The following is a 72089-nucleotide window of genomic DNA, read 5'->3' as shown; positions in this document are numbered from 1 at the left end:
CCGCCATGACTGCTTCAGTCACCCCTACTACATCACCTACAAATACACAATACAGGGTCTATGTGGCTTTGGAGGCTTCAAAGCAACTCTTACCTAGCGATTTAGTTTACACATTTCACTGCAGTCTTGTTACTGATGCAAACTATCGGTGTTAAAACTACAAACAGCATGCGAGGGAAAGCCTCGGTGTCAAGGAAAATAAATCGCTAAGGGAAAAGTGTTAGCCAGGCGTCCTACGCCACTTTTAACCTAGACGCTGTTGGCTTCTCTGGGTTGCCATTCTTGCTCTCCAGGGTTGTCATCTTGTTCTCTCGAGTTGTCTTCTCTCGTTGCCATCTCGTCGTCCAAGGTTGCCATTTGTCATCCTAGGGAGCAGTCTCGTCATCCTAGGGTGCCGTCTCATCATCCTAGGGTGCCATCTTGTTGTCTGCATCGTTTCGTTGCCATCTAATGCCATCTTGCTGTCTAGGGTTGTCTTGTCTTCTGGGGGTTGCCATCTTGTTGTCTTTGGTTGCAGTTCATCTAACATTGCGAGGTTGATACTCTGCGATTGCCATCGGTTTCTGTTGAGAAAAACAGCAATCAGGCGAAAACTTTTCTGTCCGCCCCATCACACTCCTCTGCATCCCCTCCAAAGCCACTGAACGACTGGTACTACAACTAGTTACACCTCACACCCCCATAGCCCCATCACAACATGGTTTTAGGTCACTACACTCCACAAACACTCTTCTTATAGACCTTACACAGAGAGTTTTTGATGGCATGAATTCAGCTAGGACACCACACACAACACTCCTAGTCACACTAGACATTAGCAAAGCTTTTGATGCCATCCCCCGCCACAACCTCACAAACAAAATATTTGACACAAACATGCACAATAACACAAAAAGATGGGTGGCAAAATATTTAGCAGGCAGATGTGCACATTTATCATTTGCCAGTCAGTCTTCGAACATCAGAAACTTCACAAATGGCGTCCCCCAAGGATCTGTTTTGTTCCCTGCACTCTTTAACCTATACATGCACGACATACCCACACACCACACACCACAGATACACACAGCTGCCTATGCAGATGACATAAAACTTTCATGTACAAACCAAAACGCAAACACAGCCGCACACATCCTCAAACCTAACCTCAACACACTACACATATGATTCACCACAAACAGATTCAAAATAGCCCCAGCCAAATCTACAGTGACCCTTCTCACAAAATGGACATCAGAAGACAGTCACATTCCACACCTTACCATAAAGAACACTCCCCTAACGCCCTCCCCCCACACACAAAATTCTTGGTGTAACACACAGTACACCAATGTCATTTAAACAACACATCACAAACATTAAAGAAAAATTCACACCAAGACTCAGTGCCTTCAGGTCACTTGCCCATACAACATTTGGACACAACAAAGAAACCACTCCCACAATCTCCCACAATATACTAACAATATATACGCTCAGTGATGACTTATGCAAGCCCTGCTTGGGCTCCTAATCTCAATAAAACACACTACAGCAGTCTACAGACCATACAGAGCAAGGCCCTAAAAATAATCACAGACTGCACAGCTACTACACCCACACACCACCAACATCAAGAAAAAAAGTCCTCAAAGTCATGGATCATCTAGACATGACTGGCACCCAAATTCTCGCTGCAGCCTCCACAAACCCACACCATCCACTACACCACATGGCAGCACATCCACACACACCAAGGAACATCAAAACAACACCTAGCACACGATATCACACACAAATACTGTCATCTCTTCCCCCTCGCCCTCCTCAGACCAGCTTCCAGAAGCATAGCCATACTCAAATCACTCGCCGCTCCATTCAGTCACAACACACAGCTGAATGCACAGCCTCCTGATATCCACCCTTCTGAATCCTATCTCTCCCGTGAGGACAGGGTCCACCTGGCCACCTGAGAAGAGGCTGGATGACTCCGTCGCTGCTGCCTGTCCAGGATGTAACACAGCACCCCATACTATTAAGCACATTATGGAAGATTGTATTGCACACAATCACCTACGCCAACAACACAGCACACACTCCTTGAGAGCTCTGTGATAATGCCCGGTCTCGGCCATGGCCTTCCTTAGGGACTCGGGGTTGTTCGACCAAACAGCCTAGGTTAACGACTACTACTACACTTTTCTGTTTTATGCACTACGTTACAAGCACTTGACATACCACACACTATACCCTACTATTTCACAGGAGTTAATGCTAGCATGGGAATGCATCCAGAAAACTTGCCCCCGCTATGTTGTGGTGGACTTGAGGGAAGGCACGGTGCGGACTCTGTTGGTGTGGGTTGTGTTGGTGTGGGTGCTGTTGGTGTGGGTGCTGTTGGTGTGGGTGCTGTTGGTGTGGGTGCTGTTGGTGTGGGTGCTGTTGGTGTGGGTGCTGTTGGTGTGGGTGCTGTTGGTGTGGGTTGTGTCGGTGTGGGTTGTGTTGGTGCAGGTTGTGTTGGTCCGGGCTCTTTTGCTGTGGGTTGTGTTGGTGCAGGTTGTGTTGGTGCAGGTTGTGTTGGTGCAGGTTGTGTTGGTGCAGGTTGTGTTGGTGCAGGTTGTGTTGGTGCGGGTGCTGTTGGTGTGGGTTGTGTTGGTGCAGTTGTGTTGATGCGGGTTGTGTTGGTGCAGTTGTGTTGATGCAGGTTGTGTTGGTGCAGTTGTGTTGATGCGGGTTGTGTTGGTGAGGGTTGTGTTGGTGAGGGTTGTGTTGGTGAGGGTTGTGTTGGTGCGGGTTGTGTTGGTGAGGGTTGTGTTGGTGCGGGTTGTGTTGGTGCGGGTTGTGTAGGTTCGGGTGCTGTTGGTGTGGGTTGTGTTGGTGTGGGTTGTGTTGGTGTAGGTTGTGTTGGTGTGGGTTGTGTTCAGGCGGGTGCTGTTGGTGCAGGTTGTGTTTGTGCAGTTGTGTTGATGCAGGTGCTGTTGGTGTGGGTTGTGTTGGTGCGGGTTGTGTTGGTGCGGGTTGTGTTGGTGCGGGTTGTGTTGGTGCGGGTGCTGTTGGTGCGGGTGCTGTTGGTGCGGGTGCTGTTGGTGCGGGTGCTGTTGGTGCGGGTGCTGTTGGTGCTGGTTGTGTTGGTGTGGGTTGTGTTGGTGTGGGTTGTGTTGGTGCAGGTGCTGTTGGTGCAGGTGCTGTTGGTGCGGGTGCTGTTGGTGCGGGTGCTGTTGGTGCGGGTGCTGTTGGTGCGGGTGCTGTTGGTGCGGGTGCTGTTGGTGCGGGTGCTGTTGGTGCAGGTGTTGTTGGTGCAGGTGCTGCTGGTGTGGGCTGTGTTGGTGTGGGTGCTGTTGGTGTGGGTGCTGTTGGTGTGGGCTCTGTTGGTGCGGGTTGTGTTGGTGCGGGTTGTGTTGGTGCGGGCTGTGTTGGTGCGGGTTGTGTTGGTGCGGGTTGTGTTGGTGCGGGTTGTGTTGGTGCAGTTTGTGCTTTTGTGCGGGTTGTGCTTTTGTGCGGGTTGTTTTGGTGCGGGTTGTGTTCGTGCGGGTTCAGTTGGTACGGGTTCTGTTGGTAGGGGTTCTGTTGGTACGGGTTCTGTTGGTGTGGTATCTGCTTGTGCGTGTTCTGTTGGTGTGGGTTCTTTTGGTGCGGGTTCTGTCAGTACAGTACTGGGGTCAGGATGGGATGGGACTCAGATCTGTGCCAGAGGATACAAGGTATTGTGGTTGCCAGGCTGTAGCTTCTGCTCAGTAGAAGGGGGCCCGAACCTGGGAGTAGTGCCCAAGGATGCTGTCCTATCACTGGGTGTATAATGGCGGAGAAGTTACAGTAACAAGGCGCACTTGGAGGGTGTCGCTGTAGTTCTCTTGGCAGGATGCCCTGAGGCTACTGCCACAGCCATTGGCCATGGATAGTGGCAGCAGTGAGGCTGAAGGAGGTGGTGGTGGTGTCAGCAATGTTGGAGGAGGAGGCGGTGGCAGCAGTGAGGTTGGAGGGGGAGGCAGTGGCAGCAGTGAGGCTGGAGGGGAAGGCTGGGGCAGCAGTGAAGTCAAGGGAAGGGGGGGAGGGCTGTGTAGTGGGAGTAATTTGGTAAAACGAGAGAGAGAGAGAGAGAGAGAGAGAGAGAGAGAGAGAGAGAGAGAGACAGACAGAGAGACAGACAGACAGACAGAGACAGACAGACAGACAGAGACAGACAGACAGAATTATCTTCTATTATTCTTACTACCACAGACGCTTTTACTAAGCTTAAGGAAATCCTCTGGTCAGTTCCTGTTACAATGAACCTCTCCTATTCCAAAAGTCTATCCTAATGGCAATAAAATCGCCTGCAGATACGAAGAATATAATAATGGAGGTCATGTGGGTGAAGAGACTAGCAGGTGGAGAAGTGTGTGTGGCACTGAACATTTTTTGAACGAAAAAGCACAAGGATCAATATATATGTGTGTGTGTGTGTGTGTGTGTGTGTGTGTGTAATTTTTTTTTTTTTTCACCGGGTCGGTCAGGATCACTGGATGGTCGTGATCGTCAGCTTTTACCCTCCCGGAAGGGAGCCGAGAGCTCATATAGTCCGATCTAAGGGCAAGACTGTGACCTTCACACACGCACACACCTGTCCCCTTGCTCAAGGGGGACAGTAACCGCCCACTTCGTCAGTGAAACTTTTCGCAACCTGAGCGATGCTCGAACTCCCGTCTACCAGATGGCAAGCGAGAACGCTACCACTGAGCCAGAGAGCGGTGTGTGTGTGTGTGTGTGTGTGTGTGTGTGTGTGTGTGTGTGTGTGTGTGTGTGTGTGTGTGTGTGTGTGTGTGTGTGTGTGTGTGTGTGTTTGTGTGTGTGTGTGTGTGTGTGCGCGCGAGCGCGCATTTACGTGTACAGTATGCGTGTATTCATGTGTATGTGGAGATGTCCATAAAATATTTGACTGTGTGTAAGTATGTGTTTTCAGCCTATGTGCAGTTGTTAGGCTATGTGTATGTAAGTACGCACTGAAGTACATACAAATATTTATATATGTATGTGTATGTGTGTGTTCATATATATATACATATATATAAAGATATGCAAGTCTTCACTGTGTATGCATTTAAGTGTGAATCATGTATGTTTTTATGTGTGTACGTACCTATGTACTTATGCATGAATGTACGAATTTCCATACATATTAATTAGTGCACATATATTGTATATGTGTGAATGCGTGTACGTATGTACAGTACTTAAGCATGAATGAATGCATGTATATGTAGGTATATATGAATCTAGGCATGTGTATATGTATAAAAGAATGTATATGGGCATGCATATGTGTACCTATATATACAAAGGTACTTTTGTATATGTGCAGTTATGCACGTATGTGTGTGTGTTTGCGTGTACATGTATAATTGTGCATGCATGTATGTTTATGTATGCATTAAAGTATCCATGCAAGCATGTCAGTGTGTATGTTTGCATGTTGATACTGTACTTGAAAGACCAGCAGTTGACCACCAAGGACCATACAAAGGACATGGTGCAGTTTTCGTCGAGGAATATGATGGGTGCGAATGATGAAGTGAAAGATAGATCGTCCAGGTGCTTAAGGATGCAAACGTGAAAAAGTGGACATATGTCGACTGACTGAGACTAAATGGAGATGTGAGGGTGAGAGAGACTGGGAGCATTGATTGGGCATATGTGCGGAAGTAGGTGAAAATAAGAGGGCAAAGGAGGGTGTACTCGTATGTATTGCTGTGTGCAAGAGATGGAAGGAGAATATAAGAGTGTATAGATCAGTTGGTTCAAGGATTGTGTAAGTAACTCCGAATGCAAATATTCAAAAGTGGGTGACTGAGTGCGTATATGCACCTGCAGAGGACCGTGCAAACAGAGTGAAAGAAGAGCTCTGGGCAAACTTGGAAGCATGCATGGAAAAGTTTGAGACGAATGAGAGTGTCTTTGACTGGTGATATGAATGGAAAAGTAGGGAATGTGATGGTGGATGGAGCAGTTGGTGAGGGGTGTGTGTCTGCAGAAGTGGATGAGAATTATAGCGCTCTCATGGACATTTGTGTGGGGATAGGGTTGGTGATAGCCAATACCCTCTTTAAGCAAAAAATGATCCACAGGTAAATGTGGAGAGTGATGAGAAGGGTGGGTGGTAAACTGAATGAACGGAAGGCAAAGGCAATTACTGATTATGTGTGTGGATGAGAGAATGAAAGGTTTGTATTGGACGCAAGAGCATAGAGAAGTTGGGGGTGTGGACATTCTGGCCACCACTTAATGGTGGTGAAAGTCAAGGTACAAATGCGATTGATGAATGGAAAAAGAGAAGGGCAGAAGGAAGCAGTCAATACAAGGAGGGTGGAAAGGTTGCAAGACGATGAAAAAAATGCAGAATATAAGAAAGAAGTGGAGGAGTGACTGGGGAAATATGATTTGGAGCAGTTTGGGGTAGAGGAAGGTGTGTACAAGATTTTCACGGAAGAAATCGGTGAACGATGTGAGGTGGTGTGTGGGGTGAAGAAAAGACGAAAGGGGGTGCAAGGAACAGCATGGTGAAATGAAGAGGTGAGACGAGCTGCGGCGCAAAAGAAGAAAGCATATAGTAAGTGGATGGGAAGCAGGGACGCGGAGGAAGTTGAGTGACGGAATAGAATGTTATATATATGTAGTGAGGAAGAGAGGGGTGAAAAGAGTAGTAAGACAGAGTAAGAAGAAAGTGAATGAGGAATTTGTTAAGAATTTAAGTGTAAAATGGAGGGAATGTAAGACAATGTTCTAGAAGGAGGTAAAGGGAGTCAGACACGGTGATAAAGAAGGTAGCGGGAAAGTGAAAGATAAAAAGGGTTGATTGATATTGGAGAAGGGAGAAAAAGTGAGCAGATGGAGAGAACACTTTAAGGAATTGTTAAAGACAGAGAATGAAAGTAATGTGCGTGTAAGTGGCTGAGGAATGGCTGAGAGTAGGAGGGAAATGAGAAGGGAGAAAAAGAGCAGTAGGATGGAAGCAGTGGAAGCAACGAAGAAAGTTAAAATGGGGAAAATCCCAGGAATTGATGGAGTATGCGGTGAAATGGTGAAGCATAGGGGAGCAATATCAAAAGAATGGTTATGAAAGATGTGCATTTTGGCCTGAGAGAAAGGTAAAGTCCCGGAGGATTGGAAGTCACGTATAATTATTCCCCGATACAAAGGAAAAGAGGAAAAAGAAGTGTGTGGTAATCATAGGGGTATTTGTCTTCACAGTGTAATAGGAAAAGTATAAGGAAGGATACTTACTGACAGGGTTCGGAAAATAACAGAAGAATTAGTTGTACAAGAACAGGGAGGTTTTAGGAAGGGAAGGGGTTGTGTAGATCAGATAATCATCCGAATCTTTAGTGGAAAAGTTTCTAGAGAAGGGAAAGAAGTTGTATGAGGCCTTCATGGATTTGGAGAAAGCATATGACAGGGTGGATAGGCAAGGAATGTGGAAAATATTAAGAATATATGCAGTAAATGGGAAGCTGTTGAATGTCGTGATGAGTATGTATGAAGGCGCTAAGGTTGCAGTGCATGTGGATGGTGAACTGATTGAATTTTTCTGTCTTATTGTTGGACTGAAACAGGGATGTGTCAAGTCTCCATGGCTGTTCAATCTGTATATGTATGGGTTTATAAATGAGATACAAGGTAAGGTTGTGGATGTTGGAGCAGCCTTAATGAGAGAGGGCAGCATTTGGAACCTTCCTGTTCTGTTGTTTGCAGATGATACTGTATGTATTGTTAAGTGAAAACCAAGGAGCAACTGCAAGGCTTCGTGAGTAAGTTTGGGAGTGTGTGTATGAAATGGAATCTAAAGGTGAATGTAGGGAGGAGTAAAGTTGTGGTTTTCCAGAGAAATTACGTCACTGAATGCACGATGAGGGTAGATGATAGGGAAGTGGAAAATGTGAGTCCATTTAAGTACTTGCATAGTGTGATGTATAAGGATGGAAATTTTGAGGATGAAGTGGTTGAAAGGATACAGCATGGAAGAAAGGTTGCTGGTTCTTTGAAAGCACTGATAAAAAATACGGAAGCAAACATGCAAATAAAGAAGTTGCTGCATTATAATAATGTGATACCAAATCTGACGTATGGATGCGAAGCTTGGACCTTGTGGGAAGGACACAAGTCAAGAGTGAGAGCAGTGGGAATGAGCATGTGGAGTTACATGGTGAGACAGACTGACAAATGAGGAAATGAAGGTGCGTTGTGGTGTGAATGTGGATGTGAAGGTGTTAGGAGAAAAATACACTGAGGTGGTTTGGTCATGCGGAAAGGATGGAGAGCAAGAGACTAAACGTGGAGAGTGTATGTGAGCGAGTGGAAGGGGGGAGAGGGAGGGGGAGACTGAGGATGAGATGAAGGGTTGGAGTGGGTAGGTATATGAGGGACGGTGGTGTGAGCTGATGGGAGGGCAGCGAAATGGCGGGGGACAGGGTGACATGGAGGCAATTTGTTTGTGGCCACCCCTTCTGGGATTAAGGCGTCTGGCGATAGATTGGTAGATACTGAATTTATGCCTGTGCTGTTATGTATGTGTATATGTGTGCATGTGTACATAAGCATGTGTGGTAGTGTGTGCGTCCGTGCGCAAAGGCATGTTTGCGTACTTGATTGTGTCAGTGTGTGTGTGTGTGTGTGTGTGTGTGTGCATGTATATTTATGTGCTCATGTGCTTGTGAGTGAATGTGCTTGAAAATATTTCGGACAGAATTTCAAAGAAAATCTATGAACATGTACTTTACAAAAAGGTATGTTATATGCTTAAACGGCAAAAAGTGTCAGTGACTTATATTTAAAAAAAAAATGAAATCCTTTCAAAATTAACCAAAACAAAGTCTACCCGCAGCATAAAATACACGCATGTAGAGTCTATTAAAATAACCTTACTTCTGAGTGGTGGTGGGGGCGGGGGGTTGTAATGGTAGAGGTGGTGGTAGTTGTGGTTATAGTGGTTCTTCCCAACTTCTCTTGCCTTCTGTGCTCCTGTCTTGTCATCTTCATCTTGTCTTCTCTATTCTTGTCATCCTCAGCTTTTCGGGTCCAAATCAACCTGAAAAAATAAAATCAAAATAATACACGTTCTTCAGGCAATAATGGGAACAGAATATTCTCCATTATTCCCACCCAACAAATTTTAGGAAATGTAACCGTTCTGCTTTTTTAACAGATTATCATTACATCACTATTTCATTGATGTAGGAAAGGCACATAATTAATAATACTGAAATACCAATAATAATGATAGTGATGAGGGTGGTGTTGGTGGTGGAGGTTGTGTGGTGGTGACGGAGGTGGTGTGGTGGTGACGGATGGGGTGTGGTGGTGATGGAGGGGGTGTGGTGGTGATGGAGGGGGTGTGGTGGTGATGGACGGGGTGTGGTGGTGATGAGATGGTGTGGTGGTGATGAGATGGTGTGGTGGTGATTGAGGTGGTGCGGTGGTGATGGAGGTGGTGTGGTGGTGATGGAGGTGGTGTGGTGGTGTGGTGATGGCGGTGGTGTGGTGATGGAGGTGGTGTAGCAATGGAGGTGGTGTGGTGGTGGTGGTGTGGTGGAGGTGGTGTGGTGGTGGAGGTGGTGTGGTGGTGGTGGTGGTGTGGTGGTGGTGGTATGGTGGTGGTGGTATGGTGGTGGTGGTGTGGTGGTGTTGGTGGTGGCGTGGTGCTGACAGGTGGTGTGGTGGTAGTGGTGTGGTTGTGGTGATGGTGGCTTGGTGCTGACAGGTGGTGTGGTGGTGGTGGTGCTGGTGCTGGTGGTGGTGGTGGTGGTGGTGGTGGCGTGGTGCTGACAGGTGGTGTGGTGGTGGTGGTGTGGTGGTGGTGGTGTGGTGGTGGTGGTGGTGGTGTGGTGGTGGTGTGGTGGTGGTGGTGTGGTGGTGGTGGTGGTGTGGTGGTGGTGGTGTGGTGGTGGTGGTGGTGGTGGTGGTGGTGGTGGTGGTGGTGGTGGTGGTGGTGGTGGTGAAGAAGGGGTGGTGGTGGTGAAGATTGGGTGGTGGTGATAATGGGTGGGTGGTGGTGGTGACGGCGATGATGGTAGGAGGGTGGTGGTGATGATGGGAGGGTGAGGGTGATGATGGGCAGGTGGTGGTGATGATGGGAGGGTGAGGGTGATGACGGGCAGGTGGTGGTGATGATGGGAGGGTGTGGTGGTGATGATGGGAGGGTGGTGGTGATGATGGGAGGGTGTGGTGGTGATGATGGGAGGGTGTGGTGGTGATGATGGGAGGGTGAGGGTGATGATGTGCAGGTGGTGGTGATGATGGGTGGGTGGTGGTGGTGACGGCGATGATGGTAGGAGGGTGGTGGTGATGATGGGAGGGTGAGGGTGATGATGGGCAGGTGGTGGTGATGATGGGAGGGTGTGGTGGTGATGATGGGAGGGTGAGGGTCATGATGTGCAGGTGGTGGTGATGATGGGAGAGGGTGGTGGTGATGATGGGAGGGTGGTGGTGATGATGGGAGGGTGGTGGTGATGATGGGCGGGTGATGATGGTGGTGATGGGCGGGTGGTGGTGGTGCTAGTGGTGATGGTTGTGGTGGTACTGCAGCTGCTGTCTTCTCCTGTCCCATTTCCTGTCTGTCTGCTGTCCTGTTGTCTCGTCCTGTCCTCACTTCTTATCCCGGTCAAACCTTATCTGAAAAAGAATATTTAATTAGTAACGGAATAATGATAGTAACAGTTATTATTATGGCAATAATAATAACAGCAACAGTATAGTAACAATACCAACAATAGTAATAATAATAATAATAATAATAATAATAGCAATACCAACAATAGTCATAATAATAGCAATACCAATAAGAGTAATAATAATAATAGCAATACCATCAATAGTACGGTAATAAGGGTAATAAGAATAATAATACCAACAATAGTATGGTAATAATAATAGCAATAACAACAAGGGTACGGTAGCAATAGTAATAAGAATAATAATAACAGTAATAAGCATAATACTATCAACAATAACTAGAATAACAATAATACCACTAATACTGGCAGGAAAATAGGGTAGCCTAAATGTATTGTACGTTTTACTTTAAGCAGCAGAAGGATATTACCGATTCAGTTCCTATCGCTGCAGTTTGTTTTCTGTATTTTTCTATTTATATGGTGGTACAGAATTGTTTTTTGTTGACTTTTCTCCCCCCTGTTGTCATCATCATGTTCCTTATGCCTCACCGACGTTTATAATGGCGTTCTTGCTAAAAACTTACTAGAATCACGGTTAAGTTAGATTGGTAGGTTTGGTTAGGTCTGATTAAGTTAAAATATAAGGTTAGGATGCGGTATTAAAATGCGACCTGGACATACGTTGGAGTAAGTGTCCGCCATTACAGACGAGGAACAGTTGCTAATAGCGGAAGGAACATGACTAAAAACAAGAGGGAAACAAATTTAACGTAAAAGTGCACTCACCATACCTAAAATAACCAAAAAAAGGTAAAAGACTATCAGGAAAAATAAGACATATGATCTGGTAAGGTGTTTCTGCTGCTTAAAATGTATGTGTGCAGGAGAATCATAATCACTGCAATACCAATGATAAAACAGCAGTAATAATAGCAGTAGCAATACTAATGAAACGTCAAAAACTAGAGCCCCAAGCTGTTGACGCAAAGACCAATCCATGCCCATGGACTTGTCATACAACCTTCATGACGGGGCGCTTTGTGGGCTGAAATGATACATGATACTCGAAATAAAGTTGACCCCATAAGACTGTGACCTCTGACTCCTTGACCTTGCTGACCTAATCAATTCAGCGTCCCTTCATACTGTATCACTGGCAAAAGTTTGGTCGAAATCCGTCAAGGGGTTCGGGAGATACCGCGCCTGTAACCATATGGCCTTGACCTTTGACCCAGTGATCTTGCTCACCTAGTCAGTTCAAGGCCCCGTCATACTGTATCACTGACAAAAGTTTGGTTGAAACTGTCTAGGGATTCAGGAGATTTCATGCCCACAAGAGTATTAGAGAGACAAAGACACGCACGCACGGACGGACGGACGGAACAATCAATGAATGGGCGGAGGAATAACAGTAATATCAACAGTAATCCACAGTAATTATAGTAATAAGCAGCAACAGCAACACTACCACATTCTACAAGGAGCACCCAGAACAACACCCGTGCTAGCCACCTGGTCTAAGGGCCCAATATTTAACTCTTCTTGGCCTTCGACAGATTACGACAGACACCGTGAATGTTTTCAAAATAAGTCACTAAGTAAGAATTCCTACGAAGCCCTCCAATGCCACCTAGAACAACCACTACGAAAAACTGTCTAACAACCATACCCAACTACAAGCTTCCAGCAGTTTATACTTTGGAAAACACACTAACCCAGTAACGCCTTGCTCATCCAGGCTTAAGTCCATCCATGTTTACTCACTTGCATATAACGTGATTTTCTTAATATATACATAATATATACTTTAATGAAGAAAAATGTTCCAGAAAAGCAATCAGCACTCCTTCCTCCATTGCACGGCTCCAGTTCAAACTAACTCACATTCCACCTGGTCTCCTGGCTAGGCGTAATAACTTTGTCTAAATTAAGAAACTATGAGTTTTTGTACGTATTATTTACCCTTAATGACGAGAAATGTCCCGGAGAAGCCGTCTACAACCTTTCCTCTCGACAGCACAGCCAACAATGCAACATGTGACGTCATCAAAAATTCGCCTTGCTTCTCGGATGCCTCTCTAGTCGAAATGTCTAACCCTAACGCCTAACCGGCAACTCAACCAGACGATGAAAGAAAACAGGGGATCAAGACAGAATGTCATGTTAAGCTAGAACGTAAACTTCAGAGAACGTCAGTCATAGAAAGAACGTAAGCAAACGAAAAGAGGATAAGCTGAAGAGAACGTAAGCTTAAAAGAGAACATAAGCCTATCGAACATTACTTAAGAGACTGACAGACAAATGAGGATGTAAAAGAGCGTTCCAGTGTTGATGTGGACGTGATGTGGAAAACAGACATACAAATGAGTAAGTAGAGGAGCCTGTGGTATTGATGTGGATGTAGAGTGAAGTGGAAAGAGAGAGAGACAGACAAATGAGGAAATAAAGAAGTATAATGGTGGACTTATAAAAAAAAAAAGTTTACTTGCTGCGTACCCTTCAACCCTTCCTGTGAATTCGGTTAAAAAACAAAAAAAAATACTGTTTGCAGTAATTTCTCTTATACTTTTACACACACACACACACACACACACACACACACACACACACTAAGTAGCATCATCTATCATACTCCGTTTCTCGGTGTCTAAACTAAATCAGAAGTTGGACAAGGGGATCTGTACTTCCATGCACGAATTAAACTATATTACATAGTACCAAATCGAACCGTAACTCATTAACGTCAACCTCTTGTTAGGAAGCATTAATTAGATACGCAAAGACATCCACTGAACTACAGAGGTAATAATGTGTTAACTGAACGATTGACATGATGCTGCTTTATCGCAATGGAAATACATGAGGAAAACAGCAGGGTGAGCGAATGGGGGTGCCTCTGTATGATTGGTATTGGTTACGGGTCGGGTCGGGGAGGGGGGAAAGAGGGATTGTAGCATGATTATTATGGAGAAAGTTCTTCTCCATTCTCTACTGCAAATACCGGGGATCCACAGAATGCTTCAGGCACGAATCACAAGTTCGCAGTGCCACTATACCGTTTGATAATACGAGTCAAAGTATTATTATTCTCTCATCATATATTACGAAAAAAAAAAATAAATAGCATCCTTCCTTCTATGCCAAAACCCATCTCAATCCCTACACAACACACCACCCGTCAACTTCGGTCATGCCGCTACACGCCTCTCCACTTCTCTCACGAATATTTCCCGACGTCCTGCAGTCCATGAACGATTCTGTGAGTCCCACAAACACCCACCCACACTATTCTGTCACCAGTAAAATAAGTACGGTCTTAAAACTGATAATACGGGGGATGACGATGATGGCTGAAGCGTGAAACTTGTACGAGCTAGGCCTAACATATATACGGCCGTTCCATTCACATTGTTCCTAGCTTTAACTTCTCGTGGGGGAAAAAAATGGCCTTACCTTAGCTACAGAGACAAATAATTACCCCTCACTCTGCTGCCGCGAATCGACTTCAGCGGCGCTGCTGCGATGGAAACAGTGGGACATCAAATATTTTGGTGACAAATAAAGCTGATAACGAGCCTAACATGTGACATAATTTGCTGCCTTAATCTTTGAAATGTGTATGTTTTTATATACATTATGGGCTACTTAATCAAAATATCAGTCACTTCATTGAGCCTTCTAGTGTATAACCTCCGTGAAAAAGGTGTGTGTGTGTGTGTGTGTGTGTGTGTAGAGGGCAATCGATCAATAGTAAATATATTATCCCAACACCCTTGATGAAAAGTGAAAGGATATGTCGACCTCCCCTTCCCAGTCAATGACGCTCCTGCTGGGGAAGAAATATTACAGTATCTCCTTTTGCAGCATCGTCATCTCCATGGCTGTCTCCCGAACTTACCTAGAAAGTGGTGCTGGTGAGGTGCACCCCCACGTGATGGCATCGATGTAACTGGCCGGATTCACTACCCGCCTATAATAAAACTCCTCACCTCCCTCCTGATCCTCAGATAGGAAAATGTTGGACTGTGGAAAATATATATATATATATATATATATATATATATATATATATATATATATATATATATATATCGCCAAATATGCGACAATACAGCCATTTTATCGAAACTCGAAAAACAGCGTATTTAATTTCACTAAACAAGATATTTTCAGTTGTGTATAATTTATTCAGGCTTATTATGATTAAAAATTTTTGCTTTGATCTTCATAAATTTATACGATTCGGTGAAAATAATATTTAGGTTAGTACTCCCTTCACCAGATGCATTATGGGAGCATAAACAATCAGCTGATATGTCTCCAGCCATCGATTAGAAACATACGTTGGGATATTTTACTAACCAGGTATTTATTAAATTTTGTGTGTTTGCAAGCATAGTGGTCAATGAACTTCACTTTATGTTCTTGTGGGGAAATTTTTGAGCTTATAGGGCGTGATCGTCAAACTTGGATTGAGACGTCGGGAGTTTTAAGGTGCTGTTTCAGTATTCATTGATATTTCACCGTTTCATACTTTAATTTAGACACTCATAATTCGTTTGTAGAAGATTAACGAAAGACCTTATCCAGTGATTTAATTCAAGACACTGCTTGGAGTCGTGCCTGCCATACCAGTCACACCAAACCCAAGTGTAACTAGGAAGTTCGTATTAGGAAGGAATAAAACTCCAGTTCTTGCACAGTATTAAGCTTGTTGTCTGATCATGTATTACAGAATGCAACCTCACAAAACAAGTTTCATTTCATATAAATTTTATTCTGTCTGTACACAAAGCATAACTTGAAATAGGGTGTAGAATTAGCTAACAGCCTCAAGTTTTCAGATGTATTTTGGTGTTTTATTTTTTAGTTCTCGTTTATGTTTCCATGGAAAAGTCATCAGTATGAAGATTTTTGTCTGATATTTCCTCAGAATAATAAAAAGATAATTTTTTACTGTGTAATGATATGCACTGGACATAACCTTAGCAGCATTCAGACCTAACTTAGGCTTTCATAGAGTTTAACTCTGGTATCCTCAGGCTCTGACCTGTGTGGTGATTTTATAGAGTCAAGCACAAAGTAATTTTGACATGATACATAATTTTCTTCTTTTATGTGATTCATCCTATTTTAACATTCATTTCCAGTGGAAATTGCTTGTATGTTAACGTCCTGTACTGGCATGACAGTTCTTATAATGACATTCGTAACTTCCCACAAAGTGGTGAAGGCTTTCAAGATGGCTGTGGAAAGTGAGAGCTAAGTAAGTTGTTGGGAAATTTAAAGTAGAATCCCATGAAAGTTTAAAAGCCAAGCCAGGGTTTTAATTTGAAGAAGAAAGTGCCATATGTGGGGAAATGGGAAATGTGAGTCAAGTTTAGAATTTGTAAATAAAGGACTACCAGGTAGCATATGTGGAAAAATTGAACTCAGAGCTAACTTTTTTCATTACCTGAACCAAAAAATACAAAATTAACCTGTCTGGGATGCTGCACATTTATAGTCCAACTGTGGATGCCATACATTTATAGTCCAGCTGGGGTAACCTCATGGTCCATAATTTTTTTTCTGTTAAATGTCATTAGTGTGAGGATGTGATTATCAATATATTCTTGCTGCTTTACCACCAGACAGTTATGGAAGCCTGTATTCAGCTCGAGACTACTTTTAATGCTCAGATCTCTAAAATTTTAGACCCACTTTTTAGTATTGCATCATTTTATAGTACAGTAGCTACAGTGTATTTCTTTTACAGCTGTTTTGTATTACGTGTTTGTTTTTCGTGCCATTTCATTATAGTGCCATAGGACTTTTGGGTAACTTTAGAAGTAACCAACGTTACCGATTTTCATTATATTATGTCCCTGAACTATTCTAACCAAGACTTACCTTTTAAGGCTAGTTTGAGTTGGGGGAGCTAATTTTGTAGGGGTCATCATATAGTGGCTTAGGTTAGGCTATCTCTCCTTATTCCTTCTTGCAATGCTTTTCACTTTACCACATTCACTGATGGAACTGGGACACGATAATGGTCTTTGGCTTCTTAGTCACATTCTATACCTGAAAGATTTGAGGAAAATTAGTCATGAAGAACATCATAATCCAAGTTACGTTTCATCATAAACAAGACCAAGTCTACTAATACATAAAAAAATATACAGGAAAAAAACACAGCAATTTTTAAACTTGGAGGAGTGGGATGGGGTGAGTACTTGACTGTAAATCCATATTATATACGCTGGTGTTAGAGTTCTGAAGTATTGACTAATTCCCTATCAATGGTACTGTTATCTGGGTGACAATGCTACATCAGCTACATTTTAAGCTACAGAATTTTAGCTGGCAATCTTTCCAATATTTACTATGGAAAAAAAAAAAGGAGGGGAGGGGGGGGGGAGCAGCATAAGAAGTCTTACTGTACATCCGTTGCAGCCTCTTGATAAAACCTTATGGATTAAACATATGGAAAATGAAATACAGTAGTCTTCCATATCAGCCAGGGATACTTTATAAAGATGCCTGTTGATGGTGGAAACCTTTATATTACTGGCATCCTGTGGTAAGCAGTGGCAACCATCACCCAATCATGCAGTCCTGCCTATTTCACAACAATGGGTAGTAACCATATAACCAAATAACATGGTGACGGTGCCCCTGTACATTGGATGGAGAGAGATAAAAGCAATGTCCATAAAAGAACAAAACCTCCACACTCTTCACTGCACCTTGCTGTGGCAAGGCACTTCTAGGGAACACTGGTTCATGGTGGTCCTGCAGAAGCAACTGCATGCCTGTGGCTGATGGGTCTGCTCAGCCATACAGACCTTTACTTTACTACTACAACTATAGTCTGTTTCAGGAAAGACGAGGGTAGAAATCTTACTCAAAATTACAAAAGGGGGATTTTCCCCCCAAAATGAAGGTCAAAACTAATTAAAACACGGTATTTTGCATTGGAAACCATAAAAATAATACTAAAAGAAAACGTTGGTTACTTCTAAAAATTTACCGACTCTTGTTGTCAGGTGCTAGAAGTTTATTTTTCATTTCAGTTAAATTTTCAAAAACAGGATTTGCGTACTATATTTGTTTTGAGATGTGTGAGCCTCAAGTCTACGATTTCTGTCAATGCCACGATGGACAAGCAGCAGTGAGAATATACATGGTGGCCCGTTAATAGTGCTGTGGTATAATAGAAACTCTCCTGGCAATATTTTATGTGTTGCAGGGACAGCTCAGTCTGCTAATGTGGATGTGGATATGGCAGTGGGAGTAGAAAATGGATAGCTACACGATGTTGGATAATGCTGACTGATCCGTCCCAGCAGCACATAAGAAATAGGTACCCAACAGAGTGGAGGAAGAGTGTTATACAGTATATGGATCACCGCGTATTTTAAATGATCTTAGGCATATGAGATTAAAAATAAAAATAATGAAAAATTAACTCCTAAACAGTAGGGATGTTAAAGCAGATCTTAATGTGCTCCATTCACTGATCTCATGGGGGGACAGTGGGTTTTCTTTAGTATATAGTATAGTACGGTATCTGTTTTCTATAATACAGTAAGTTACTGAATATTTCGTCGTCGTTTCAGGAAATATACCAAGTAGAATGAGTGACTCAGCAAGCACCTCAGACTCTCTAACCACTGCCAGCAGTCCAGCACAAGCAGGGATGGAGTCAGAGAACTGTGGCCACACCTTACAACCACCACCACAACCCACAGTAACTCCAAATGAACCCTTATCATCCTCAGACTCCATGAATTCAGATTCCTCATCTGTTGAACTAAATTCTTCTCCAGGCATCTCTGCAACTGTGCCTTCTGCCTCTGTATTGACCACCTCCACTGAGGAGTCTGCCCACACTGCCTCAGGATCTGAACAGTCACTCTCCAGTACTCCTGGAAGCGATTCATCTCCTGACGACTCATCAGATCAGACGTCCCCCACCACCTCTCTGCCAGAGCATGCCCCTTCGCCACCAGCAGATGGCTCCACCACTACTCAGTCCCCTCCTCATTCTGCTCCCTCTGGCACACCACCGACTCCACCACAGCAGGAGGCTAATGCTTCTGCAGGAAATAATAACAATAATAACAACAACAGTAATCAGAACCGCAACAATACACAGAACCGCCCCAACAATAATAATAACAATAACAATGGAGGACTGGCCAATGTAAGAGAGAGACTCTTCCAGGCACTTTTCTTTAGGCTGGCAGTGGGATATGCCCGTGCCTTCCCCCCACCTATGAGAAGACTCATTGAATTCACCGTTTTACTAAAAGTAAGAAAATATTGTAACATTTACTCGAAGGTGTTGAATGTTCTCAGTAGTTAATTACTGTAGTAGCAACCACATTATCATAAATTGGTCTTATGTAGTTGATTCAGATAAGTTCAAAAGAGCTACCTCTTGCCCATATTACAGGCACATAGTGTTTGCATCACCTTTTATGAAGTAGGTAATGTTCATGGTCACATTTATAGCTTTTTTTTGTTTCTGTCTGTATGATTTTTTGGACTCTTATCCTGAAAGCCCTGCATTCTGTAATGCAGGGTAATCATATTTAATTACCGTGAGTGCTTCTTATAAATGTATAAAAAAAAAAAAAACAGGACTTGCTTTTTCCTCTACAGTGGGGGCGCTCACCATCCAGTCATTCGATGTAGTGCTGCTCTTGGGTTCCTGCCCTTTCCTCTCGTCCTTCCTTCTTTCCTTCCATCCTTTTCTGCCTTTCTTTCCTTTATTCTTTCCTCTTTCTTCTGTCTATGGGTGACTACACTGAGTGACCAGCCAATTAGTTTCCTGTACACCAGGGAACCATTTACTACGCTGGGTGGTAACCATATAACCAAATTGTGGCGCCTGGTGGTTTAGTGGACAATTAAGGTGCTCCATTTGGATTGAGCGAGTGCAGGTTTATATCCAAGAGGTGGTTGGGGTTTATTGCTCATGTAATGCCACTTAGGGATGAGTGAGGCTGGTCACTCTCATCGTAAATATCACGACCAACTTGCCTGGCCCCAGGTTCCTACGCTCCTTGTGAGGCAGCACTGGATTAGATGGTAATGATGATGATATAAGTTTTAAAGCATTTGCCATAAATTTGTTTTAGTACTGATATTGTAGGTACCGTAAGGTGTATGGAAGAACAACAATGGACAGTGTGAGTGATGGAGAGTGTTGTGTCCAGAGTAGTAGGGGGATGATATTCATTTATTCTCATTAGCTTAGGGGCATCTTTTTTACTCTGTTCTTGATATTTATTTGTTATGGTAACTTACAAGCTCAGGGCCATCCTTTTTATTCTGCCCTTGCATAGCCTAGGATAGGCTTTTCCAGCTGCACAGGTTCAGTACAACTTTGATAAACTCCTCCAATGCAAGAGGCCTTTCCCAAGTTGAATTCAATCACCAGGTAGCAGTATGAAGAAATTAACAAGGGTTTCACATGGATTTGAGGCATTAACTACGGTATTCACTTATCATGACTTCTTTCTTTACAGGCTCTGACAACTCTGTTCCTCCTTGTTTACATCCATCTGGCCTTCACTCGTGCCCCTATTACCTGCTTGGATCATGTGCGTGACCACTGGCCCAGGGATGGCATTCTCAGAGTCGAGGTCATTCGTAACCCTAGTAAGTCTACCCAGAAGTATGCTCTGGTATGAACATTAATTGAGAGGGTACAGTGGGATGAAATTACAGTATTTATTGCAGTAATGAGGGGAGACACCTGCTCAAATTAATCACCATACATTCTTTAACCTCTGAAGTAATTTTGCTGTAGAAGGGTAATACAGTAATAGTATGGTGACATTTCTCTTGTTTTTCCCTTTCTCTCTATTCCACACATGAGTATATACCAGCTTATATTTACTTAGGAAAAAGAAATTCACACATTTATATAAGCCAGTCTGTATTTACACAGAAAAAAAATTTGCACAGTTGTATATACCAGCTTATTTTTGCTCAGGAAAAAAAAAAAAAAAAAGTACAGGAATCTTCTGTACCGTCAAACCATTCTGCAGTTTGAATGCTTCATGTTTGGTATTGCACATAACTTACTTTCATAAACCTGTCATTTCCCTTAGCTTCTCTGTTCTGTTTCCTCTCTTGCAAGAAGCTGTTCATAATAATTTGGATCAAGGTCCTGCTTCTGTATTGCACTTACGTGTTATACAGCCTTGGCTTACAGTCACACATTACAGTGACCCAGATCCCGACCCTAATCTAATGTGCAGTCAAAAAATACTATTAGTATAATTCTCCATGCATATTTCATTTTGAGTTATATTGATTTATTCAATAAATGTGTTGTAATCTATAGTAGTTGTTTATATGAAGTAACAGGTATGTGGTAAAAAGAATTTTTGAAACTTAAAGTTTGTTTTGTTTGTTTGAGCTAATTCTCTTATTTCTATGATGCTGTGTTGGAATATTTATCCTAAATGAATATACTGAAAAGGCATGTTGTTGCTTGCAAAGTGTTTTTAATTTTGGTCATCTGAATATACAGGTGTATTATTATCATGTCTGTGCATGAGGTTATGAGGCCATGCAGCACCACAACACAGTACACTGTTCATCCTACAGGTGAAGACTACACTGTGGAACAGAGTTACGAGAAGGAAGAGCGACTGCAGCAGAGACAGATGGAATTCCTTGGTGCACTGGGCCCTGATATTGACATGTGAGTTGACGTTACATCTTTCTCTTTAGTTTAATATATTGTACCAGTATTGAATTAGAGGACTGATCAGTGTACTCTGTTGTTGAAAGATGACGGTCTTTGCATATGGATATCCTGATTTTAACATTTGCAGTGCTGTAAGACATCACCCATAAAATATTATGCTTTTTTGATGCCCAGTCTCCTCTGTCAAATACATCATCCTATCCAATATTGTACCATCAGGAGACTTTTCATCATGTACGTAGCCTTAGCAGTTCTGTTGCTCTCTGAAATATTTATTAAACTTTTGTTTTAGTTCATATTACATATTGTTGTATAGTAATGAATGAACAGTAAACTTTTGATGGGGAATATTCCCGAAATCCTGGATTATTGGGGCTGTACCAGTGGAGTGGACTGAGGCTTTCAGAGAGCTTTTGTACAAAAGTCTAGCTGACTGCAGTGAGTACAGCGGCACCAGGATTCTGACCTCTATCCCCTGTGTTCTTCATGGAAAGTGTTTGAAATCTGATTTTTTTTTTTTTTTTTCCCCATCATCCAATCCTACGTTGCCCCATGAGGAGCGTAGGAGCCTGGGGCTAGGCAAGTTGGTCCTGATATTTAAGATGAGAGTGACCAGCCTCACTCATCCCTGAATGGTATTATGTGGGCAGTAACCCCAACCTCCCCTTGGATGTAAACACTCAAAGGCTCAGTCCAATTGGAGCACCTTAATTACCCACTAAACCACCAGGCGCCGTAATTTAGTTATATGGTTACCACCCAGCATAGTATATGGTTTCCTGGTGTACAGGAAACCATCCGGCTTTGCCACTCAGTGTATAGTTATTCATAGGCAGAAGGAACAGGAAAGAATGAAGGAAAGGAAGACAAAAGAGGGAGTGTAAAGTCACCCATTGGCAGAAGGATGAGGAAAGAGTGAAGTAAAGAACGACAGATGAGGAAAGAAGGAAAGGAGGGAGGAGAGGAAAGGGTAGACACCCGAGAGGAGCACTACATCGAGTGAGTGGATTTTTTTTTTTTTTTTTTTTTTTTTTTTTAAATATCCTGGTTAATGTAGCTTTTGTGGTACAGTAGCTAACATGCACCACAACATTAGAATGGTTCCAGCTGACAGTAGCAAGGGAAGCTCCACACAGGTAAATCAGCTGACTCATCTGATTGGCGTAGATCTCTGAAGGTTAAAGAAGGCAGAATTCAAGTGTTCTAAGGAAAGCTGAAGAAGGTGTTGGGTTTGACGTCTGGTGAATTGATTACAGAGATAATGGTCAAGTTGGGCTGTCACTCAGAAAAGATGAAAAAATTGATTCTAAAATGGGACTAGGAACAGTTTGGATATTTGAATTTTGTTTTAGTCTTAGCAATCTGTTAAGACCCAAACCTGTCATAGGAATACTCTTATTAAGACTCGCATGAATTTTGAATGAGATAGTCATAGCATGTAATCAGTTTGGACAAGGAATGTTAGTGTTCAGGTGATGATTTATGAAGGCGTTTGGTATGTAGGAGAACTGCTAGGTCTCGGAGAATGAACAAATGAGTGTGTACTTGGAGTCGGACACACGGACTTGGTACTATGTTATTAGTAAAAAATGAATTTATCATCTTGGTCATTGGCACGAATTTAGCAGTTTAGTACCTTTCCTTAGTCAGGCTTTGGGACCTAATTCATCCTCTAACATATTTTGCATCACATATCACTGATATGTGTACTGTATTGCATCATTTACATGAACCTTGACATCCAAATATACTATGATATTTTACTGTATTCTAGAAGCATTTTTCAAATAATGTTCATTTTATGGCATTTTGCACATACTGCCTTAGTTTTGCACACAAAGACGTGCAAGTACTGTGTGTACTGTATATTCATTGGTTATATTAGGCTTACATGATTCAATTAAGCAGTGTGTTGTTTTCCAGGTTGTTTGGTGGAGGTGAGCCGGTGGTGACAGACGGGGACAGCTCAGTGAATGGTGAAGGAGGCAGCACCACTGCATCCACACCTCACCAGGTATGACAGAACATTTTGCTGCACCATCTTTTCACTCGATGTAGTGCTGTTCTCGGGTGGCTGCCCTTTCCTCTCTTTCTTCCTTCATTCCTTGCTTCCTTCCTCTTATGTCCTTCTTTTCTTCTTTCTTTCCTCTTCCTTCCATCTTTTGGTGACTCTACAGTGAGTGACAAGCTAAATGGTTTCCTGTACACAAGGAAACGATTAATGAAGCTGGGTTGTAACCATATAACCAAACGATGGCACCGGGTGGTTTAGTGGGTAATTATGGCACTCCGACCGGATTGAGTTGGTGTAGGTTTATATTCAATGGGTGGTTGGGGTTTATTGCTCATGTAATGCCACTCGGGGATGAGTGAGGCTGGTCACTCTCATCTTAAATGTCAGGACTAACTGGCCTAGCCCCGGGCTCCAACACTCCTCATGGAGCAACTCTGGAGTAGATGATGTATGTATGTATGTAGTGAGAGGTGCATGAGAGTATTTGGATGTAAATCATTGGTTCCAGAGAGGTTTACAATGTTCCCATGGTTGATCTGTATATGGATTGGGTAATGAGAAAAGTCTGAAATGTAGTTGTAAGGGGATATGGAGCTCATGATTAGTGTCAAAGGGTGAACTATTTCAGCTTTGATAAATGAAGATTCTTTGCTGCTGGATGATGGTGAACAGGATCTTTACGGACACAGCCAGAGTTTTGTAAATGTCTGTGAGTGGCATGGGTTGAAAGATAATATAGATAAGTACAGCTGGCATCAGCCCTTTTTTTTTTTTTTTTTCAAATCTCCATAGAGCTGAAAATCAGTGTGATGAATCATCAAGAACCAGCATAAATGATACTGATCTGTAGCTTTATAAAAGTAATTGTTGTCAGTTGCTGTGAATTTATCTCATTGATTTTCTAGGTCTGTGGAGAGAAAAGCCAGGAAAGGTGACGGGACTTTTGATGTCAACTGTGTTTAGCTAAATTTCTATGTGCATTATAGGTGAACGAGAGGAAGCAGGGTGAACTGTAGAGTTCAAATAGGACATGAGGTGCCTGAGGAGATTGATAGTTGAAATCTACCAGAGTACGATGTTGTAAACATATTTGAAAAGGACTGTAAGTTTAAAGTAAGATCACTTTAGGGGAAAAGAGTAATTGGAAAACTTTCCTATACTGTATTTTGAATGGTTATACTGGTAAGCAGGAGGTTTAAGTGTATTTCTGTTAACAGTATAATACAAGAGTAACTCCTGGGCAGTTAATGAGCACTAAGTTTAAATGTTACATGTTTTATGGACTTTACAGTCTTGGTGAAGGTGATCCATACTAAATACAGTATTAGATCTTTGCACATTCTGGTATTAATGTCAAGGCTTTTTTTTTTTTTCATCCTTTCTTTTCTTTTTTTTTCATCCTTTCTTTTCTTTTTTTTTCCTGTTTATGGATGCTGTGGTGGAGCCATAGCTTTGGTCAGCATAATTTATTCTTATCCAGATGAAATGTTTACTGTGTATTGTTTTCAGTGATGTGTGAATGATTGTTTGATCCATTTTACTGGGTTTACTGTTGAATGTTCACCCACTTTCATACTTTCTCTCTCTTTTTTCTCTGGATCCACTTCACTCATAGCTACTTGGTTAAGAAGAAAGATCATGATGATGATGATGATGATGATGATGATGATGATGATGCAGTTAAACTAGATACTGCTTGCCTTTGTATAATGTAATTATTGGAATTTAACATTCTTTTTCAGGTTGACAGTAGCGAGGTGAATGGAAGTCCAGAGACAGAGGAGCAGTCATCAGTCAGTATGGAGAACATTGAGGAAGAACAAGTTCTTAGTAAGTATTACTTAAGTATTATGCCACTTATTTTTGTCCATAACCCCTTGAGTCCAGGGTCTTTGGTTATCCTCATCATTATTAGAAGGTTTTATTCAGCTTAGGAGATGTCTCACAGTGAAGGGAGTGGGGATGTTCAAGTGCCAGACTCGTGTTGTCAGTCAACATTTATGTGATTTTTGTTTCAACTGGGATGATTATATGATAAGAAAACCTGGTTTTAGTATTGTACAGATACATTGTTTGGCACTGTACATGTGTAGGGTATAACAGGTTAATTTCACTGTGGGGTAATTTCGCAGCAACACCAATAAGGTCCATTTCAAAGACCCATAGCTCAATCAGTAGACAGGTGGCTTGTAGTCATAACGGACCCGGGTTCAAATCCTGCTGGGGCAGGGAACAGTTTAAGGATTTGAATTTCATAAAAATCAGACTTTACTGATCTACCAGAAGACCCGCCGACATGTTGTAAAAACACCCGCTCATACCAATACACCAGTCCTGTATGAGACAGCCCTAGCATGTATTCAGTATAGATGGTGGGTGTTAGCACCAAAGTGGTGACATGTAGAGGTGTGCAGTACGCAGGAGGGCTACTGGGCCATGAAAGCGGGCTGTGAAGCCTATGGCCAGAGTTGGACAAAAAAAAAAAAAAAAAAAAAAAAAACTATTGCATGGATTTGGCTTTTGTTGTGCTTAGATTTTAGAGAAAATTTTGCTGCGACAAAGACCCATAGCTCCCAAACTATTCCATAGATTTGGCTTTTGTTGTGCATAGGTTTTAGAGGAATGCAACCTGTCAAGGTCATGTGAAGTTTTGATCCATTGTGCAGAAAAATGGCATTGGAGAAATGAAAGTGTTTACCAAAAGTTTTCAGCATTTATTGCATCAATAAAAACTGGAAAAAAACATTCTATTTGCCCATAATTATTTACATGTTTCAGGTTAAAAGTGGTTCAGAACTGTTTGCATTGTTCTCTCACACACACACACACACACACACACACACACACACACACACACACACACACAACAAAACAGTACCGTGCCATGCACTTGTGCTGTGGGAGTCCCTCCGACCAACTTACCAACCATGAAACAATTGGTGAAACAGTGGTGGATGCCATCGATGTAAAGTTCGCCAAATATATGGCACGGGCCATACTGTATGATAGCCTGGACTACCTAAGCCTTGTTATAGTTACTGTAATTGTGTCTGATGTGTAGTGTGTTATTATAATAACGATATTACAGCAATAATAACAATAATTAGGTTGTGACGAAATTAACCCGACGTGCAGGATAATTTCATCGCAAGACTTTTTTTTTCTAAAACCTGTGGGGTGGTGGGCTTTTTTTTTTTTTTTTTTTTTCTTTTTTTTTTTACAAAAACGATTAAAGTACAATATCTTTAGCAGGAGGGCTGAATGTATAGACAAAGCAATAAAAATGTCAGTATTCCGTATGTGGGGATTTGTATTTAGCAAAACCACTGTTTGCGGCGGTTACCCCGTTTTACCCTAGTATTACAAGCTTTAAATTCTTTAAAGGCCATTAAATTAGAATACTGTATATTTTCCTTCAGCTTTTTAGTACAGTAAGACCTGACTATAACGAACTAATTGGGGCCCAAGCCATTCTGAAAAATGCGAACTTCTGTTAAAAGTGACATCCGGACTTCCCCCTGCTAACCTCGACTTTTTCCGATATATCAGACAATAGTCTGGATCGCACGAATGGTTTTTAAACTGCTTTGCCAACGGCCATACCACGTTGAGTACGCCGCTTCCCGTCCGATCAGCGAAGTTAAGCAACGTTGGGTCTGGTTAGTACTTGAATGGGTGACCACCTGGGAACACCAGATGCTGTTGGCATTACGTTTTCCCTACGTGGCAAGTGGGGTTGGTGGAGGATTAGTGCCCCTCCCTGTAAAACAATTAACTCTAAGCCCTTGGCCACCCTGTTTGGGATACATGGCGTCTGGCAGTGAATGAATGAAACTACCACTGCTGTACTGTACTGTGTTATAACTTCACTATATTAATCAAATGGTATAATATGTATTATAATAATACTGTACTGTACACCGATAAACATGTCTATTATTTACCTTATTGTGGTGAACATAGCTGAAGGACTGCTTCTTGCTTTATCGGACTTCTTCCGATATGTAGGAATTTAGTCCGGTAGCTCCTCGATTCCGATGAATGCAAATTCTGGTCTATTGAAGTCCGTTATATCGAGGTTTTACTGTAATTTTATTCACGAATAAAAATTGTCAGTGAGGTGTATATGAGAGAGAGAGTTATGGTATATATAGTTAACTTAGTTTTTATATAATGCAGTACTATTTTTGTATTTTATTAATTTTGTGCAGTACTTATGAAAGTTTTCTTTGACACTTAATTTATTTATCAGGACCTGTTGAACATGGCGATACAGAGTTCAGCATGCATAATGTTTCTGGTGGTAAGTATCTCCATATTTGTTGGTTTAATTTGCACCATTTTTAGGTCTTTCAGTTCAGTTAATCTTTGTTCATTGCCAATTACTGCCAAATGATTTTATTCAGCTGAGGGGGTGGGGGGCAAGGTGGCTCAGTGGTAGAACATCGGACTTGGGACTGGGGGATCATGAGTTCGAGCCACACCCGGTAGCTGCCATGCCGGGAGGGGTATCGTCAACCTGTCACCTAGCAGGGCTATATGATCTAATAAGGTCTAGCTCGAGGGAACATTTCCCTTTCCCTTTCAGCTTAGGAGAAAAAGAGTCATTGAAATTATCATATTTAGTTTTTCTTAAGGCATTTTTTGATCACCATAATTCATTCATTAATTACCTGGCCCATTCTTAGCGTACAACTGTGTACTCAAGGAAAATTTAACAAAGCAAAAACAAATACATGAGAGTATGTGTGTAGGCCTGCAGCCCAGAGTCTTATCTCAAAAACAGCTGATACATACACTTATGATGTGGTGCCAGCCTCTTTAATAGGTTGTATCTTGATATTGATTTTTTTTTTTTTTTTTTTTTTTTTGTAAAGGCTCACTGACTATTTTCATCATTGTGTTCATATAGCTTTTAATATTTTAAGTGCACCCATTAAAGATGCATGGCACCTAACAGCATTTCATTTTCTTTTAAGCACAGTGTTTACAATAGTGTTAGAGATGACATATACACTGTATGTTAATGTCACCAAATTATTTTGTAATATTTCAGTACCTTCAGAGCACTTAAATCTATCAGAGAAAGAGCCAAGAGATGAAGTTATGGAAATTAAAAGTGAGGAAGGTGAAGTGCCTGAGCCTTCTGTATCAGATGGCATCACTGCTAACCACACCAAGGATGACACCACCACACCTCCACCCCAGCATGATTTACCCCTCCCCAAGAAAGAACCACTAGAAATGTTAGCAAAAGCAGGTAAGACCTTGATCTTGAAGCATTGGTAAAGTTAACTGTAATTACTTCAAAGTATGCAGCTCTTCTGATTTTGTAACTCAAATGATTGTTACAAAAAGTTGTAGCTTGCAATATCCTTTTGTACTAGAATGTGGCACAGGGATTTAGAAACCCCATTGCCCGACCAGCATCCCTTACTGTTACACATTTTATAGTTACTGACTTCATTCATACAGTGCAGTAACTATCCCAGTACTGTGAGACCCCTCATTTGGGGAAAAGGAAATTTCTTACTGTGAAAACAGGTTTTTGCAGGCCCACTTCGAGAAGCAGACATCAGTTTGGGAGAGTGAAGTTAAATCACTCCTGACCACCATTGGCTAATTTGTAGGTTTGGAGGAACAATTGCAGACTTGTAATGGCTGCGGAAAAGATAATCATGACTCTATTTAATCCCGCAGGGGGCAGTGAAGCCTCTCCTGAGTTAAAAAAAAAAAGGCATGCACATGAACAGCCCATCAAACCAGGCTCCTAGTCACAATTTGACTAAGTAAGAAGGAATGTTGCCTCCTTTGCATTATTTTACAGATACGTTTATGGCAAATGCTCAGATGAAGTTGCATCCATTGTGCCACCTCTCCATGTCTTTCCCTGTGCAACACAGGCATCTGGTAGCACTCATGACTTGAAAGTCACTCTGCCATATTGTAGAACCTCTGCCTATCAGAAATCTTTTATTCCCCGAATTGCATCTCTTTGGAACTCGCTTCCCCAGAGTATTTCCCCCTAAACTTCAACCCACAGCTGTTCAGGTTCAACTATTAGAGATTTTTAATGGGGGAAACCAGTAATCTGGTGTATGAATTATTATATTTTTTTATTCATTTGTTTTTTCTTCCTCTGTTCTGTTATGTAAAAAAAAAATTGCAGCCAGGTACCATTCTCTTGATAGTTTAGGCAAGAATCATGCTATGTCTTCATTTGTGCAAGGTGATGTGGGGAGGAAGAGGTCTTTTTTTTTTTTTTTTTTTTTTTTTTGCGGAGGGAGGAGGGGAATTGCCTGCCAGTGGTGGATGTTTCCATATCTTGCAGTATGAGAAAAGAGTGTTTTTATTTTTGTTATTAAAGAACAGATTTAAGTGAAATTTTGTACCTGTGCTTACTTTCATCAGTTCATGGCAGTTTATTAACAGTTACAAATGATACTGAGAGCAATCCCCTTCAGTGTTTAAACATACTTGATTATGGTGTTCCACACTACCAAATGTCCTTTACAATGAATCCTAAGTAATGGCTGCAATGTTGTCTTTCAGCTCATTGAGTACGGTATGTGAAGCTTATTATCGAATATTTTTCTTCTAAGTGCCACAATAAAATCTTTGGAGTGACCGGTATTTCAGGAGAATTAAGAATATGCATTCAGTTATCGAGTATGATATTTTCACTGGATAAATGCAGGAGCCAATTGATGTCCAGCTACTCGGTGCCATGCTGGCGGGAGTGCAGCATTTAATTTCCTGCAGACATCTTTAAATTCATATTTCAAATAGTATCACATATATGGTACTTGAATGACATAGACTAAAGTGTTTTTAAGTTCAGAGTTTCATTTCATAACCTTATTACCTTAACTTGTCCTATTGCTCCGGTACGGCCTGTGGACCCTCCAAAGAAATGTCGTCTGTGACACTTTGGAGCTGCGGATTGGGAGGCCCTCAGGCAGTACTTATTTGATTTTCCCTGGAATGATTATTGCTTCCATGGCCGGGAGCCATCTGATTGCGCCTTGTGCGTTACGGAGGTTATTCTCTCGGGATGGAAGCATACGTTCTTTTCTCATATCCTTTGACTAATGCAAGAAAGCCTTGGTTTAGTCATGCTTGTTCTAATGCTTTCCGCAACAAGGAGAGGGCCTATAAAAGGTACCAGAGCCAAACCACCCCTGAATCACATCTTTGTTATGTTTCTGCCCGGAATCGTGCTAAGTCTGTTCTTCGCTCTGCTAAAAATAATTTAATCCATACTAAATGCTCTCACCTGTCCAACTCGAATTCATCCCACTCCTTCTGGCACCTTGCCAAAAACCTTTCTAACAGCTTTACCTCATCATCCTTCTCTCCTCTTTTCTACTCTGATGGCTCTGTAGCTATTTCTTCTACTGATAAAGCAGATCTCTTCACTCAGACTTTCTCTTCCAATTCCATCTTAGATGATTCCGGTGCTCTTCTTCCATCACTTCCCTCCTCTGATTTCCTCTTGGCTGACTTTAAAATTTCTTCAGCTGATATATTTTCTGCCATCACTGGCTTCAGTACTAACAAGGCATATGGGCTTGATGGGGTCCCTCCTGTTGTCCTCAAGAACTGAGCTTCTGTGCTTACACCCTGTCTAGGTAAACTCTTTTGCCTTTGTCTTTCAACTTGTACCTTTCCTTCTTGCTGGAAGTTTGCTCTCATTCAACCAGTACCAAAGAAAGGTGACCATTCCCAACCCTCTAACTATCATCCAAGTGCTTTGATATCCTGTGGCTCAAAAGTTTTCGAGTCTATTCTTAACAGAAAAATTTTAAAGCATCTTTCTTATCACAACCTTCTTTCTGGTCGTCAGTATGGGTTCTGTCAGGGACGCTTCACTGGTGATCTCACCTAATTTTCAGACTCCTGGTCATCCTCCTTTTGGGACTTTGGCAAAAGCTTTGCCATTGCACTTGACATCTCAAAGACTTTTGATCAAGTCTTGCCTAAATCTTTAATTTCCAAACTGCCCTCTTACGGTTTCTATCCTGTCCGTGCCTTCATCTATAGCTTCCTTTCTGGTCGTTCTATAGCTGCTGTTGTAGACAGCCATCGTTCTTCTCCTAGATCTGTCAACAGTGGTGTTCCTCAGGGCTCTGTCCTATCACCAGCTCTCTTCCTTTTATTCATCAATGATCTTTTAAACTGTGCATCTAATCCTATCCACTCGTATGCTTATGATTCCACCCTTCACCTTTCCATTCGGTTCCCGCAACGTCCACCTCAGCAGTTACTTCAGCAAACAAGGGATGAGGCTATGGCATACCTAATGTCTGACTTGGCTTGTATCTCTGACTTGGTGAAAATAATCTTGTTGTTTGTAATGCATCAAAGACTCAGTTTTTACACCTATCAACCTGTCAAAATCTTCCACAGGAGTACCCACTAATTTTTAATAATATCCAGCTCAATCCTGTATAAAAGGTACTAAGTCTTGAACATGCTTGGGGTTTCATTCACACAGGACTTGGAAAGATCACATTGCATCTCTTGTAAAATCTGCATCCAAGAGATTAGGTGTGCTAAGCCGACTCCATGCCTTCTTTACCCCTGCACAGTAGATGACTTTATAAATGGGTTTTATTTGCCCCTGTTTAGAGTACAACTCTCGTGTGTGGGGAGGCTCCCCACATACAGCTCTTCTAAATAGGGTGGAGTCAAAGGCTATTCGTCTCATCAACTCTCCTCCTCTTACTGGCTCCCTTCAATCTCTGTGTCTTCGCCGCACTGTTGTCTCTTTATCTCTTTTCTATTGCCACTTCAATGGTCGCTGCTTCTCTGAAATGTCTGCTTGCATCCCTCCACCTCTACAACGGGCACGTAGCTCCTGTCTGGGAACAAACTCTCATCCCTTTTCTGTTCAACTCTCTAATGCAAGAGTTAACCGTTACTCCCAGTCCTTCATTTATGCAACAGGTCATCTCTGGAACTGTCTCCCTCTTTCTGTATTTCCTACTTCCCATGATCTCCAGTCTCTCAAACGCAGTGTGTCCAGGCATCTCGAAATGAATAGATCTTGAATTTGGCTCTCCTTTGTATTTTTTTTTCTTCCTTGGAACATTTTGCGGGTTCAGCCTTTGGTTTCTTCTTCCTCACAAAAAAAAAAGAAAAGAAAAGAAAGGTAGTTCAATAATAATGAATCTGTTGGCATTATTTGGGGGCCTGAGCATTGATCGCCTAGTACAGTATTTAGGATCTGTAACATGAACAGATTTTTCAATCTCAGGAAGTTTGAGATAATTATTAGTAGGACTTGGCAAAAGTGAAAATTTGAATGGTGAAATAGTAAAAGTGAATGATGAGATAATTAAGAGCTAGATATGTGTAATGTTTGGTTCTAGTTTCAAACAAAGACTGGTGAGGTACCTGTAAAGAATTAGGTTAAACTGGGACAGAAAGCATAAGAAATTGAGGAAGTGAGATTGACAGCAAGTTTACCTCAGCTAGAAATGACATGATTGTCTTTTGATGATATAGTAAGAAATATTTTGTATACTTCTTGCAAAAAGTATAGCCATTAGCAGTGTGTGGATGTATCACTAAAAGAAGGCTTGTTCAACAGGTCTTCATATGGCATTCCATTTTCCTTTTGAGTCCACCGTAAATAGAAATAAAATAAATTTCCATAATTATTTTTAAAGCTGATTTACCAGTTCCCTCAATTTAAAGTACTAATTTTATGGAAAAGGTGGCCTGTTGGGCTCATCTTAGACTTATAACAAGTATAGCCTGTACTGTGTGTCTTTTGACCTTTCTTTGTCCCTCTCTACCTTCACAGTATGGCCTGAGGAAGAGTACATGGTGGAATACAGCCTGGAGTATGGATTCCTTCGTCTTTCCCCTGCCACCCGCCAACGTCTTAACATCCCTGTCAAGATTGTTACATTGGACCCAGCTAAAGACCCGTGCTTTGGAGATGCACTGTCTCGTTTTATCTTGGAAGAGTTCCTGGGCTATGATGATATTCTCATGGCATCCATTAAGAGTCTGGCTGAGAAGGAAGAAAACAAGGGATATCTCAGGTATCTTTTAGTCAGTCGAACTAGGTGAGATGATGGAAGGATACAGTGGTTTGAATTAAGTAGGGTTAATGTAGCTAATGACCTGCAACTGATATTCTCTACTTTCATCGTAGAGTTCATTCCATGGTCGATTGTCTTGCGTACTGTCTGCTTGTTTGCTGGTAAAGGATTATTGTCCTCTTGTCTTGGTGAATTTACAGTTGCCAGTTTTGAAGCCACAGTTGCATGAAATTAGATTGATAATCTTGTAATAAAAATGTAAATCTTCTGATTTTTGCTCCAGCACACTGCATATCATACCTGGTTCAGTACTATTGATAGGAAAAATACTGCATGATACTCCATAACTATTGCCTGTTTTGACTTCTGTACAGAAGAACCAGGGGTAGTGTATTTTACTGTAGCCTAGCAGTGTTTGAGGGGCTTATGAGAATCATCATTATCATCATCCAGACCTCTTTTCACACCCTTGGACAGGGTGAGTAGTAGCAACAGCTTTGGAGAAATAAAGGGTTAAGTTGTATTAACCCTTAGACTTACCAATGACGACCTGGGTCGTCATGCATTTGTCAACCTCTTGACGTCAGTATGACAACTTTGCCCATCATCCAATGTAAGCTCTAAAGAAATATTCAGGGAGTCGTCATTTTTGTTGGTTGACGGGCAAAAGTGGGTGGAGCTAAGCCTGCCACAGCTGGTGCGTGCGTGCTCACTTGGTTTGCTTGACTCAGTGTGGTGTGAGGTTCCTCACAGGTAGGATGTACACCTTTTGACTTCCCGCCAAACACTTATGCTCCTTTTTCTCACGTATATATGCGGCGTTATTATTTAAGAAAATACAACAAATGATGCATTATTGGAAAGGAAATTTATTCTGCTACGTATTGAAGCAAAAAATATTATTACTTCTTGAACAGTTTTTTTGGGGCTAATATTTTTTAAAGGAGTGTAACTCTTTAGCATGTCAGCTAACTTCTACTCACTGTTTTTGCATTTTAATTTGTATATATTGTCTTTTTGAACAATGTATGACAAAGCAAAAGTCTTCGTCTTCAAAACGAGACCAAAGTGGCCTTTCTGTGATGAATAGTAACTTTCCTATGAGCGTTAGAAGTAAAATATCTCTACGTCACTGTTTTGAAAGCTCACGAGCAAGAGTTACGCGCCACAGCCAGAATTTACACTCACCCCTTTATGGGATAGGGTTAATAGTAACTGTTAATGTGTAAAGTTGAAAATCATGCTCTTTATAACGAAATCCCCCAAATTAAAATTTCTTGCAATTGTCAAAGGGAACTAGAGCAGGGAACCTTATGTCTGGAATAAAGATTCCATTTTCCTGTGTTACACGACCTTGAGACATTTGTGGCAAGCCATTATTAGAGAATGAGCTCTTCACATCACCTCACAGTTCTCCAGTCATTGCTCTTATTTTGTTAATGGTAAAGAATTCTTGGTCTAAAGAAGGAAAATTTTTACAGAAAGCAGTGTGTGATGAGTTACAAATTTTTGGTTCTTTCTTGTGGAATGGACCAGAAATATAGGGAGACTTTCTGGGAGATCAGTTTGAATGTAGCTTTAAATTTTTAATGAGACTTTCATTTCATTACAAAAGGAATGAAACTTCCTTGTCTAGCCAATGTTACAAAACTTCCCCCCCCCCCCACCTTTTAAATTTTAATGAAGTTATTTTGCATCCAAGGAGTGGTTGGGGTTTATTACTCACTTAATGCCGCTCAGGGATGAGTGAGGCTGGTCGCTTATCTTAAGTGTCAGGACCATCTTGCCTAGCCCTGGGCTCCTACGCTTCTCATGGTGAGCACTGGATTACACGATGAATGAATGAAAGAATTTTATTAAGAAACTGATTATTTAAAAACCCATGTTTAGCCAGACAAAGGCTTGTTTCATCCCATGTATATAATATAAAATGGTGTTTTGATAATTTCTTTGCAGTTTGTCTAATGTTGTAAATTTAACAAGAATCAAGATATTCTGTGGTTGTTGTGCATTGCAGTAAAACTACAGGCAAAAGAAAATAAAATAATTTACGGTATTGTACTGTAGAATGTTCACTATCCCTCTAGCCTCTCTTTACAAGACCTTACTTCTCAGTCACCTTGCACATGTATACTGTCATGGCTATACTTGCGTATGTTTCATGACTTGAACATCAGTAATGTGCATGAATACTGATATTCATTACAGTATTCAGTATTATATTGTAGATTTGTGATGTGTCCTGACCACTCATTTAATCTAGACAAAATCCAGATTAAAAAGATACAGCTAGTGCAGAGTGGTTAGCCAGTTAACGTTGAGTAAGTGTGTGGATAAAACGAGGCTGGATCAAGCTTGTTGTACTGTATAGTCATCGGGAGATACCAAGAATATAAACACAGTGCACTCTTGGATTAAAGAGGTTAACCTTAGTTCAGTTACATATTTATTATTTATTTCTAAGTCTGTATAGACGCTTATGCGTACTTTGGAGGGGACTTTTTGAATCCAAGAATCAAGTTTTATCATTCATTAACTATTTATTTCCAAGATCCTTCCAAGTTAAATAAATTAGTTTAGTTGTGGACTTTATTGTTGTTGTTAATTAGACCCAGTCTGACTGGCCAACCAGCTCTGTCAGCCACATGCAAGCAATTACTCCATTGTTTCCATGCAATTGCCAGTGTCTTGCTGTGGCACAGCGAGGCATGGGGAAAAGGGTGGAGGGTTGGTTCCTGGGTGGATACCGCATTTGTGTCTCTCTACCGAGTTAACAGGGGCATCATAGCCAGCTCCACTTATCCCTGTGATCTGGTTGTGTGGTATGATAAAAAAGGTCATTGTAATAAAAGGGTTAGCATTCATCATGCTATACCCACAGGAATGTCGTGATGGGGGAGCACTACCAGTCTGTAAGCATGTGGATAGGCCTGATTTTTTCTCCCTAAGGTGAATAAAGTCATCTATATAGAGTGGAAATAAAACCAAAACTACTTAATCGGATTGAAGGAATTATGCTAGCATTCATCACCTTATACCCACAGGAATGTAGTAACAGGTGAACACTACCGTTTTGTGAGCATGTGGATGGGTGGAAGCAACTACCTGGCTGCCGGGTTTGTGATGGTAGTGTTCACGCTGAGTGTGTCCATGCTGCTGCGCTACTCACACCACCAGATCTTCCTTTTCATCGTTGACCTCCTACAGATGCTTGAACTCAATGTAGCCATCACTTTTCCTGCTGCTCCAATGCTCACTGTTATACTTGCACTTGTTGGTAGGTCCTGTTTGCTGTAATTTTTTCACCTTAACCTCGCCCAGATTTTCATCCATTTGTAGCTTATTCCTCAGAGCTCAGTGACATAATGAGGTAATACTGCAGTGCTACTATACTACTTTTCCATAGCAGTTCTTGACTGGCTCCATATTCTACTGTTGTTCTCTTGTTACTGCTAAGCTTTAAAGATGGAGAAATAGCAAAAGTACGCCAAAGTAAAGTGAAGAAAGCACAGGTATAGATAATGCAGTCTCTCTTGACTGTAACTGTCTGGTTTAATTATATGGGAGATGTGGCTGCAAAGAAGAGTGTCAACAGGGTGACCTACATTAAGGACTTGAGAACTGTTTTCTCTTGACAGGTATGGAAGCAATCATGTCTGAATTCTTCAATGACACCTCAACGGCATTCTACATAATCGTACTTGTGTGGGTGTGTGACCAGTATGAAGCCATCTGCTGCCACACCCCAATCACTCGACGTCATTGGCTACGCTTCTTCTACCTCTACCATTTTGCTTTCTATGCATACCACTACCGTTTCAATGGACAGGTGAGACAGAAGTGGTTAGAATTTGGAAATAAATGAGAGAAGGAAAGAGTATAACCAAAATAATTAATGAAGCATTGGCTATGCTTTTGCCTCTGTCGTTTTACATTCTATTTATTCCATTCTATTTCCAGTAGACAAATGTAAAGGAAGAGGGAAGATTTAGGAAATTTATACCATTCTATTTCCAGTAGACAAATGTAAAGGAAGAGGGAAGATTTAGGAAATAGATTAGAAAAATGAATATAAATTTATAAATTGGTAAGAAGACACTGAATACACTTCAAACACCATCATTTGGCCTACTCTGCATATCATTACCAGTTCAATTAAGAGGTGATAAAGAAGTGGTTAGGCGTGGGAAGTAGGCAAAAGAAATGAACAGTTTACAGCCAGCCTGCCCATGTGTGTTTCAGTAATGCAGTTTGTACTGTACAGTATATGGAATGCTATTGGTCAGGTTGAGAATTTTTTTGGAATGTCCATAGAATGTGTATAATTTATGACACGATCTCAAACATACCCAGATATGGCATTTCCTGCCATTGCACTTGTCCCTCCTTCCCATAGCATGTGACACATGACTGCTTAGAGGTCCACTGTTTACCTCCTCCCTACTCCCACACACCAAGCCAGTCTGCCATCATAGTTTATATTAAGTGCAGTAGCTGACATAAATTTATTGATAGCCCTGCACTATACAGTGTGCTATATGGAAAGTCAGTATGGTAGACTATACCATAAGTGTGCATAGTCGTTGTACTGTATTACTTAAATGTTGTACCTCTACCTTGCAGTACTCCTGGCTGGCCCTGATGACTTCGTGGCTGTTTATCCTTGTAAGTGTTTCTTTTGTTGATGTTAGCATCTTATTCACATGATACTGAATGCTGATATCAGGTGAAGTTTGTGATACCAGATACATTATGGTATGGTAAAATAATTCCATAAACTGATACAATAAAGCTACTATATCTTGTTTACATAATACTGAATGCATAAATATAGCGAAGTCTTGTGATATTAGGTAAATTATAATAATTGTTTGATAAGTCCATAAGCTGATGCCATCGACTGTAGTGCTTTTTAATTACTTAATGAATTTTATCTCACAGCACTCCATGTTGTACTTCTTTCACCACTACGAGCTGCCAGCCATTCTGCAGCAGGCACAACTTCAACAACTTGGAAGGGTTCAGACCGTCAACATCGTTCTGCGCAACCTGTCTAATGCCACCACCAACAATCCTACAAACACAGCCAACAACATTAACAACACAAATAATGCAAATGCCACTAACACCAGGGAAGGAGAAGGAGGTGCTGGAGGTGGTAATGGCAGTGATGGTAATGGTGTCACAGGTGGTGTCAGGGCAGAAGCTCCACTACCACAGGCCAATTTTCCACCCATGGTCAATCTGGTGTTTGGTAATATTGTCCCTGGTCTTACCAACAACAGAAATAATAGAAACAACTCCCTCAGTTTTGTGTTCAGAAATGTTAGGAATATTGTTGATAGTCTCCAACAGAACACTGCATCCTCAGCTTCAACATCAACCTCAGCCACTACAACCACTGTTACCACCACCACCATTGGTACATCTTCACACACTGTCATCACCACTGCCACCACCACCACAGCAACTGTGACAACACTTTTAAGAACGAGGTCAGAGGAGCAGAATGAGGCATCAGCAGCTGCAGCCCCATCAGAAATAGGGGACATGGGGACAGCAGCCACAGAGTCAGTAGCATCAGCAGTTACTGGAATCACAACACCAGCAGTTTCTGGGGCCACAGGATCGGCAGTTACAGAGCCCACAACATCAGCAAATATGGGTACCTCAGCATCAGCCATTAAAGGTGCCACAGCCAAAGCAGCTACATCTGATGTCAGTCTTCCACCAACCTCAGGTAGTGATCTAAACTTGTAAATCAAATATCCAGTCATTATATCTTGATTGTGATCTTTTTTTAATTTAAAATAATCAATCATTATAATAATAGTATATCTACATGAAGTTTGTGGTAGGTGGGGGTGCTCACCATCCACTCACTCGATGTAGTGCTGCTCTTGGGTGTCTGCCCATTCCTCTCCTCCATCCTCTTCTGTCTTTCTTTCCTTCATTCTTTTCTCGTCCCTCTGCCTTCGGGTGACTTTACACTCCCTCTTCTGTCCTTCTTTCCTTCATTCTTTCCGCTTCCTTGTGCCTGTGAGTGACTCTACACTGAGTGACAAGCCAAATGGTTTCCTGTACACCAGGAAACAATTTACTATGCTGGATGGTAACCATATAACCAATTTTTGGCGCCTGGTGGTTTAGTGGGTAACTACGGCGCTCCAATCGGATTGAGCCGGTGAAGGTTTATATCCAAGGGGTGGTTGGGGTTTATTGCTCACGTAATGCCACTCAGGGATGAGTGAGGCTGGTCACTCTCATCTTAAACGTCAGGACCAACTTGCCTCGTCCCGGGCTCCTACTGTCCTCATGGCAACGTAGGATTGGATGATGGATGGATGGATCTACATGAAGTCACTAGACATAAGCCAACAGTGATATTCCATTTTGCACATCACAAAAACCAGCCATATTTAGCTACCAGTACTAGCTAATGTCACTGGTATGCTCTTTTCATTCCCATTTGTCAACCTTTCAAAATATTTTGTCCATCTGCTTCATACAACCTTTTCATTTGTTAGATTTGTTCCTCTCTCATCCCTCACATGTTCACACTGTTTTCATGTTTTTTCTAGATCATAAATGCCTTAAATTCTTTACACTTTTTCTCACAAGCTCACTCCACGATCTCGTCTACTACCAGTATGGTAGCTGATACACACATCTACCTCCTCAACACCCATTCTGGGTCACACAATGGACTAAAATAGACTAATAAAAAAAATTGTCATCCAAGGAAGCAGTATAACAGATTAAAATGATTAACATTGCAGCATTTTTAATCTCTTTGAAGCTGTACACTCATTTTGATTTGTCACCGGTGATAGGTGTGAGCAACTGCCATCCATTCACCCAGTGTAGTGCTACCTTTGGGTGGTTCTGTACTGAATGATGATCCATTTAATTTCCCCTACTCCGGAAAACCACGTACCACATTAGATAGTAAACATAAAACCAACAGTTGGATGCCTTTTGGTCTAGTGGGTTAAGGCACTCCAACTAAGTGTTGCCCATCATTGTTCCATCATAGGAATAGTTCGAGTTTATTGCTCTCAGAATCAGTGGTGTAGGCTATCCAGGACATTTTGTCTGGGACGACCAAGATTGGACACAGAGCTAGTGTGAAGTGGCCATGACATAGTGAACCTTAATGAATGACAGGTGATCAAAATACGTAAATATAGATGTTCAGTGCATCGCAGTTGCTTCGACCAGTGCACAGATGAATCATAAATGGATGTCAAAACTCATGTTAGAATCCATTGTAATGTTTGTCTTCAAGGCTTTGTTGTTGTTTTTACATATTAGAATACATTAAACTGAATGTGCCATGCTGATCACAACAACCAAAAACTGAATTATGCGAACTGTAAAGATACATGTATAACATAAGCCAAACAAGCCTTAACTCCAAACAAAGTGCGTACAATAGTGTTGTGAAAACTTTTGGGGGTGGGTGGGGCACAAGTGCCAAAAGCAAGAACAATCAAATTTGGAGGCCTACAGGGCTGCATATTAAGCGGCGACCAATGTATTTGTGAAGTGAACAAGTATCTATGGATTAGGCACTGCTGACGAACAGGAAGCAGAAAGTGATGTTAAATGACCAGCGTTTGTCCCACCTTATTGTGTTGATGAACTTGACTAACTACCTGTCACATCTGGGGTGACCACAGGGATGGCCAATGAGACATCAGGGGTGGCTGTGGCCACCCCAGGCCACCCTCTAAAATTGTCACTGCTCTGAATATTTCTTAGATGAGTCATTAGTCCCCTCATTGTAATCCTTTCAGCCTATTAACATTGTAGCAGACTTTATTCCTGCTATCCTCAGACAATTTCAGTTAGTTTAGGAGAGTACTATAACAGTAAAAGGGTATGAAGGCTATATCTAACTCCATAAGTTACAAAAGTCTGTCTCAAGCTGAATATAATTTTTCGGAGATATTGAGAATGAATTATGAAATACGTAATTGGATTCAGGGGATTAATAAGTGTCTGGACTGAATCTGGACTCAGTAGCTCAGCCCCAGGCCTTATTGCTCATGGGGGGGCAACACGGGTTTAGCTTAAGATGATTTAATCCTTTCATTTGTTCTCCTACTTCTGTGTTTTCTTTCTGTTTCTGGGTTATATGTTACCTGGTCTCTCAAATGGGAATTTAGGGGGGGATGATGATGATGATGATGACCAACTTAATTCCTTAATTGAAACAGAGGACTGAAAGGTTATTTGAGGTTGACTGTGACCTTTAAGAAGTGAGTGTTTCCCACAGTTGCACAGAGTAAGTAAATTATCAAAGCTGTGTGTGGACTGGAAGGATTTAACTTAGGGCATGCACTGTGTAATACCGTATATTGTACAGTATTTATGATCAGTGTTTACTTGATTACAGATGGATGTTCTTTTTTTTAAATTGGTAATCTGTGAATTGACTCTATCCTGTTGGTGTTGCAAGAGTGACCTCATCAAATGAAGCACATAGTGTGCAAGGCTTGTACATGTAGGGTATTGAAAATTATGAATGCTTGAATACAGAATTTTTTTGTGTGTGGCCCATTTTGATTTTAAGTTGTCCTTTTCCATGCATTCATTGTCTGTTTATCCCATTTATTATGATTTAGTTTAGTGAAATAGGATTGGCATGATAGTGAAGGTATTATAACTCCCATCTTCTCCTCAGATGTGACTGTAACTTCAAAAATCAAATCATCAAAGGAGTCACCTGGATTTTCCACCTCACTGGGCACAGTCACACCACCGTCTGTTTGTCAACAGTCATCTCAAGGAAATATCAGTCATGGGACATCTACTACTTCAACAGCAGACAAATCATGGGTGATGAATAACATTTTTAGTCAAAATAAGGAGTCAGTGGATCCAGACTTAGACTTTGATGGTGTAAGATATGGAGCAGAGGCTTGTGTAGATGAAACTGCTTTGCTCCCTCCCAGCAATGCAGCTGATACAGACAAGTTGAAGTTTGTCTCTGCAGAAGGTAATTTAGCACTTAGCACTAACAGTAATGCAGGAAGTAGTACCAAGTTGGTTCATCCAGTACCTGTTGAAGAGTCCACAACTGACAACACAGAAGCTTCCTACTGTAAAAAAAACAGTGATACTGATTGTTTTGTACAGTCAGAACAAGGAGTCAGACAACGTACCACCCATCATCACCATCTGCCGTTGTTAGATAGTGATAGTAGTGGATAGGAAAGTTGTACACTGTTCTTTTTATAGAGAAAAATGTGAATACTGTATACAAATATAATATATTATCAGAGCCATGTAATTCTGTATTTTTAATGTAAAAGTTATTGGTGTTGGCTCCTAGAAATATTTTTTTATATCATTTTCATTAATTTTAGGTTAGTCAGTATATTCTACTGTATTAGTGTGTAGCCACATTCACTTGATATACAGTATGGTATTTTCCATGTGTTGCATTTGTTGGCTCAAAGTAGTTTGACTTCATAACTTGTGTATATTTCACTTGCTTATACATGAAGGAAAGGATAATGAAAAATATTTTGTGTATAATTGCTGTTCATTATTATTTAACTGATATCATTATTATTATTTTATTTTTTAATTTTTGTAATGTGGAATCCTTCAGATCTATTGTGGAATTCACATTAGCTGTATTCTAGAAAGGCATATTTTAATGTTTCATACTGTAAATTTTATGAATATGTCATATTGACAAAAATGTGTGCTGTATATGATTTCTAATACTGTATGTCATTAAGTGTTGTACAGTAGATCCTCAATTTAGCAGACATCATTTACAAACTCTTGTTACAGTGAGAGGGCTCATTATTATTATTTTTAGGAGATCTTTATATGATCATAGTTATATAAAAAATCATCATCATCATCATCATCATCATCATCTGGGCCTTTCCCACTGTAGGGCAGGGTAAAAAAAGATTGTTTATTAAGTTGAGGTTCTGCTGACTGACTGATTCCTGATTTAACAAACATTATGGCTGGCATCATTATTAGTCTCACCACATTCACATGGCATGGAAAGGTATAGAACAAAGTTACTTGATATCTTTGGGAACAGTAAATCGGAGGAGAAAGTAACTGCTCCATTGCTGATTGTGCGAACTTAATAACAAGCCTGTACTATTTGATGATCATGAATCAGTGGTGTTGTTGTATGTGACAAGCTTGCATCCTATATTACAGTGTAGTCATCAGTGATCCATAAATGTCAGTCATGTTTTTTCATATCATGTACTCTGGAAAGTTGGGGTTTTTCTGACATCTTTGAGCTTTCATTTTCAACAAAGGGATCTTAACCCTTTTAGTCATGTGATATATTTTTATACAGTAGAACCCTTCTGACTCAGACCCCTTTAACTTTGACCTTGCATTACTTGGACAAAAAATCTGGGTGGGCAAACTCAGTGTAACTTGGATGAGTATGAGTTATGTGAAATGACTGACACGTGACTCGGACAATCACGCTTCCACTGAAGTGTTTTTCTGTTGATTTTATCCCCTCATACTGCATTTTTATAACATGTTACCTTTATTAATTGTAGGTACGTGTAAAAGAATGATTTTCTACAAAAATGTTGTCAAAAAAAAAAAAAAATGCAGCTGTAGGCCTAAACCTGTCCCCAGATGTAAACAGAAGTGTATGTTCATTTGTTCATTTTTGAAGACTCCAACATGCTTACATGTGTTGATCTTGGGCACCTAATGGCAGCTTTCCATGCTGCTCAATCTCTAGCAGCTTCCCTGTTCAATCCTTTGTCCCTGAGGTCACAGTGACCTCATCCCAGGTCTTTTTCAGTCTACCTCCCACAACCCTGTCCCTAACGTCAACACGTCTCACTTTCTGCACCCAGTTATCATCCCCCATCTTCTCCGCATGCCCAAACCATTTCAGTCTACCTCTCCTCATCACAACACCAATACACTCCAGTCACAACCTACCCCTCAGTTTTTGTAAACCTAGCCTCCCCAGGCCCCACACTCAGGGACGCACTGCACTTCTACCTAATCGCTGTCATTTCTGTATGTTTAAGCCTGCAGATATCCCCTTCCTTTACTCTCCAAGTAAATGAACAAAGACTAACGTGGACAGTTTTATAACTTGGAGATTCTGCCCTCCCCCCCATCCCCAGTAATCAGAGTTAGAGGGGTTCTACTGTATTTTATACTTGCCGTTTCCAGACAATTACATTCAGCTTTTACAAGGCCTTCTGTAGTGAAGGGGTAAATGAAAGCTGTATGTGTCCCTTTTAGATTGAAATGTTTCCCAGAGAGGTCAGTAAAATAACCTGGAGTCAGTCATTATGCATCAAATGAAAGACATATCATCTGATTAGTGTTAGGCTCCAGGTACAATTTCCTCTTTTGTGCTCTGTTTTTGGAAAATTCGTGACAGGTTGCAGTGCAGATGGTGGGTGATGGGGTAGCTACATTGTGTACCATCATACATAGTGTGGCAACCCACTTCCACCCTTCATAGTCACCATTTATGATAATGAATGAGTGAATGGGTAATACTGATAATTAGTGTCTAGTAATATCAAAGATGGGAGAGTTATGTTTGTTTTGTCAGGAATATATTTGTAACATAATTAAATATTATTTTCAATTTAACACCTGTGCCTTAATTAGTTTGGTAAATCAAGAATAACTGTACTAGGTTTTGAGGAATGCAGTCAAAAGTGCTATTTAGAATTATGAGAACAAGATATTGTAATAGGCAGTGTACAGTAAAATCTCATATTAGCTTTTGTAGTTCTTAATATTCATATATCATGTTTGGTCATTGGAGTTACTGATTTTATCATTTTCTTTGTGTTCATATGGGATTTGTAGATACCAATTATTATTATAGACTGCAAGACACATCAGCTAGTGGCTGTTTACTCAGTCACTCAGTTTAATTACCAATACAGTACTGTATAGAGTTGGGGCAGTGGTATTAGCATAGTTACTGAGGTTTCTGTTTTAGTGTCAAGGGTTTAGTGCTTTTATGCCACCAAGAATTATTGAAGGGGAAAGTTTGCACCATATCCTCAGTTGACATACCCATAACAGTAGGGGTATGCTTGTCCTGTCCAACTTTCCTATGGTATCCTTGTTAGTACACCTCCAGCTTTCAAACACAAAAATTCAAATATTTCTGTATTTTATTTCTCCTTGGAGGTGAAACTAAAAGAGTGGATGGGTATATGAAATCTGAGAATAACAGAAAAATGAAAGACCTAATATAGTCCTCTTAAAATGAGAGTAGTTCAAGGAACCTTTTTGTCAAAGAGTGAATCTCAAAGAAATCTAATTCCAGCATCTTTGATGTTTCTTTTTTTTTTTAAGTACATGTTGTGGATATTTCTGTTTTTTCAAGGAAGCCGGAATGTTAGTGAGTAGTATTTGTTCATACCAGTGAGAATAAATATAAGATGGTGTAGAAAGTCTTCGTTCAGCCAACTGTCAAAAACCACACTAGCCTCAAGGACCAAAATTTTCACATATGAGAAAATTAGGGTTGAGGCAGTGCACAAAAAAAAAAAAACACCTCTCTGGAATGTGAGCTGGTGACATTTGAGGCTGCACGGAACATGATGAGTGATGAGTTGTCTGTTTTTTGACGTAGGTGTGTCTGTTGTGTACAGTTCCATCATCTGTATACGAATTATTGTTTTATTTTGGAGGGGTTGACTGAGATGGTTTGGGCATGTTGGCACAGAAGGTGACAAATGTGTATGTTGGATGCAAGGTTGCAAGAGGCTGACCAAAAAAGACTTGGGACGAGAGGTCGTAGAGTGTTACCTCAGGGAAATAATATTGACTAGGGAAGCTGCCAGAGATTGAGCAACATGGAGAGTTGCCATCAGGTGACCAAGGCTGAGGAATGTAGGCATGTTGGAGCCTGTATAAACAAAACCAAACAAAACAAACACTTAGCAGTTACTGTAACTCTACCCTTATCCATAAGAGGTAGGGTAGTCCATCCCCACCTTCATATGATGTGCAGTCAGCATGCTTTGTGTCTGTGGAAGTGGAGCTAGTGGCTAGTGAAAAAGGTACTGTTTAACTTATACCAGCCTGCTTCCTTTTTGGCTTGTTTGTTTTTATCTTAGCCTGTATCCTTTTTCCTATAATTCCTATAATTTTCTACCTTGCATTTTTTAAGCATTGGTACTGACCTGGGTATGGTACTTAAAGAAGGGTATCCTGAATGCTGAGCTACACTGTATTAATATATTGCAAACATGTACAGTATTTTGGTGGAACAAGGCAGAGACTTGTGGGACATCCTCATGCATCTTGCCGTGGATAAATTCCTATAATTTCAGAAGCATGGAATGATGATAGAGCATGTTTCAATTCTCTGAATCACTGCTGACTACACTATAAATTAGGATGCTGGCTGATCACATATAATTACAGGTGTTCCATAAATGATGATTGAAAGATTAGAACTTGGGTGCTAGAGAGATGCCTTCATGTGGTGGCATCAACATGGCAGGTTGGCAGAATTGCCCAGTCATACAAACATCCCTCAAATCCCTCAAAAAGAGGATAGTGGTCTGCAGGAAAGGAGTTTACTTCAGCCTGCAGTCCACTGGGTTCACAGTCAAGATGATCCCGGGGCCCACAACTACAACAAAAGCACAGTAAAAGACTTTGGCAGGAAGGGCATGGTAAGTACAGGACCTTCCCATATCTCTTGTTCTTACTGCAATTATATTAAATACCAAAGTCAAAAACATTTATTTGTTTATTTTGCTGGAAGAACAAGGAGAGGCAGAACCTTGCCATGTCGCATATTCCTGAAAAATACTAATTCATTCCATCTGATGACCTTTTTAATTTTACTCTGTTTACCAGCAAACAATTTTTCTTCACCTCAGTAAGGATCCCTAGTAATGAAAGGGCTAATGGAGTCTCTTTTTAACTCCTACGGCTCAAAAAGTCTATCGTAATGTAAGAAAAAAAAAATAGCAAAAATAAATCACCGGATTAAAAAAAATATAAAAACGGAAGGATGATCCTGCATTTTTTTTTTCTGGAATAAAGTCTGGCAGCAGCTGAATAAAATGCAGGATAAAATGAGACCACGTCCCTCTATGTTGTTGCTGTTGTTGAGGCTCCAGGCTTATCTGAAATGTGAATCCAGAGTACTGCAGGCTCAAGTTGCTCTCCTGCAGTCAACCTTCGTCCATCCGGGGCATAAGGAGGGAGTACAGGGACATTTGTATAACTAGGCAGTGGAGCTCCCCAGCCATATCGGTGCCACCATGTGAAGGCGTCCATCTCCAGCAACCACATGGGATGGAGAACTGTTTATCATATTCTTCAGTGGCACCACTTGAGAGAGAGAGAGAGAGAGAGAGAGATGAGAACAAGGCCAGACTGAAGGTGAGGGGTAGGGTTAGAAACTGGAAAACTTAGACAAGTCTGTTGGACTACCACGTTAAGAGAGAGAGGATATTCGCAGGCTGAAACGTACAGAAATGACAATGATTTTGGTGGATGTGCAGTGCGTCCTTGAATGTGAGACCTGGGGGGACAAGATTTACGATGGAAGTGTTAAGAGGCAGGATGTGACTGGAGTGTAGCCTATTGGTGTTGTGATGAGGAGGGGTAGATTGAGATAGTTTGGGCATGTGGAAAGGATGGGGGATGACAGTTAGGTGCAGAAAGTAAGACGTATTAACGTTAGGGGTACTCGTAGAGATTGCGAGAGGCAGACCGATAAAGACCTGGGATGAGATCATTGAGTGTGACCTTTAGGGATAAGGTACTGAATAGGGAGGAGCCAGAAATGGACAAGCATGGAGAGTGCCATTAGATGACCAGGGTCGACGCATGCAAACATATCGGAGCCATTATAAATGAAATGAAAAGGAAAGAGAGAGAGAGAGAGAGAGAGAGAGAGAGAGAGAGAGAGCGTCTGTTAAGAATTAAGGTATTCTGAATATGTACGTATTGCCTAAGTGAGATGGCAGAAGCAGTCCAACGCTGAGTGCATAGTAAGTGTGATATTAACGCTGTGATGAGAAAGGGTAATCTGAGATGGTTTGAGCATGTGAAATGGATGGGGAATGACATCTGGGTGCGAAGGGTGAGAGATGTGAATGTTAAGGATAGAGTTGGGAGAGGTAGATCGAATAAGACCTGGGATGTGGTCACAGAGTGCGCCCTCAGGGCTAAGGGACTGAACACAGGTTGCTAGAGATGGAGCGGCGTAAAGAGCCGCCATTCGGTGACAAGGCTGACGTATGCAACCATGCTGGAGTCTTTATAAACGAAGTAAAGTGAAACGAAACTGTGACTGAGGCCAGGCTGAAGGTGGTCAGGCACTTGAGATCAGAGACCAGATAAAAGTGTCCAGGACTAAGTTAAATTTTCGGCATTATTATGAGCGCCGCACGTGCACATAAAGCAAGATGCATCACAATGTCTTCACTGTATTCATGTAGCCACTCATCCATCCATGTAAACCAACTGTACAAATCCCCCCCACCCCCACCCCAGCCCTTCTGAACCCATAATACAACTACCTCCACATTTTAGTTTGGAAAAAGTACGGGAACTTCTGAGAGGCGAAAGGGGATGGTTAGGTCTTACAAAAAACAATTACATATATATATATATATATATATATATATAGATAGATAGATAGATAGATAGATAGATATAGATATCGATATAGATAGATACAGATATAGATAGATAGATAAGTAGATATAAAACATCCGTAAATTATCACTCATAACACTTGGACGTCTAGACACTGGCATATTCCAAGTGGCTCTGAAGATTTCCTAGTTCCTTTTCCCAAGCGATTTATTTTTATATACTACACCTTAACTTTGTCTTGTAAGCTGTTGATGTAATTTTGATATCGACACACTGTAGTTTGCATCAGTGATGGTGAGGTGAAATATACATATTTATCTCACAGGGAAAGGTGCTAAGACATCTCCAAAGCCATTTAAGAGATTGGGAGGCTAATAAATAACTAGCTACCTGTCCCGTCTTTACCTCTCGAGTCCTGTCAGTCTGTCTCTCCCCCCCCCTCTCTCTCTCAAAAGGAGAAACAAGAGACTTTTCTCTCAAAAAAAAAGAAAAAAAAAATACATGGAAAAACTCCCCATTCCCTTTTCCTAGCCCTTTCTGCAAAGCGGAATCTCGGTAGCCCCAGGGAATGCATCGTAAAACATGTTCGAAAATTCCCGCGCTGGTTTTCGAAGCGTTTGAACCCTTCGCTCAGTCTCGCTTCACCTCAGTCACCGTCTCTCCCTCGGCCAGGCGGTAGGTGTTGCAGGTTGCTCGTGATGTACTGAGTTATTTTATTATTTTTTCTCTTTCAGTACGTTGACAGATTTATTTATTTTTCTATTTGTTGTTCTTACTACTGGCCGTCTGTTATATTCAGCTTGAGATCCCTATAGCAGTGTACGGGGTGAATGAAGGCTTTATCTCCCCATCCCCGAGTTCGAATGGGCTAATCTATCATAAGCAGAGCGAAACAAAATATTAATGCCTCCATCTTACTGAAGAGGTTAATTCTTTGAGAACTGGAAACTACCCCTAAACATTAAATAAAATAATCATGTCCTAAAACTGATGATGATTCATTGGTTGGCTGAGTAATTAAAGTTTTTGTTAATTACCTAGAAGCCCTGTCGAAAGTAATGTTTCCCTCGCCTCTATATTCTTTTAGTTTGGGATGGTGCTTTCTGCGCGGCATGTCACAGTTGAGGAAGGAGAGTGTGAAGCGGTAGAGGGAAGATGGGGGAATAGGCAAGAGATTGAACGATTAGGATGGGGGAGGCTAGGAAGAGGAGGGAGTGTGTAATTCGAAGCTAGGATCATACCTGCTCGAATTCCTTTACTCAGGGCCTGGTGTATGAATAATGTTGTGTATTAAGATGAAATGATCAACACTGTAGGGAGAGATCGACATGACGTTGGTTTGCCTCTTAATATGGGGAAAACACTTGAAAGCTGAGGCCTTGAAGATCTGAGCTCGTATTATGGTAAGGAGGCTCCCTGTCACCTCTTCCTTAGCGATTTATTTAGGGATATGGCTGGTTAACATCCTTTTGCGTTTTATTTATGGAGAGTGTGGCGATTTTGGAAGGATTTATATAACCCAAAATAGGACAGTAAGGTGTAATAAGCAAAATAAGTCGCTTAGGAAAAAGTGTCAGGCAGCTTCCCTAACCGACGAGGATACGGTCCCCGGTGTTTGCCTGGAGGGGTCTTACGTGCCGAGAATTAGAGAGATTTGGACCACGTCACACACGAAATTCTGATCCAGAAAGTATTAAAACCAAAAAGTCACTCGAAATTATGGTCCAGAAAGTATTTTAAAAAGTCAAATGATTTCCAAAAAAGTGAGGAATGCCACATATAAAGTAGGCAGACTCGACTGACCTGGTGTATGGCATCAGTGAAGGGTCGAACAGCTGAGATCATTGAGGAGTATTAGATGCTTTATAGTTCCTGTATAATTAAGGTGTCACTAATGTAGAAGTGATTATCAATACCATTTCGGGTTTTAGATTAAGCGTCACTCCGCGCACGCGCACACACACACACACACACACACACACACACATTCTTTGTCTCCAGTATGCGAGGAGCTGTAGATAAGTAACCACAATTTACATTTATTAAAAGGTAAATCTGGATACCACCATCAGTTGCAAACATTTTCATTATTTCTTGTTTCACTCGTACACTACACAACATTGCAGTGTCTGGTTTTGAGTCTTCCAAACGTTTCTGAGTCTTGTCAAACGTTAATTTCCACGAGCGAGTCTCTCCATACCAGTAGCCTGTATCTAAATCCCGGATGAATTACTTGATGTGGCGCTACCAGTCAAATTCTACCTCATTCTTCTTGCTCTGAGTGAGGGAAGATTGATGACGTGAATATGATCCTCACCTGATATAGAGAAACTAGATCTGATCCTTCTTGCCTTTTCCACCCCATCCCACCTCTCCTCTCCCCAACACATCCTCATCTTACCTCCTCCACCTCCTTCTCCGACCACACCTACCACCCTAACCTCCTCTACTACCCTAACCCCATGTACTACCCTCACCCCACTTTTCTTCTCCAAATACCCCTACCCTTACCCACCTTCCTTCTCCATTTTACCCTTTCCCACCTCTTTCCTCCCCACCACACCCCCACTTCACTTCTCCTACCTCCTCTTCCCTACCCTCCTTGCCTCGTCCTCCACAACACCACATCCCTCCTCCTCCAGTACACGTCATCGCTCCTTCAATATACCTCATCTCTCCTCTCCCATCACATCACATTCCCCCTCCTCCCCGCAGCACACCATCTCTCCAGCTCCCCATCTCCTCCCCCCAGCTCACCCCTATGCCTCCTTCCTACCCCCTCCCCTACCCCACCCTCCTTCCATCCCACTGTGACGCTGGTAAAAAAGGGCATGACCAAGGCTGGAAGGAAGGGGGAAGGTGGAATGTTGTTTTTCGCTGCAATTGTTACGTTTATTTGACTCTTTTGTTGAGGGAAAATAAAAATAGCAAATGAATGAAGGTTTGTGCATATTTTTCACTGGACACTGTGATGATGGCTTACTTGGTTTTGCGTGTCCCCATTTTCTTTTTTCTTTTTCTTTTTTGTTATTCTTTTCCACCTCATGGTAAGCGTAGAATATGATAATGATAAAGATGATGATGATGATGATATAATGACTGATGGTGGTGATGATTATAACGATGGTGCTATGATGATAATGATGATGATTTTTTTCTACAGATTGACGGGTAACTGCAAGAAATCTACAAGCGGGTCACCACTCCTCTCCTCTCTCCGTGATGGTAAGAAGTAAGTTAACATTTTATTTTTTAGTTAGCCACACCTGTCACTTTCATTCACCTGTCATAGAGCCAGCAATACAGGTGTGCCGGCCGTATTATCAAAACTGGACCGCGAACGTGTGAAATGAGATCTAGAGAGAGGTGTCTCAAAAGTTGCAGGCCTGGCAATGAACGGGCTTTTAAACATAACCTTCGTTTTACTTTATTATTTTTTAACACATCATCCGTCTTGATTTATTATTTTTGAACACATCTATCATTGTGTTTTATTATTTTTGGATATATCTTTCGGGGAGTTCAGTGCACTTGTCTACTTTTTCTCTCTTATTTCTGTTAAGTCCTCTCGATACCAGCTATTGCCACAGCCATTCAGATAGAGCTCTACAGTTATTTCGTCATCAGTGGCAGATTTTCTACCACTGAGATCATAATTTTAGTACTGAGAACAGGTATTAGTCTAACCGGGCTAAGTCGGGCGGATAAACTTAGTGATATAGTAATCTGAAACCGTATTCATTTGCCCTCACTGGCACACCTCAACGCTGCTCCTCATCGCGATTCTTGTTTATTTCTTCACGCAGCTTCCACAGTTCATATAAACAGTATTAGCCATTTATCATACATCCCTCGTATAGCCTGTCAGACTCACACGACCAACTAGGACACTGTTCATCCTCAGTGATCGTTTGGCCTCTTGTAAACGCGACACATTACTCTTACTGTCAAGAGGCATTCTCTCTTAATGTCTCTACCATAACCTCATCACCCGACCCTCCTCAGCCACCACCTTAGATTTGACATTACACAGCACGAGCCAACAGAGACGCAGACAACACATACTGTAAATGCTGTACAGAACTTATGGGACAACCTAATTGGGGAAGTTGCTTACGTGCAGTCGACGGGTCTGCTCGATCAGACGGAACGGGGTTGAGCAAGAACAACCCCTATCTTCATGAATTTACCCTGTATCATTTTCTTGATATGCAAGTACTTAATAACTCACCAGCCATTTTTTTTTTTTCCGATATAGGCCGAGTAATTCCATTTGAGCACATGGAATAGAGAGAGAGAATATATCAGCGTACGAAAAGAAAGTAACATATTAAACTGATCATCAAAAAGGTCACATTCACACCATATAGATTTACCACAGAGAAATACCGTATCTTTTCGTAACAGGCCGAAAACTAATGGGACACCCTCGTAGGTCTTGATGTGGATAAAAATCAGTTTAGGAAGATAATTTCTGAATAATGTGGTGATGATCGAATATATGTGAATTTTCTGTATCTTTGCTGACTGCCTTCTGTAATGTCGGATGCAGGCTAATCACAAATAATCACAGGTGTTTCAAAAATGCCCGTTAAAATTACGGACTTTTTTTTTTTAACACTTTCGCTTATCCATTTTCGATAATACGGCCGCTAGAATCAGTAGTGTTGATGTTCGAGTTAGCGTTATGTGCTAAATTCAGCCCTACTGGTGTTCATATCAGTTGCATTAGTGTTCTATTTAGAGGTTTAAGTGGTAATATCAGTCTCCCATCACCCCTTCATTGCAATACGGGGGATAATATTGCCTTGTGGTTGAAAGAATGAAATATAAAGGCATCATCATTGTGAAGGGGTGAAGGAGATGGTACGCTGCTGGACTGCAAGGAGATTATGAGGTTAAGGAGGTAGACAGATAGACAGATGGATAGATAGAAAGGTAGACGGATAGATAGATAGATAAATGGGTGGATGGATAAGACATAGACAGGGATAGATAGACAGATAGGTAGATAGAAAGGGATAGATATAGATAGATAGATGGATAGATAGAAAGGTAGATAGAGAGATAGATAGATAAATGGATGGATGGATGGATGAGACATAGACAGGGATAGATACAGACAGATAGGTAGATAGAAAGGGATAGATATAGATAGATAGATGGATAGATAAACAGAAAGACAGACACGGATATAAGAAAACAGATAGACAGACAGACAGACAGACAGACGATAGGCAGACAGATAGACATAGTTTATTAGGTAGATAATCTGATAAAATTAGACTCGGGTAAAGTTAGATGAAGTTAGAGAAAGAAAGTTAGATTAGATAGATTAATGGGTAAGATAATTGCAGAAAATAATCGGACATAGGTAGGTGGTGCTAGTGAGAGTGATTCAGAAGTGTGGAGAGGAGCGAAGAAGAAAGAGCTAAGGGAAGGGAGAGTGGAGGAGGAATTGGAAGGTACGAAGGAAGAGAGAAGGACGTGAGGAAGGAGGGAGGGAAAAGAGAAAGAGAGAAGAGAGGAAGGGAGGAAGAGTGAGGATGAAGAAAGGAGAAAGCGGGTAAAAGAGAAACTGAGGTGTGGGAGGGAGGGGGATGAAGGTGAGGAGGACGATAAGGAAAGGGAGGAGGAAAAGAAAGAGAGGTACGGGGGGAGTGAGGAGTGAGGGAGAGAGGAGGAAATAAGGAGGGAGGAATGGAAAAGAGAAAGAGAGAGGTGGGGAAGGGAGAGAGAGAGGATGAAGTAAGGAGAAGGGAGGTAGAAGAGAGAGGTGGGGGAGGGAGAGGGATGAAGGTGAGGAGTAAAAGGACAGGGAAGAGGAAGAGGAAGAGGAAAAAGTGAGGTGAGGTAGAAAGGACGGGGAAAAATCTAGATGGGAATGATGCAAGGATTGAAGGACAGGCAAGAAGTATATAGACTCACGATATTTGCAGTTCAGCAGCACACCGTGTTCCTTTAAGCTCAACTGGCATACAAGGTTATAGTCTCGAGGATTTTACAAACTTAGATATTACTGCAAAATATAGGGACTCTGTATTTTATAAGCTAAATAAAGATGATAGGTTTTCCTTACGTTGTTATGACAAGTGGTAATGCTTATTTGATTATTTTTTTATGTGAAATTTGTCCAGATTTTGATATTAAGGATAGTTCCCAGACTCTCTCTTACATGTGCTGTTTGTTTTCATTGAGTAGAAGAAAATATAAACATAGGAGTAAAAATATCTACCTGGATGATCAGAAGTTATCGATTATAAGCGAATTAAAATGTGAAAATCAGGTTAATTTTATCAGCATTGTTTTGTGATGAAAGTTAACGTAAATTAATCTATCTACCCTACCCTACCCTACCCTACCCTACCCTACCCTACCCAACCCTACCCAACCCTACTCTACCCTTCCCTTCTCCACCCAAACCCACCCCACTCCACCCCACCCAAAGCACCCTTATCCTACCTTACCCTACCCTACCCTTTCATATCCTACCCCAACCTGTCCTCTACCTTTACCTAAATCTAACTTAGCCCACCTTACCCTAACCTAGTCTAACAAGTCCTGCCCTGCCCTACCGTTCTCTAAGTATATCTAACCTTGCAAAACTAACTTACCCTTACTTACCTAACCCAAACTACCATTCCCTAACCCAATCTGACTTACTTTGCTCTAGTATTAACTTACCTTACCATATCCTGCCCTACCCAACCCTACCCTACCCTACCCTATCTGGCCTACCGTACCCTATCCTACCGTACTTTACCTTACTCCTCCGTAGTTTACCCTTCCCTAGCCTAGCCTAGCCTAGCCTAGCCTACCCTACCCTACCCTACCCTACCCTACCCTACCCTACCCTACCCTACCCTACCCTACCTTACCTTACCTTACCTTATCTTACCTGATCTTACCTTACTTTACCCTACCCTACCCTACCCATATCATGTCTGAACTTTGCCCAGCATTGTTTCTCAAACTTAACCGGAACTTGTACAAATTACTATTTTATCCCCTTGTTTTTAGATTTTCTTAAAAGAGATATTTGTCACAAGAAAGTTCATTTAAAATTTAAGAGACTGGACAGATTTCACCAATGGATTTTTTGTGTCTTTGTGATTTATATATTTGTGTATTTGTGTTTGTGTAGCCTAGGCATTGTTTATAATTGTGTGTATTACAAGGCGACATGGAATAAACTGCACATGCGTGATCCAGTACCGTGATTTGCTGTTAAAAAAGAACTGAGCATCACAAGGACTAAATCTGCAACAATAACAGGTCTGGTGATTCGCTGAGTCTTGTTGGGGTTGATATAGTGGTGATGTCGATGATGTGGTATTGTGCTTAATGTGGTGTCGAGATACGAGTGAAATGGAGTGTTTGCAAGTGGAGTTATGATGTATGTGGTGTGGTGGAGAGGTGGTAGTGTAAGTGGAGTGGTACTTTGGGGGAATGGTGATGTGATATTACGTGTTGGTGTGGATAAGGTGATGACGATGTGGGTATTGTGATGAACTAGTGGTGTAGGTGGTGGTGGTGTAGCATGAGTGGTGATGTGGTGCTATGTGTGACTGTGTGGGACAATTGAGTGGTGGTGTAGGTGGTGTGGAAATATGAAAAAAAAAAAATAGAGATGATGATGAGCTGTGTATGGTGGCTAAGATAAAGTGATGATGTGGTGAAGTGGGGAATGGTGGTTTGGTCGTGCAGTGGTGTGGGTGGTGAATATGTGGTATTGTGTGAGATGGCTAGGACAAAGTGATGGTGGTGTGGGATGGTGTTTTGTGGGAAACTATGGATTGATCGTGTGGTGATGTGGATGTATGGTGCTATTGTGTTGCCATTAGGGCTGGAAGTGTAGATGGATGGATGGATGGATGTGTTTGGTAATAGAAATTCAACTGCGGTTTATTCATGTGAGGCACTGCATAGTCATTTGCGGCCCTTGGTTGTTTTCCATGCATCCCTCATGGGAACCTCCCTACAAGGGGTAGCCATAAGAGATCCACTTTCTGACTCCCCGTACCTTCTCTTTCTTGCCACAGTGTTGCATCTTTATCTGTCTACTGTCGTCATTACAGTGGTTACTCTTCTTCTGAACTATTTACTCTTCTTCTGAACTATTTGCTTGCATTCATCCTCCGTGATGGAGGGCGTGCAACGCGTGTGGCTAAGCAATTACATCCCTTTTTTGTCCAGCTCTCTAATACATGAGTTAACTAATACTCTCAGTCCTTTATGTATGCAAAAGGTCATCGCTGAAACTGTCTTCCTCAGTTTGTATTTCCCTCTGCCAATGATCACCAGTCTTTTAAAAGCAGTGTCCAGGTGTCTCGAAATGAATTGATCTTCCATTTGGACTTATTTCATACAGTTTTTCTTGGATTTTTTTTTTTTTTTTTTTTTTTTTTTTTTTTTGCGGGCTTCCAGCCTTTGGTTGGTTCATCTTAGCACTAAAAAAAATGCTACTTTCACCATACATCTGTCCCCCACTGTCATTCCTTATCCTTTCCCGTTCTTCTCTCCGCCTGCTGTTATGTTCTCTCTAATTATGGAACTACAGAGCTCCTAGAGGTGTTCTTACGAGAGTGACTGTAGTGTGGTGCTGTGATGCGGTGTCTGATGTGACAACACAGTGCGTCTTGTTCTACAGTGTTGATGTTACAGGGTACAGAGGTTGGATGTCACTGAAGTACTTGAGCTGTTCTCCTTGCCCTCTGTTGTGCTGACTGATATTTAGTTTTTCCATTTGTTTCCTGCAACGGAATTACATAGTCTGTCGGTGGCCCTAACAAATCCTTGAGTGCATCCTACGCCTGGGAGTGTTAACTAGATTGTCTGAGTTGTATCTCTACTCTTTTTCCCTCGCTACGAAGCCAATCCACTTCCATGGCTGAACAGATCCGTCATGTGTGGCATCATTGGTACCAGATTTAGTCCTCAGTGATGCCAGCTTCAACTAATATACTCCTATTGATGCGGCTAGACATAGTGAAATATTCTATAGTACGATGGATTTATAATGAATATCTTTAGATAGGCCTAATTATGCCGTTTACAAGGCTAACTACGAATGATAATCCTTAAAATGTTATTAGATCAATTATTTATTATTTTTCTTAATTCAATAAAGCTACGAAGAACTTCAAAGCCAAATTAAAGTGAATAATAACGTAAAGAACACGAGAAAACAAATTGAATTCTGAAAGCTAAAATTCACTGGTGTGAACAGCTGCCTACCGTACGAAGTGACTAAGATCTTTCGAGAATACGGGTCATGGTGTAAGTGTATCCTGTATCCTGGTGTGCAGTCCGTTCCATGTGGCCTTGTATCCTCGTGTACCCGGAGCTCTGACACCCACGGACGAGATTCACAAAATAGCTTACGATAATTCACTTCTCGTAACTTAAGATTAATTTTGCAAGAAGAATGAGAGGCATCGAGAGATCTTGTGTCCTCTTTTCCTTGCCTTCCCTCCAAAATAAAACTTAGTTGCTTGAAGTTTGTTTGTGAATCTATGTCCACCTCGGCGCCACACACTTACGGCCTGTTATGTTATATCAAGATAAAGCCAGCACTGATTATATCAACTCAAAATTGTCGAGTTTTGAAAGTTATGTGATTAACTGTTTTTATTTTATGCCGAAATACTGAATATGTGATTTATTACTTGAGTATGTGACGTTTTATTTTTAGACGATATTTCACTAAGAAACTAACACGGTAATTTTTAACAAGAAAGATATTTTCAAGAAGCTCTTTACTTTATTTTTTAAATGGCGAAATTGTCAGTCAGTCTTCTCGCTTCACTGAGAAAAAGTAATTATTGCGAGTTACATTTCAAAGTATTATTCTTATATGCTAAATTAGGCTCAAGCTCTTCAGTTCATGTTAACTATAAGACTGGTGTCACTTGAAGGATATTTGATGACATTGCCATAGAGTTACCATCCTTCCCATTTCGCTCACAAAGAAACTTGATAATTTATAGCAATGGATATATTTTGGACTTTGTAATTCGCTGATACCAAATTACCGTACTGACAAAACATTAATTTCATTTCCATAAAAGTTAGTGATTTTGAAGATGTTTTATTTCATGGTGTTATGTTGCCAGACTATGCATTAGCTCGTTACTAATTGAACAAAATAACTGTACGATTGTCATTATTTATTCTGATACGTTGTTAGTTATGCCAGTTCATTACGTAACTTGACACGTTGCCTTAATGAGGAGGTTAGTGGAGCAGGTGTATTGGAGATTTGTTGTCACACCTCATTCCCTCTTAACTCCTCTCCTTCATTTTCCCCAACACATTTTCTCCCTTTTCCTCCCCAGTCACTTTCTCCCTTACATTTTCATCCTGTAAGCTCTCTTACCTTACCCTGCCATCTCCCTTCCCTCCACCTTCCCTTTCCCTTCTCTCCCTCTTTCTCTCACACCCACACCTCCCCCTCGCACCATCCCTTACTTACCCTCCTCTCCCTCCCCCCAGTCCCTTCTTGATCCCTCCTCCCTGACCCTTTTATTTGATGTTTTCTTTTCCTCTCTCTTCCCCTTCTGTAAACTTTTTGTCTTGTTTTACTATTTCTGTTGCCTTAATTAGTCTACCCTCCAGTCCTCTAGCACAGTCCACCCTAACCTGTTAACCCAAGCTAACCTAACTCAGCCCTGCCCACGCTATCCTAAGCCAAACCCGACTTACCACAATCTAACCCAGCCTTCCTTGCCCCAAATCAACTGACCCTATCACTTATTAACTCAACACCCTCTGACCCGATCCAACCCAGCCTAACCTAACTCACCCCACACTGTACTAACCTAACCTAAGCTCTCTAATTTAACGACTCTGCCTACATCCATCATACACCCTCCTCACATCTCCTTCTACACATCTTGCCCAAACCCCTTCCATACGAGAGGCCTTTCTGAAATAAAATCGTCTGTATGAAGCAAGAATATATGAGAAAATGCGTGACTGGATTCAAAAAGTTAGTAAAAAAAGATCGTCCTTCATACAGTCCAAAATATGTTTAAAAAAAAATTCACCTCTAAAACTATGGTTGGCGTCAATTTTTACTACCATTAAATATAAAAATTGTTCAGGTCATCGATGGAATGTACTCCTGGAAGATAAGTATTTCGGCATAATATTTTTACGTTCGAAAATATTTAAAAAGTACTCCCGAAATTATCTGTGTTGCCATCTTGAAATGTTGAGTTTTAAAAATCCCTTATGAACAATTGACCAACCAGCTAAGATTTTTTTTTCTTCATTTTGGCATTTCAAAATTATATAATCCAATGTCCAAGAATGCGTTCATGAATAAAGTAACTGGCTATTCAGTCAAAGTAATATTTACACCTTGTCATCTCATATTTAGTGTCAAAACGTCGTTGATAAATAAAGTGACAATTGATTCATGTTATATTTTGCATTGTGGCATCTCAAACTAATACTATAAGTCCAAAAAATAGTTCATGAATTGACTAAGTGGCAACTCCAAGCAATATTTCCATTCTTGTCATCCCAAAAATATACAGAGTCCAAAAATTCGGTCATAAAAATACTAGCTGGCAACTCGAATCCAAGATGGCCGTCCGTGTGTGCGCTCTTGGTACACCTTTTCTCTCCATAGCTCCCCCACCCCCGTTTCCCCCTCCCAACCCTACTACTGCCAGTGGTGGTTGTGGGAGGGGGAGCTTTTTTTTATTTTTTCTGACAGCTTCCTCTCTTTTCAGATCGTCTCCGGACGCTCTTCGGATTATCAGAGGCTCGACGCAGAACCTGGTCACCTTAAACAAGGCAATCGACTTAGTATATATTTTTGGGTCCTTTTTTCCCCATTTTTTTGTCCCATTTCCCATATTTTTTGCCGCGAAATTGGAAATCATTTTTTTATATTTATATTTTATTTGTCTAAGATAACAGGAAATTGAAAAAAAAAAAAAATATCAATGATAAGTTTTTCTCTGGTGATTGATCATATTTTCATAACATTTTCTGTCATGTTTAAGTATGCCAGTAGGAACCCCTAAATTTGTTAAAAGTTCAGTTAAAAACCACCCAAGGTAAAAAACCTGCATCATCTTCATCAAAATGTACAAGAAAACAAGAAAGAAAATTTTTGTTCATATATTGTATTAGCCAAGATACATCAACAAAAGAATAAGACAGCACGAGTAGAGTAGTCTTGCAAGGGTCATCACTGGTAGCACAGGAGTAATCTTCCCAGGGTCATCACTTCCATCAGGGGTTGACTAATCTTGCCTGATCACTGGTGGCAGGGTTCGAATATTCTTGGCAGGGGTTCAGTCTAATCAAGATCACTATTTGCAGGGTTCGAATAGGCTTAGCAGGGGGGTACCAGGAGTTAATGTCGGGCAGGATGAAGTGTCAACTAGGGCATCAGCCGTGGCAGGGGGGAGAGTTTGGCAGGAAGGAGGGTCACAGCAACCGGCGTACCAAGTCCTGTGGGGAAGTAAATACAGTATATTAGTTCAAATAATACTAAGAGTCCAAATAATATTGTGTTGTGGGGAAAGCTCAGTTTGAATTACCAGTTAATGTTCTTTTTACACCACTGACTATAATTAAATAATTTCACTTACTATATTCTACTTCAGAAAAGTCGTCCCCACAATAGATGCAGGGCTCATCTAATACATCATTTCATTAAATCTTACGATTAATATTTGCTGACCGGTCTACTTATATTGGCAAACAATCAAGGAGCCATAGTTTGTTTACTGGCTCATTCAGGTTCAGAAATAACTCCATTTCCATAGCACTTGCACCACCATCTTACCATAATTATCTATACAACTATCTTCATTTTGAACATCTTTTTACAACTCTGCATTAAAGATAAACGCAAGTTTCAGCTATGCTTAAACCTAGCTTAACTTCAGTCCGAGGATTTATTATTTAACTTTCTGATCTGCAAGGATTAGATACAGTTTACTAATCCTTTTAATGCAAAATCTCTGCTCGTAGTCAATCATTTGGAAGTAGCAAGAATAATTAAGTCCTCGGATTGAAGCGGCAGGCAACGAGTAGCTAAAAATGAACTCACCTGAACCATCACTATTAGCAGAAGGCGCCTGGTGGTCGTGGTGGTTAGGACGCCCCGGTCGGAGTGACTGACCTGCACAGGTTCGATCCCCAAGAAGTAAAGAAAGGTCCTTTGATCACGGAATGCCACCAGGAAGTAAGCCGGTCATCTACCCTCATACTGGACTGCGGAAGCCTTGCCTCGGTCCCCTACGCCTCGAAGGGACTAAGTGGGTCTGGCTAGTGCAGGTGTCAGAAGCAGCCACACCTGAGAAGAGAAGTTCAGGAAATTAGATGTGTGCCATGAAACCTAAAACTGTACGCAAATATATAGGCTAATAAATGTATCAAGGGATGTAATCAAGAAAGTTATCAAGAAAGGATGTAATCACATTATTGAAGGATGTAATTGATTTAGAAAAATGCTGTATTTATGAACTGCCAATAAATATATGAAGTTCCAAATAAATGCATTAACAAAGCCTATCTAATCCTTATCCACGAGTTCACAAAACCTCAAATTTAAGAACCACAATGGGCTCTTATTCAGGCTATTTAAACCTGAACAGTGTTACCCATGAGTGAACAATGCTCATGAACAATTTCCCCTAACAATGTCACCATACGGAATGATGAACCGGTAAGGAAGAGGTGCTACAGCCCATCCTTAACCCTTTCACTCTAAGGGCTAGGGTTTTATTCCTTCTATCACCACAATCTATTCAATAAGGCAAGCATTTTCGGACCAGTAGGGAGGTTAAAACCGTCTAAGTTCACTATTTCACCAACATGAAATTCTAGGGTGAAAAAGCCTTAAAGTAATAAAAACTAAAGCAGACAATACGTTACCAAATCCAAAGGGTAAACTAAAGAGAACTGCGGCCTAAAGAAAGCTGCGGGGCCAAGCGTAGCTCTAAAAAGGCCAATACGTTACGAAATCAAAGTGGTAAACTGAAGAGAACTGCGGCCGGAAGAGAGTTGCAGGGACAAGCGTAGCGGTCAGAGTCAGGAAACAAACTAGGAGCCAGGGCAAACCGTCCTTCCGTCGCCACCTCGCATGCTGACAAAATTCTAGAAATCTCCAGGGTTCAGAACCGTCTCGAATGATCTTTGAAAGGCTCGAACACTCCTCACCAATGGGTTCGAATTAGGAGCTCCTTAATAGAAAACGGGAATAACAGAAAACGGGAAATTTTAGGGGTAACTCAATTAATTTTTCTATCCTAGTAAACATGCTTAGAGAACGATATATATATATATATATATATATATATATATAAATATATATATATATATATATATATATATATATATATATAAAGATTATTGGGGAGACTAGCGTATTTTTCCCTTAAACACACACTCCCACCCATCCCCTCTCACACACACGCACACACACACACCCACCCACCCACCCACCCACCCACCCACCCACACACACACACACACACACACACACCCACACACACACACACACACCCACCCACACACACACACACACACACACACACACACATAGAGGCTAATGGAAGACGGGGAAATAGCGGGGTAACTCATTTAACTACTCTGTAAAACTTTCAACACGTAGGGAGGTCTACAGAGAAGGGAGAATCACTGGGATACCTTATTTAATTTCTCCGTAATATTCGCCTTGACTTTCATTGACAGCGTCCCCCAGGGTGTTAGGGCTTGTACTGAATGGCAAATCAAGAATCTGAATAAAAAGAAATCGCATTTGTTTTTTCTACGACAGTGCAGAGACATAAACAAATCCTCTCACCTATTTAGGGTTGTCAGAAAATATTTATACAGTACGAGGTTGGGCGTTTTGGGCTGGTAGGGGGTGGTATAGATTTCGTGCCCGTTCCAGACTCCATATGTGACCTTCTGCTGCATTTCTGTCCCCCCCACCTCCCTCCCTCCCTCCCTCCCTCCCCCGCACACACACACACACACACACACACACACACACACACACACACACACACACACACACACACACACACACTTTATTACTAGGTTACGTGAGTGAGAAGGAAAACAATAGCAATGATGATAATAAAAATAACAATAATAACTAATAATAATAATGATAATAATAATAATAACAATAATAATAATAATAATTCTAATAGTAAAAATAATCCATCCATCCGTCCATCATCCAATCCTACAATGCCCCACAGTAATAATAATAATAATAATAATGATAATAATAATAATAATAATAATAATAATAATAATAATAATATTCATCCATCCATTCATCCATCATCCAGTCCTATGTTGCCCCTTAAGGAGCGTAGGAGCTCGGGGCTAGGCAAGTTGGTCCTGACATTTAAGATGAGGAAATATTTGATTGAATATTTATTGCTTTTGTGCGGCATATCTATTTAATCAGACAGGGTGCCACAGGACGCCGACAGGATCCACTCCTTCGCTGGGACGACGCACTTTTATCCCTGCTGGTGCCAGACGATTTTATTCAGCTTAGGAGGAAACTGCACCTAGAAATTATTAAATAAAATAAGTAAATAAATACACAAATAAATAAATAAATAAGCAGATAAATATGTAGGTAAAAATTAGTGTGAAATTTTATAAGCACAGATTTTCAATTTTCTCCTCCATGTAAGCGTAAGATTGTATATATATATATATATATATATATATATATATATATATATATATATATATATATATATATATATATATATATATATATATATATAGGGTAATTGTAGGGCCACTATACACTGATTTCTTCTTTGCCTTCATCATCCCATGTGTTGTGAGAATTGTCCTTATAAACAGAGTTTAAAGAGTAGAATTTAAGTTTACCCTTTAGGCATTATGTAACACCTTTAGACGTATGATTGCTGATGAAGAATAAGGAATAGTTAAATCAATGTACCCCAGGAATATGCAAATGATAATGATGATGATAATGATAATGATGATAATGATAATCATAGTAATAATAATAATAAAAATAATAATAATCTTTCATCATCATTCATTGCCAGACGCCATCTATCCCAAACGGGGTGGCCAAGGGCTTAGAGTTAATTGTTTTACAGGGAGGGGCACTAATCCTCCACCAACCCCACTTGACACGTAGGGATGCCAACAGCATCTGGTGTTCCCAGGCGGTCACCCATCCAAGTACTAACCAGACCCAACGTTACTTAACTTCGCTGATCGGACGGGAAGCGGTGTACTCAACGTGGTATATAATAATAATAATAATAAAAATAAAAACAATAGCAATGATGATAATAATAAAAATAACAATAATAACTAATAATAATAATGATAATAACAATAACAATAATAATAATAATAATAATAATAATAATAATAGTGAAAATAATCCATCCATCCGTCCATCATCCAATCCTACAATGCCCCACAGTAATAATAATAATAATAATAATAATAATAATAACAGTAAAAATAATAATATTCATCCATCCATTCATCCATCATCCAGTCCTATGTTGCCCCTTAAGGAGCGTAGGAGCCCGGGGCTAGGCAAGTTGGTCCTGACATTTAAGATGAGTGACCAGCCTCACTCATCCCTGAGTGCCATTACGTGAGCAATAAACCCCAACCATCCCTTGGATATAAACCTACACAGGTTCAATCCGATTGGAGCTCCTTAATTACCCACTAAACCACCAGGCTCTATAATTTGGTTATTTGATTACCACCCAGCATAGTAAATGGCTCCCTGGTGTACAGGAAGCCATTTGGCGTGTCACTCAATAACAACAACAACAACATCAACAATAATAGTAATAATGATAATAATAATAATAATAATAATAATAATAATATTAATAATAAAATTAATAATAATAATAATAATAATAATAATAATAAAATTAATAGTAATAATAATAATAATAATAATAATAATAATAATAATAATAATGAAGATGATGAAACAGTATCGAATAAACATTAAGTAAAGTTATGTAAATAAAAATACTTCCATGTAACCTAAAATGAACCGCAGAAATTGTCAAGAACTGGGTGTACAAAACTACAAATAGAGAGGAGAAAATTAGTCCCCACCTTTACCCCCTTCATATGGCGAGTCCTGATCACGCCACTGAGGGGAGGGAAGACAGGAGGAATGAGGAGGAAAAAAAGAGGAATTAGGAGGAAGAAAGGAGGAAGAACGAGGAGGGGGAAGACGAATCACTTGTCACAACGCCACCAGCACACCTCACACCTGCCACCCCCCCCCCAGCCACACACACACGCACGCCCACCTACTCTATTATCGTGCACTAGGACCACTATCCGGTTCTGAAACTTCGTGCCATGAATAAATATAGGAAAGTTACTTATTTTCCTCGTTCCCAACCATTAATCACACATATTCTGCACATGCAAAATAATGGAAATGCCTTGAAACAATCAGCGCTCCGTCTTGCCAATGACATATTTTTCTAAACCCCTAGTTTATCGTTAAAAAAAATGTCTTTCCGTTCAGATAAATACAATACTTCAAAAACAATAAGTCAAGCAGATTTTAAAGCCCGCATTGTAACAAAATTAACAAAAACTGTGCTTATCGTGATTTCTGTGTCCAGGGCGGGATTTTTTTTCCAGGTCGAGGTGAGACCAAGACGAACACAGACAGCGGGGCTCATTCGGCTGCCAGCTACCGTGGTGTGAGGAGGTAAGTTCACAGGCTCGTCATACCGTGGCAAATATCCTCTAATAAGTGAATATTCAAGCCTTTAACGTAGACATATTTTCCAGACAGGGATTATTATGGATACAGTGGTCTTTCTTATTTTAAAACTCGGTATATATGTTCTAATAATAAAATTAAAACTGCGAACAAGGAGCCGGTTGGCTTGAACAAGCCAATTAGCCGGCAGGTTGTTGCAGGGAGAAACCAGCCATTTTCTTAAGTCTGTCACAGCAAAGACTTACGGAACCAGAGTATATTATATTGATTTTCCCGCTGTGTGTTTTACTGCAATTTTTTTTCGAAGCAACCATGATTCTGAAATTGACTTTAAAAAGAATGGTTTTGGTATGACTAATTCAGCATAAAGTTCTTAACCCTTGTCCTGCGGTATGTTATTTTTATTTTTATTCTAGTGAACGTCAGTTTTATTCATCTGAAATTTATCTGTCAATAGGCCAAAAACTATCCAGAAAAACTTTGACCAAAAATTAAAATATATTCTATTAAAGAAAACTTCAATAAAAGGGTAAGGTAACTAAAGTATTTTCCACCCCTTCAAGCTGGTGACATTTCATTTTTGCTCTTTGGAGACTTATAAGTGGAGGGAATAGATAAATCGTTAATTACCTTTCACAGCCAGAGATTTCGATTAATCAAGTGGAGGAGGCAAGAATATATTTCATAATGCTGAAGGGACTGATAAGATCTAAGGAATTCAATTTTCCCCAAGTATAACCTAATGCTTGTTTGCAGGCTTGGAGGCGCAAAAGCTGAGGCAAAGAGGACAGCACCACCATTACCACCAATCTCCACCATGACCACCAATCTCCACCATGACCACCAATCTCCACCATCGCCACCAATCTCCACCACCATCAGCGACTACGGCAGTTCATTGCTACACTATTTGTGAAACCTAGCACTGTGGTGAAGTATTTATTGTTTTTACTTATTCGGTTTTGATTAATTTTCCTTCAAACTTGGGCAAAGCTGGACCTGCATTATTACCCACAAAGAATTTTAATTCCTCGCTGAAGGCATGCAATCGACAACTATATTCTGCCATACCCACAATACAGGTATAGGAGCAATTAAACTCAGGAAAAAAAAAAATGAAGTATGAGGCAAGAAGAATTTTTAGCTTTCACAATAAGCATTCAAAGTAACTGCGCTATCTTTTAATGACAACTCGACCTTTTACTGCTCAGAAGTTAAATCCCCTCTTGATATCCACGGTTTTTACGGAACTCCATTTTTACTGTCCACTCTATTTTTCTTACTCGTTAATTTAGCACCTACCCTTCTTTACCCTGTTTTAGTCCCTACCCAATTTTGTGGCCACCCTGTTTTCTGCTGTAGTGTTCATTTTTGTTGTTGCTGGTGTGTGCCCCAGTGAAATCCTACCCTATTGAGTTTCCACCCTATTTTTAAGCCTACCCTGTTTTTGAGTTTCCATCCTCTTAAGTTCCTCCTTGTTTTAGCACGTACCTGCCATAGTTTTCCACTTTTTTTAGTCTTTCCTGTTTTTAGTACCCCCTGTTTGAGTTCCCATCCTGTTTTTTTGAGTTCCAACCATTTTAGGAGCTCCCGCCCTTGGTTTTGAGTGCCCCCACCCCTGGTTTTTGAGTGCCCCCGTCCCTGGTTTTTGAGTGTCCCCCGCCCTTTTTTAATGTCCTCATTTTTTTCTTTTTAATGTCCCCCCTTTTTAATGTCCCCCCTTTTTAGTGTCCTCCCTGGTTTAGTGTCCTCCCTGGTTTAGTGTCCTCCCTGGTTTAGTGTCCTCCCTGGTTTAGTGTCCTCTCTGGTTTAGTGTCCTCCGTTTTAATGCCCTTGTTTTAATGTCCCCCTTTTTAATGTCCTCCCTGTTTTAGTGTCCTCCCTGTTTGTGTTGTTTTATTGTCCTTGTTTTAATGTCCTCATTTTAATGTCCTCCCTGTTTTAATGTCCATTTTTTACTATCCTTTTTTTTAATGTCCCGTCATTTTTAATGTCCCCTCTTTAATGTCCCCTCTGTTTCAATATCCTCCGTTTCAATGTGCTCCCTGTTTCAATGTCTTTCCTGTTTTAATGCCCAACTATTTCCTAGCCTATTTTCTGTACTGGCCAACCCCCTGATGGCGAAGGTAACCCCATGAGAACGGGAACATACATTATTTTTGCTTCTGCCAGACGATTGCGCAACTTCATGGAGATTTTTCGATATAGATAGATATATAGACAGATAATTTTAACTGGGTCACTTTTTGGCCTTGAATAAAACTACGTGGTAATCAAAGGGGTAACCATCCCACTACAATTTAGTCTGGCTTAGTACGATTTTATTCATTTTAACCACTTCCCTCTGATGACGTTTCCATTTTATCCCCCATCTCCACCCTCACTCAGCTCTGGTCTGCCTTCCGCTACCCAACTCCCCCCTCCCCTCACTACTTGTTCCCCTCCCTCCCGTCCCCCCTTTGCCATCTCATTACCATTCCTGCCTGCACTATCACCATTTCCCCTTCCCTGTCGCCATCTCTGTCCTTTGCACTTCCTACAGTTCTACTCATGTCAAATGGATCACAGAATCCACTCCAACTTGTCTACATTCATCCAGTTCTACGTAATTGCCTAAAAGTACCTAGTTATTTACATAACTTCCCTCCGATGCTTTAATTTCACCTAACTTCTCAATTACGGACAAGGAGTAGTCACGGATTTAAGCAAAAGAACTTTAATCCATACCTCTGCAGTGTGATCCCCTCGGAATTTCTCCCGCAGGTGTGGTTACGTGGGAAGACGAAAGCTCTCATTCAACAAGACTATCGCTCCATTCCTCGTCTCTTCGCCATTCAAGCACCAATAATTCTGCACTCCTCGCCGCTTCGTCAAACTATACCACTGGTCTGAAGGTTCCTGATGGCGGAGGACAAGAACGACAGGGAATTTACTTGCTCATGGCCTCTCACTCCGGGAAGAAGGCATTTGGCAGTATAGATAAGGCAGACTCAAATGAAGATTGTCAAAAGCTTCAACATTACTATAATAAAGGAAAAAACTAAAGAATTCCTGCATTTTAAGATCTCATTCAACCCCCAGAAAGCCTGCATGATTAAGAATGTTGCCTGGAGTAAAGCATTATACCGAGGTTCTTGAAAAACCTATGAACTTGAGTATAGCACGTTCTGTTTATTAGGCACATCTTTTATATTTCCTCTCTAGTCCAGCAACAAAGTTCATTACTGCCTATAAATATATGCCAACTGCCCCTAGTTTATAGTCCCGGCTATATGAAGAGACTTTAAAAAATCGTTAACTTGTAATAAGTTTATCGAGCATTATTCAGTGTAATGAGTAAGTTTAGCGATCATTACTCAGTATCAGTGGAGATTCGGATACTTTAAATGTAGGGGAAAAAAAATAGTTGAATCTATTGTGAGTAGAGTGTAGGAGGCAATTGAATTTACAGTACTACCATGGAAAGGTGATACGGTTTATTAGCTCACATAAGCTTAGAAATTTCATCTGTCACCCTGAAACTGCTGAAGTATGGATAGGGTCGGATTAGCTCTGATAGAAGGGAAACGTTTAAGTACTTTGATAGTGTTGATAAAATACATTGATAAACCTGCTTCATATGGAGGTAGACTAGTAAGACACAACTTTACATGTAAACAGATAAGTTCCTAGTATGATAAATGATAAACCTATGTATGGATGTACTGTACAGTGAAAGATCTTCCGTTAAAGGGGTGACTAATACCGTTGATTACGGCAACAAGGGAAACGTACCTGCACTAGCATTTGATGAATGTTTCGAAACCTTGAATACTGTGAATGATACTGATATGCTTTGACAAAGAAGTATGGTGAACTTGCTTGAAATAAGTATAATACTGGTGTAAGCACATACAAATACTCAGCGAGAGAGAGGAACTAGGCCTAGCTATGTACTCTGGCAGTAGAAATAAATTGCCGAAAATAATGAAAAGTAATATACAATACTTCAGCGGATATATAACGCTGTTCACTTGGCAATACTGAGATAAAATGATGAACCTGTCAGTATCAGAACAGTCGGTACTGTAGTTATCCACTATTAAAGCTTGGCATGAAAGTATTGGTTTTTCTATCCTAAGGAGGTAGTTTATGAATATAGTCTGAAATAAGGGTTTTGCATCCGTAGATTTATATCTAGTAAATAAAATCTAAGCGGGGGGTTTTACATGCCTAGATTTTACATTAAATTCCTAGTCGAAATAAGGGTTAGACGTCCCTAGACTTTATAGGGATTTTTTTTTTTTTTTTTTAAATTTACATATTCCAAGTCGAAATAGGGGTTGCTGTCCCCCAAATTTATGCCAGTCGAGTGATTGTGTAACCATAGATATTATAAGTTGAATAATTGGTTTTTATACCTATAGAATTCATGTAGAACTAGTCGCTACTGTAGTTTCTTTGCATATCTTTTCTCTGTATAATGTATTTTGCACTTTTTTCTATTTCTTTAGTCTTGTATTTAATAAATATAATCACAGTGGGTAAAATAACCTTGATATACAAGTTAGGCTTTTATTATCTCATTGTTACAAGTGTACACATTTACGGTACAAGATCACAGGTAACAATGGCAGCAGCTGTAATCATAGGTTGTTCTGGGGGGTCATGACTATATCAGTATCTCAAAGTATGTTAGAAGTATATCGCAAAAACTATCAAGTATCAAAGTATGCCAAGTACATCGCAAAAAAAAAAAATAAATAAAAAATAAAAAAAAATAAGCTACCTTTAGCAATAATAATTTAGTGGATTAGGCGCCGTCTCTCCTGCTTTCCAGCTCTCCTACTCTCTCGCCCCCCACCCCCTCCAGTCTACACATCTCTCATTCTAGAACGACAGAAAAAGATCAAAGCACATCAAAAGGTAAAGGTGGGGGAGAGAATGCAACGCTAGAGCAGGCAGCCAGGTAGACAGACAGCCACATCATCCCAGCTCGCTAGGCCGCGCAGGGGACAGGCAGACAGAACAGACTGAGAGGAAGATGGAAGTAGAAGGAATCTCCCCGTTCCCGCCTCCCCCATCCCACCTCCCTCCTCAATCCCATCTACCTATCACGCACAACCTAGATCACCGGGAGCCACACTCTCATGCACGAAAATTAATTAATTAATAATAATATTATTATTATTATTTATAACCAAGCACACAGATCACACCCTAAATGGAAAATAGAAAAACACAACCTGTAATCTGTCCCGCACGGCGCTCCCATCTCCCTGCAAGCTCTCTAGTCTGTCTCCGCCGACTCTGATCTCTCCCTCGC

General features: G+C 40.9%; 1 protein-coding gene, 1 non-coding gene and 1 pseudogene across 2 annotated transcripts; 2 read left to right on the top strand and 1 right to left on the bottom strand.

Annotated features, from left to right (window-relative positions):
* Positions 1–14913: 14913 nt before the first annotated feature.
* LOC145394697 (uncharacterized) lies at positions 14914–42918 on the top strand. The gene is made up of 14 exons (XM_080268477.1): positions 14914–14987; positions 18224–18918; positions 20141–20273; positions 21231–21327; positions 23257–23347; positions 25090–25177; positions 27600–27650; positions 28404–28607; positions 33159–33402; positions 36447–36679; positions 37041–37231; positions 38026–38067; positions 38344–39142; positions 42092–42918. Exons 2-14 carry the CDS (start codon positions 18241–18243, stop codon positions 42619–42621), a joined length of 3381 nt encoding a protein of 1126 aa, XP_080124603.1. The 5' UTR covers positions 14914–14987; positions 18224–18240; the 3' UTR covers positions 42622–42918.
* On the top strand, positions 26937–27055 carry LOC145394873 (5S ribosomal RNA). Its single transcript, XR_013896515.1, has one exon. It is a non-coding gene; the product is annotated as a 5S ribosomal RNA (ribosomal RNA).
* A 22282-nt stretch (positions 42919–65200) lies between the features above and the next one.
* LOC145394884 (5S ribosomal RNA) lies at positions 65201–65320 on the bottom strand (annotated as a pseudogene).
* Between the last annotated feature and the right edge of the window lie 6769 nt (positions 65321–72089).

Source organism: Coenobita brevimanus, chromosome 28 (genome assembly GCF_032717465.1).
Source record: "Coenobita brevimanus isolate Jiangsu-jjx chromosome 28, ASM3271746v2, whole genome shotgun sequence".
In the NCBI taxonomy this organism is placed as follows: Eukaryota; Metazoa; Arthropoda; class Malacostraca; order Decapoda; family Coenobitidae; genus Coenobita; species Coenobita brevimanus.
The sequence above is the reverse complement of the archived record's forward strand: the minus strand, read 5'-3'. Positions and strand labels throughout refer to the sequence as shown.

Bases quoted from the DNA above. Each gene is read 5' to 3' on its own strand.
- LOC145394697 (XM_080268477.1), top strand. From the start codon at position 18,241: ATGAGTGACTCAGCAAGCACCTCAGACTCTCTAACCACTGCCAGCAGT. The intron at 27,651-28,403 runs GTAAGTATCTCC...GTAATATTTCAG, and splicing joins CATGCATAATGTTTCTGGTG to TACCTTCAGAGCACTTAAAT. The intron at 39,143-42,091 runs GTAGTGATCTAA...TCTTCTCCTCAG, and splicing joins CAGTCTTCCACCAACCTCAG to ATGTGACTGTAACTTCAAAA.